We start from the raw sequence: 72,089 nt of genomic DNA on the forward strand, positions 1-72,089 counted from the left end.
AAGTGTGCCTTCCTCTTAGCACGTTTCTCCCTTAAGTCCTGCATTTGAGTGTCTTCAAAGCCCATTACACCTTTGGTAAAGGCTGTTCTCCAATTGGAGCACTTGCAGGCCAGTGTTTCCCAGTTGTCGGTGTTTATACTACTACTTTTTTTTTAAGATTTGCCTTGAGAGAGTCTTTAAACCTCTTTTGTTGACCACCAGCATTACGCTTTCCATTTTTAAGTTTGGAATCGAGTAGTTGCTGTGGAAGATGATCATCAGGCATCCGCACAACATGAAGAATCATTGCTTCAACACTGGCAATCTTTGCTTCTTCCAGTACACTGGCATTAGTTTGCCTGTCTTCCCAAGTGATGTGTAAAAAAAATTTAGAGAACCATTGATTGAATCTTGTGTGTGTGTGTGTGTACACACACACACACACACATACAATCAAAGGTAGACACTGGTTGAACACTTTCCACAGCCTCACTTGAATGTGATGAAAAGGAAAAAAGAGCACTTCAGCATCATTTTCATTACTTTTGTGGATCAAGTCAGTTTTGGGACAGACCATGTGCCATGCACAGGAGTAGGATTTAATTTCCTCATCAGTCAGTCATAAATTCTTTAAAGCCATTGTTGATGGAAACTCTTCAGTTGAAGAGTATTGGAGGACATAGGAATTGTTTTGAAATTCAAGGATTAATTGCTCTGGTGACCAGACAAATTTAATCAGTGATACTCAACTCTCCCTGAGGGCTTGGCATGACTGGATGAAGTATAGCATTTGTAGTTTCGAAATGTGAGCATACTACCACATAAGAACACTGGAGGCTATACAAAGCAGATGAAATCTGAGAATCTCTTTTTTATTAAATGTTCCTCAACAAAAAAGATCTCCCATATGGAAGAAAGAGATATTCGTAGCAGCGATCAAACCTGTTAGTACAAAATATGAAAAGTTGCAAGCAACATTTCTGGGCTTGCTTCTTGTTGCTGCTTACTGCTAAATCGTACAGCATGAACTTTTGTATTTATTTAGGTTGAGTGGGAGGAAATGAGGTGCATTGTAACTCTACTGGTTTAACATGTCTGAAGGGAATGCAAAGTGTTGCTGCTTTTAGGGCAGCACCTACCGTGAACTTTAAAAGCAATGGGCTGCATCCAACTGCTCAGAGTAGACTCATTAAAATGAATGGACATGACTAACTTAAATCTATTAATGCCAATGGGGTTACTCCTAGTAGAACTTAGTCGGATATGATACAATCACTACAGTTAATGAATATATGGAAGGGAACATACGCAACAATCTGTTTCAGACATAATGGGGAATTATTGTCTCCCTCTTACATCGGGGAGTGGGGGAATGTTGTTGGATTGCAGGTTCCATCAGCCTCAGACAGCTTGGGCAATGACCAGAGATGATGGGAGTCACAGTGAAGAAACATCCTGGCGGCCACAGTTTCCCTATCACTGTGCCACGTCAAACCAGTTGCAGCAAGCCTTGGGCTCTTGCATTGCCTCTCCATGCTTGAATTTTATGTGTCAGAGGAGGAGATTGGAAGCACCTACTGATTTTAAACAAACCATGGTTCCCTATGATGTCGTAACTCAGGGAAATATGGCTTGTTTAAACTATGATTTGTGAAAAATCCAGGATCCAAAATAATGATTTGGTTCATTTACTGAATAGCATAAAAGGTCTATAGCAATTGATTAGAGTAACTACTTTCTACTGCCTCCTGCCTCCCCCCCTTTTTCTTCTTTACTTCTGGATTATTGCCTTCCTATGTAGGTTTTGCCTAGCCGAAGATGATAAGACATAGCCTACTGCCTTAGATTGGGAACTGTGACTGTTATTGATCCAATGTGATAGGGAATTTAGCAACAGCGTCTCAACTAGATGAGCTGGTGGGAGTTAGGAGGAGATTATGCCATTTACTTTGATGGGTTGCCTTGCCAATTCTGTTTATTAGTTTATACCATTATTTATATCCAATTATATCCACTTGCTGTAAGTTGCTTTAAATTTCATCATATGTAAATTGCTTTATCTTGTTTTAGTTTTTATAAGTTCTGTAATTTTTCATAATACCGTTTCACATCATTTAATAATACCGTTCAGTTTGTACACCAGTAAACTGAGTGATTCGTTTCAGTTACAATCTTCTCTGTGGTTTTAACAGGTTGTGGTTTACTCCCTGTTTCACTGCGTTGCTGCTGAGCAAATTCAAACCAAGACTGAAGGATCCACTGAAAGTAAGTGGCCAGGATTTGTAATGCTGTGCACTGTCCTTCATTGGATATCCAGATTAGCAAAAGTAGTCTATAATTGCCTGTTGCCTCATTTCAATTTAACATGGTATTCAAGGTGATATTTTTTTTGAAAGATACATCTTCCATATGCATTCTTTTTTTAAAATAAAATAAAATAAAAAGCCTCCTTTTACAGTATTACAGCACCAGCAATTCCCCTTCATTAGATTTTTCTGATATGGCTTCCAATATATGATACACCATTGTAGTAACATCTTAGAGCAATTCTCTGTGGTATTCAGACACGTTTAGAAACCCTTGCCTTCCACATCAACAATGTTTCCTAAGGGTCCATCTCCAACCTCCAAGTTTAATGGCCAGCTGTTCCTTCAAATCTTATACTATCTGTTCAGTGAACAGCATATTCATTCCCCAACTGAAGTCACATCTGCATCAAAGAATTCCCCCAAAGAATTCTAGGAACTGTAGTTTCTTAAGGCTGCTGTGTATTATAGCTACTGTATGTTAAGGATAAACTACAGTACCCAGGATTCTTTGGGGAAAGCTGTGGGCTTTAAATGTATGCTGTAACCTGAATTTCCAGCAGAGGAAGGAGAGACGTTGCAGGAATAATTCACCATCATATCTCAAGCAGCATGGTGCCTCTCTCATCAGGAAAGCTTTCAGCTTCAAACCGCAGAACTAGTGACAAAGGAATGGAGGACATGCCAGCTGTTAAGCACTCATTTTGGATTGGCAGTAGCACATCAACTGGCACAAACCTACATGGCAAGCAACTTCAGATCTGAGGCCTGAAGCAGCTGGATTCAGGCTGATTCAGATCTAATCCAAAGTGTCATGCACAGAGCTACCCAAGTGATTAATTTCTGGAAAGCAGAATGGTAAACAAAGACAATTCAGTTGCAGCAGTTAGAAGCACACACAAAGCATTCCGAATTGCCTTACAATGTGGCCTTGTTCGTGTGCATCAAATGCATGCAAGCCATAAACAGGGATGTTGGTTCCCACTTTTATTGCCAGTGTCTAGGCTTGAAGTTCTGTGTCTTTAATAGTTCAGTGGCAGAGGAGGATTTGACAAGGAAGGTATTGCTGAAGGAATCTTGAGAAGGGAAGCTTCATTTTCTACATTTTACCCCAACAGATCTTTTAGAGGCAAAAGAGACCTTCACAGCACTCTGTGTGTGTGTTGTGTATTGTGGTCTGTCAGGTACCAATCCCACCTCACTTTTTTGCAGTCCAAGGCCAGCAGCAGAAACACAAAGTTAAGTGAATCTCCAGGGCGCAAACAACAGAATACACTGTAGTTCCTCCACCCTTCAACATGTGGGGAATGGCAGCCTGGGAGAGAGCTTTTTTCTGCAGCAGGCAGTCCCTAAATCACAGAACTCCCTTCCCACAGAGGTGTATCTAGCTAGCATCATTATTTTATAGCATTCACTGCATGCAGAAGACACACTTCTGTACTTTAGCCTTTGACTGTTAAGACATTTTGTTTTTCTGAATCCATGCCATTCTGCTCTGGGTTTTGATGTAGCTAATACATTCTTTCCCACCTCTTTTGATGAATCTTTACTATTCTGTTCTGGTAGGAATGATTTTACTGATTTCAATAATTATAACTGTACATCCATCCATCCATCTGTATATTATGTCGCAGTGGAAGGTGGTTAAGAACTCTTGGGTGGGATTCACCTAACAAGTTCTGTCCCTGGAAGTCTCGTGCAAAAACTTCAGCTAGCTCAATGAGACTTGCCCCCTCCGCCCCCTAAATTGGGGGTGGGTGGGTTTTGAGGGAATCCCCAGAGCAGCACACAGGGGAAAGAGGGTGGGGGAATCATTCTATCTGGATAGCTGAAATGACTGCACAGGCTGAATGTTCATCATAATGGAACGTTGAACCCCGCCACCTATAAACAAATATTAAAATACTAATCTAAAATTACATTTAGGCTACAGTCCTACAGCTGTTTAAAGGCCAGCTGATGGGTCTTGGGATGCATTATAAGTGGTGCTCCACCAATGCTGAGGGAGATCTGGTAGCAGGATACCTACATCACTGGAGGTACCCTGGAATGCTGTGTATAGATGTCTTGCTAGCCATGGGTGGGGAAACCAGGGCATTTCAAATGGGTGCGTTTGGGGCATTTTGGTGGAGTCTACCAGGAGCCAGAGTCAGGTGTTGGTCACCAATAAAAAAACCAGTGACAGTGAAGCCAAGTCTTTATAAAAACTTCAGACAATGTAGGCCTAGTGATCCCAGCAACTCTTCTCAGTAGGTCTTGCCCCAATGAGGCAGTTGTGACATCTGAGATCTCTGCCTTCTCACAGCTTCCTATGTCCCCTCCTTTTCAGGGTGCGTCCCCCCCCAAGCAATCAGAGACTGTGCCTGCACACAACCAATCTCTCCTCTGCTCTTTTCATTTCTCTGCATGTTCTTGGAGACCAGGGTGGAGGGAAGCTGGTGGACTAGATTCTTCAGCAGTCTGTCTCATCCCCGTCTCCTGGCCCCCTTCTCTCCTGCCTCTGAATCAGGACTGCCGCCGCTTCTTCCTGCTCACTAAACCCTGTTGCCTCTTCAGCTTCCAACACCTCCTCCTCCTCCTCCCAGTCTGCTCCTCCTTCTCCCTTTGACCCCTCTTCATCATCCCACCACCAGCCCCCTGGCTCTGAACTTTCTTCCCTGGGGGGGGGGGGTTTCCCTTGGTGGTTCCCAGCTGGTGCCTCCCACCACTCTGCACCCAGCCAGACCATTACAGCATCCATGGATCTGCAGGCTCCAATCCCCGATGCCCACAAAATTAGCCTTGAACTGTGCCAATGTTTGGAGTCAGTGGCAACAACAATGAAGAATCCTTCCCCGTTGGCTCTGGTAGGATTATGGATGTGACGGTTGCTCCACCATGGAGCATCCATCCTCATCCTTAGGATAGGCTTGCTCTTTGCACTGCAATACTATGCACAATTTGACGTGGGAGTAAACCCCATTGCAGGCGGCTGAATTCCGATCAAACCTATATAGGTTTGCACAGCAGGAAATGAAACTAAGCACTTCAAACATAAGTGATGTTCACGATGAGTGTATGTACTAAGGCTTGCAAATCTATTAATAACTTGTGCTTCTAGATATAGGAAAAGCCATTTTGGCTGGACTGAAAAGCGACTTCTTTTGTTCACTTTCTGAAAGGAATGTTGCAGGAGGTGTGAGAATGCTGACTTCCAATGGCTGGCTAAACTAGTTATGTTATTTCTGTAGAGCAATCAGTTTCCATTCAGTCCTTAAGTAATGGGCCATTATGTTCCCAGCTTGCAGGCACTGCCCATTAACAGCTTATGATTTTTTGTTTTTTGTTTTTGTTTTTTGTTCACATGTCTGATTCATGGATACTAGTGATGGCACCTGTTCTCAGAACAGTGTGTGTCTCTGTGTGTGCAGTTTAGAAAGGCACACTAGTTAACTGTTAACACCAGTGATTCAGTTAATACCATCAAATGCCTTTGAAAGGCAGGAGGTTTTAAAATAGTGGAAGGGATTACTGAAGGAGCCAATAAAGTTTCTCATGGAAGGCAGTCCCACAGAGTGGGTGTCACCTCAGCAGAACAGAAAAACTTTCTCTATGCCTTCTCACTCAGTAATACAGTTTTGGTCCATGACTGATCAGCGGGGGAGCCTTTTTTTTGGAGATCATGCAGGACTGTTTTACAACCTTTGCTTGATCATCGTTGCTGCTAGGACCACTGAATATTCTGATTGCATCACTGGGACTGATTTGGCAACTTTTGCTAGATAATTATCACTATGAGGGCTGCACTGATTTGGGGGAACAAAAATAGCTATTTCGCAGGAAAATGTTCCCCACAAATACTTTGTTTGTGAGAATAATGTTGTTGTTGTTTAGTCGTTGAGTCGTGTCCGACTCTTCGTGACCCCATGGACCATAGCACGCCAGGCACTCCTGTCTTGCACTGCCTCCCGCAGTTTGGTCAAACTCATGTTCGTAGCTTCGAGAACACTGTCCAACCATCTCATCCTCTGTCGTCCCCTTCTCCTAGTGCTCTCAATCTTTCCCAACATCAGGGTCTTTTCCAAGGATTCTTCTCTTCTCATGAGGTGGCCAAAGTATTGGAGCCTCAGCTTCACGATCTGTACTTCCAGTGAGCACTTGGGGCTGATTTCCTTAAGAATGGATAGGTTTGATCTTCTTGCAGTCCATGGGACTCTCAAGAGTCTCCTCCAGCACCATAATTCAAAAGCATCAATTCTTCGGCGACCAGCCTTCTTTATGGTCCAGCTCTCACTTCCATACATCACTACTGGATAAGAATATGATAATAATACTTTACTTCAATGCCATTGTTTTCTTTCATCCCCCCCCCCTCCTATCAATACGTCTGTCACTTTCCTGGATTAGGTAGAGCGATTAGGTAGGACCAATTACTCACACTACTCCCTAGCCATTCAGGGATCATTCTGTAAATGGGATAGCATCTCTGCATTGTGTGACCAATCAGATAAAGCTCTGTGATGACATCACTGGGGACAAATGAAGTAAATTGAGAGGCAGAGGCATAGGGCCCAATACCAATGAATAGGCAAAGACATTTGCAGGTATTGCCAAAAGAAATTGTAGGAAAGGGAGGTGATTTTCAACAGCAGCTGAAAATGTTTCTTTACTGCTACCAATTGCTCTTTTAATTCTTGCACAAAGTGGACACACAAAGCAAATGTACTTGCTGGCTTTTAAGGTGGAGAGATAGATGGTACTTATTATGAGAAACAACAGCCGTGTGACAGAAACTTAAAAAGGAATGCACTTCCCATTTCTTTCAGACATGTTTCTTTGCTTTCTCTAAAATCTCCTAAAAGCTTACAGTTCAGCAAAAGTCTTCTCTTTAAAAAGAAAAGAAAAAAGTAATCCGGCTTTCCCTCATGCCCACCTTTTGGTTTAACTTTCTCTCATTTATGATGACCATGTGTAAGATTGGTAGAAACTTCAAAATTCAATCTCAATTTGAGTTGGGCAGTTGCTTTTGCTTTCAAGGGTGGCAATCAAAGGCAGCATTTCTTTGCCCCAGCCAATCCTTTCCTTTCTGAACAAAAGCAATCCTGTTTGCAGCCTCGTTTAGCCAAATGCCTGTACCTGTACAGCACATAGGCAACAACTATTCACACAATTAATATTCTTGTTCAAAAACGATTTTTCACCATTTATCAAGTTTGTGTGAATAAGACAACTACCGGTACTTACAAAGTCCCACAAAAACTTATAAGCTATCTAAAATAAAGTGAAGTTGCAATGCCAGATTTTACGAAGTTCTTACAACTTCTTGACTCAATTTTTGTTTTTTCTTGTTTTTTAGGTAAATTCAAGAAGAAGGTAGGTAAGTTCAATGATGTTCCCAGTAGCTGTGAAGTGCAGATGGAAGACAGGGTGCCAGAGTTCTATCCCCATTTTGCCCTAGCAGTCCATAAAGTTGAGGAGCTGCTATTTCGCCCCCGACAGGGCCAATTTATTGGGGTTGGCGGATAGCCCATTCCCTGAGCACAGTCCTCTGGACTTCCTCAGTAGTCTCGAGCCATTAATGTATCTATTAGTGCTAAATGTAGTTATAGAAGCATTTTCTTGGCTTAAGCATAAAGAACTGTGATATGTTGGCACTCCATGGTGCAAGTCCCATGCTTGTTGAAGGGCGAGCATGTGCCCTGCTCTGTGAATGCCCAGCAGAACCATGTCTAGAGATGCAGTCAATAGCCTTGAGTGAAAAATCCAATCTTTGCAGATATCCAAGGCAAAAGTCAAAGGAACCCAGACCACCTTCAGGACCATGGAGAGCTCCTAGAGTCCTGCAGCTTGTACTAGACCTGTAATAATAAATCCCCCCAGAGCTGCTGATTGGCTGCAAAAGAGCCCTCATTTTATTTTTCAGTCTTTGGCTTTCATGGCCCGGGGAGGCAGAGGTGCTGTGGGGAACTTTGCATCTGGACAAGAAAAGGGGCATCAAGATTGTGTGCTTTTATCAGGAGGGTCCTGAAGAAGGTCCTAGCAGTTAGTCCCCCAAAGATGGAAGTGGAGTTTCATCCTCTGTTGCACCTGGGCTGTGGGTTATGAGCTCATTGACCAATGGTGGTACAGACCACTGACACCATCAGCTCATCATTACCGCATCTGTCCTGTGCAGTCTGCCCCAGCAGGAGATGGTCTGGTGGTGTAGCAGGATTCACCCAACCTCCTGTCAATTTTTTTGCTGATGCTTACCAGGAGGTAGAGCGTGATATGCAATGTGGTGTGGTTAGCATAGTGAAGACCCAAATTAGCCCTGCCAGTGTATATGTACCATACTGACCCTCCCTCCCAACAAATAGCAGCAAAATGGCTGGTAGGAAGTCAGGTGAGTACCGTTGTTCACCACTGCCTTGCTTCTGAATAGTAGAGACCCATTCTGCAGTGACTGAGCAAGACATTCATCTCCATCCCATCGCACATGCACTGCCACTGGAAAAAAACAACAACCGACAGTATATTGGAGAATCATCATGCCGTATGCCCCTTTCATGCAGTTTCTGTATTTGAAATACTGCTCTCAGGTGTTTGACCACAGTGGAGCAACAATCATGCTCTTCAAATAAGTGTAAGAAGTTCATTGTGGGAAATTCATTCAGCTGGTCATTTAATGCTCTTTTGGTGTAGCGGGCAAAACCTAGCCATTTTAATTTGCTACTAACAGCATACTTCTCGAAATCTAGGCAATTTTCTGTGGTGGTGTGTGCCTCTTTTCTAATACTGCCTGATTAAAAGCCCTCTCCTGCCTTACCTATTTAATCAGTTGTATATTTGTACACCAAGGCAAAGCTCTTGGGTTCTGGGGCAGACAATCCTGTGGGGAGCTTTCCACATTCATAAGGCGATGAAACAAAATTTAAAAATTACTTCCAGTAGCACCTTAGAGACCAACTAAGTTTGTCATTGGTGTGAGCTTTTGTGTGCATGCTCCCCCTCTGGGAGAGTTGTTGCTGGGCATGGCCCAAGCCCTAACAATTTAGGCCCTGGGATCGCGCCAGGCTGTTTGGGCCAATCGGGGTGGTTGGCACGATTCCTGGGGGCTATAAAAGTGGTAGCACGATGTAACTGGGGGCACTTGCTTCATGCTGCCGGACACCTGCCCTTCCTGCCTAATTTTAGGCGGCACTGCTTTGGCCTTGCTCTGGATTGGGTCACCTGTTTTGGAAGAGGGGCTGGGTAGGATTTTTTTCCCATTTGGCAAATTGGCTGTAGTCACTTGAATTTTGCCTACCCCCTTAGCAATCATCACAATTTTGTAAGATTTGGTGGTTAGGCATTGGCTTAATGAAGCGTGGGGGAGGGGAGGTGCAGCCATCACCTGCTCCTCCATGAATAAGGGTATTCCAGTAAAGGAATCTGGGAGCCCTGGATCTCATCCGATGTCTGTTTGAGGGACTAGGGTCATGCCAGGACCACAGGAACCCCAGGGTGAGCTTTGGTTGGTCTTCATCAATGTCGCTCCCTCCCAATGGTGTTTACCCTTTCAGACTTCCAGCCAGAGAGGCAGGAGTCAGTTATAGTCTGTTGCCAATGCCTAAGCCAATACCGCTCACTTTGCTGTAATCAATAACATTTTGGTCTAAATTTTGCCCGATTACTTAAACTAAAATTACGGGTCAGTATGAAGTTATTTTCAGGGGAAGGGCGTGAGGGCCTTGAAGCACAATGCTCAAGGTCATTTCTTCCAATGTTATATAACACATACAAAAATCAGTGGTTTATGCTCTTGGTTATCAATAAGAAGCATGGGGGACCTGTGGCCTTCCAGATGTTGCTGAACCCTGACCCCATCTCACCATCAGGACCACAGTCTCACCATCCTTTCCCACTGATACACACACACACACACACACACACACACACACTCATGGTGACCCACATCACCACTTTTCCTTCTCCTTCTCCCAATCAAGAAATTAAAAGCATTTATTTCATTCCCAAGAGTTAAAGTGAGAAATTCATAGACAAAAAATAATTATGGAAAGGGAGGGAATGAGTGGGGGGATCTACATGTTGCAAAATATGAGACACTTGAAAGTAGACTCAAGTGACATGTGCTAGACATGCCAACATCCCTATTCTCTGTCCCCACTCCCCACCCCAATTGTGTGCTCTTTATAGTTGGATTACAAAAGAATTCTCTGTACTGTAGAACCCTGGTTTTATTACTTACTGGTCACATTTGCTTCTTTCTTTTCCTTTGTTCTTGTCAATAAAATTGTAACTTCATAGTTAATAATGAGTGGTTGTTTGGCAAATAAAAGATCCTGTGTTATGCGAGTTCCGAGCAACAAAGCTTTTTGTGGGAGTGAGCTCTCAAAGAGCCAGAATGAATCCTTCAGCACACTGTTTGCCTAATGGGAATCTAAGTACTGCAGCTCCATTTTGGGGACTGTACATGACCATAAATAAGAATCAAATAGACACCATTTTATTAGAACAAAGGCATTCTAGAATACCTGATCAGATGAATGACTTGTGGATTCTTTGAGTAGTGTAGGTGGTTTTTGTTTTTTGTTTTTGTTTTAAACCAAGGTATATTTCATAACCACAAAAAAAAAATTACAGTATTTCAGAGTTCACAAATATCTGGCTTTCGTCCCTCTGAAGTTTTAAATATTTCTTGTTGTAAATCATGTGCTTAGTAAAGCACAAGTGGAATACTAAGCAAAAAATATCAGCCCTAAAAGCAGGGACGGGTGGAGCTATTCATTTCAATGATGTAATGTTTGAATGGGACTTCAAACAATACAACTGCAGCCCACCGTAACTACTACAGGTTACTAAGAATCTGGAATGGCCGTCTCAGTCTGTACTCCAAAATGGATCAACATTTAGCTTCTGAAAATGTGATATTAGGCCTACTGTGACCTGGGTTCATCCCCACAATTTGCTGATTGTGACAGTTAGAGGACTTGCCTTGGCCAGAATCTACTGGAATTGACCAGATCCAAGTCTAGTTCTGAAAGCGCTCTGCTCTTCCACTCTGGGATTTTGACCTACATTCCAATAGGGCCAATATTGGCGCCATCTTGACTTGAAGTGGTAGTGTTAAATGGTTAAAACAGATCATACGATAAATTATTGTTGACCTGCAGAACTCTTCTCATCCAAACTTTTCCTATGATAGATTCAAGGCAAGTTGATCCACTCTGGGAAGAGTACCACTTGAGGCTCGTAATGAGGTTCCCAGTTGGGAAACTTCCCACAAATGGATAATTAGCAGCTCCGGGGCAAGAGTTTATCCTAGCTCTCTCCTTTCTGTGCTGTATTTGTATGTGCAGAGGGTTTTTGGGAGGTGGGGGCAGGGGGAGGTTTCAAGCATTGATTTCCCCACCTGTTGCCTGAAGTGGTCTAGTAATAAACAGGGACTTTCCCTACTGAGATTAGGAATTCACGAGTGTGGTTCCGTTATGTTTCTCTCTGCTGTAACATTAATTCATCATTTCATCATTTTCTGTTACACATGTTGCAGTAGGGGAAATATTCTGACCTGAAATCACACTTGGTACGAGCATCTGTTCTATGGATTATGTCTGTGAGACACAATCAATAGGAGGCCCTGCTGTGCATGTTTTATAGTAACCTTTTCCAAGCGAACCACCCATGGTGTGGAGCTTTCTGACTTGGTGGAAATTGATGGATAAGCTCCCATTGACCTTAATGGAATCGGAAGCACCCCATTTTGAAGCCTCCCCTCTGATCTCTTTTTAGAAAGAGCTTTTGTTTGTGGTGCTCCGGCTTCCTCCTTGGGATGTGGGAACATGAGTTAAAGTGAATAAAAGTGAAATATGCAGGATATAATCCCCAGAGTGTGTGATTTAGAGTTCAAAGCTATATATCCAAGTGCAGTGGTACCTTTGTTTACAAACGCAATTGGTTCCGGAAGTCAGTACTTAACTTGAAGCGTACTTAACCTGAAGCAAACTTTCCCACTGAAAGTAATGGAAAGTGTATTAATCCGTTCCAGACAGTCCATGGAGTACTTAAACTGAAGCGTACTTAACCTGAAGCAAACTTTCCCATTCAAAGTAATGGAAAGTGGATAAATCTGTTCCAGACGGGTCCGCGGAGTACTTAAACTGAAAATACTCAAACCGAGGCGTACTTAAACCGAGGTATGACTGTACAGGGTGGTTGCTGTTAGCTATCACAAGGAACAAACCAGTTGGGAAATAAAGCAAATGTCTCAATAGCTTACTGTCCCCCACCACCACTGCCATATTTTCTAATAAAAAATGGTGAAATGCCTTTCATTAAGATAGATTGTGGTGCTTGTCAATTGCCAAGGTCTCTTGGGTATTGAGAGAAATACTCCATGACCCTCCATCTTCCCAGGAGCTGTATCAGTGACATTTGGGCCACCTAGTATGAGGGTGTGAAGCAGCTGTTACCAAATGGTGCAGTCTGAACTGTGTCTGGGGTTGCCCTTCATTCAAGTAATGTGCGGCAGGGCTCAGGTTTGCCACTGAAATGCAGTGCAGCCATATTCTTACTACAAAAGTCCAACTCAAGTTAGTTGCAAGTGTGTCCCATTAAAATGGGTGCTATGAGTTGGACATTAATTGTCCATTCTTTCAATGCGTCTTAGCCACAATGGCAAGCTGTAACTGGGCTGTGACCAGTATGCAAAGGTGTTGTTGTTGTTGTTTAGTCATTTAGTCATGTCCGACTCTTCGTGACCCCATGGACCAGAGCACGCCAGACACTCCTGTCTTCCACTGCCTCCCGCAGTTTGGTCAAACTCATGTTCGTAGCTTCGAGAACACTGTCCAGTCATCTCGTCCTCTGTCGTTCCCTTCTCCTTGTGCCCTCAATCTTTCCCAAAATCAGGGTCTTTTCCAGGGAGTCTTCTCTTCTCATGAGGTGGCCAAAGTATTGGAGCCTCAGTTTCAGGATCTGTGCAAAGGTAGGGCTGGGATATAGTAGCAGACAGGTAATGCCAACTTGAATGATATCAACATTGGGTGGTGTTCAGCTAGGTCTTACTCAGAGTAGACCAGGGTGTCCCAAACTTGGATCTCCAGCTGCTTTTGGAGTACAATTCTCATCATCCCTGACCACTGGTCCTGCTAGCTAGGGGTGATGAGAATTGTAGTCCAAAAACAGCTGGAGACCCAAGTTTGGGAAACACTGGAGTAGACTGACTGAAATGAAGGACCATTGCTAAGGTTCTCCAAGGCCTGTAATTTCCTCCCGTGCCCAAGAAAAGGGCAAAAAGGGTTAGGAAGAGTTAACTCTTTGGAAGTCTTTGGAAGGAAAAAATGCCTTCCCACCCTGTGCCCAGCCTAATCCTTGTCCCCCTGCCCTGGTGACCCAACGGACAGGCATGTGGTCTCAGCTGACTGCCAATTTAATTGTTTCACCCAGATTGGCTCTCTGTAGCCCCAGAGGAAGAAGTCAAGGTTGAACTGCCCCTTTACAGACGTGGATGTGACAAGTGAAAAGGGAAAGTTAAGAACATTGCTGCTAGCAATATATTACAGCTTCTATAGCCTACATATAGTAGGGGTACTTAAAATGAGAGTTGCCATAGCGATCCGTGGTTTTTGCTCTTCAAAATATGACAACCCTAACTTGGACAGAATGGTGGATAGTTTAGTCACACTCGTGAGTAGTCTTTGTTTATGGGTACTGAACTTGGAAATCAGTATTCAAATTTCAACTTAATAATAAAAAATAATATTTATTTATATCCCACCCTTTTTTCCTGACAGGTACTCATGGTGGCTTGCTGCTAAAATAGAAACAGCTTAAAACATAGCAGGAAATGCTTTATTTGTTGCTTTAGGTCTGTTTTCGGTTGTTGTTTTTTAAAAGTGCTCTTCTTTTTAATTGCATTACTGTTAATTGTATTTGTAGGATTGTATTTTATTTTCTATAGCTGCTCTGAGTACAATTATAGAAGAGCAAGATATAAATAAATCATTACTGATAGTCAGAAGTGCTCTTACTTGGATCAATAGAAGGGTGCAGAGATTTAAAAAAAAATGAATGTGAAGGCTTATGAATGATTGTCAGAAGCTCTGAAGTTCATTGACCTGTTTCCCCTTAATGCCCTAGCTGTATTTCTCTGAATGACCTTCTGGTAGCCACATAGTGATGACGTGGCAATTCAGTTTTCACTTGCTGAGTGCATTATGCTTTTCCTGCTCTGACCTTTTTGAAGCTCCCTGAATGTGACATATATGTATTGGGCTGTCATTTAAAATGCCAGGAGAGGAGCAAATCAAGCATCGGTGGACGAGGAGGGCAATACTGTAAGAGAAATGGAAACACCAAGTGGGAAACAAATAATGAAAACCTGAAAACAGGGCTGCTTTCTCAGAAAGAAGGCAAACAGAAGCCAGGGAAGAGAGACAAACTGAGGAGAGTTGCTGTGGAAGGAAGCCAATCTACTTCCATGAACGATTGAAAATGATGGGAGTGTCTTGTTGACCATCAAAGATGGTAGTCAAAAATGGGGCTGGGGCTGGAGGATGGGATGGTGATATCATAGTGCATCTGCGCAGCTGTTGTAGCATACATAAGTAGTCTCTTCTGATCCTTAGGTATTTCTGGACCTAAAATTCCTAGTAAGAAAGTTTCAGGGTTGTTGTTGTTTTTAAGAACAGTTATTTTAAACATTTTTTTCAACTCATTATAAACAATTTCCCAGCATGCTTTTGTTTTTGCACATCTACTGGATGTGCTAAAATGTGCCTTCCTCCTCTTTACCCTTCCAACACATATCTGTAGCAGTTCTATACATTTTTGCTAGTTTAGTAGGAGTTTGTTGTTGTTTAGTCATTTAGTCGTGTCCGACTCTTCGTGACCCCATGGACCATAGCACGCCAGGCACTCCTGTCTTGCACTGCCTCCCGCAGTTTGGTCAGACTCATGTTGGTAGCTTCAAGAACACTGTCCAACCATCTCGTCCTCTGCCGTCCCCTTCTCCTAGTGCCCTCAATCTTTCCCACCATCAGGGTCTTTTCCAAGGATTCTTCTCTTCTCATGAGGTGGCCAAAGTATTGGAGCCTCAGCTTCACGATCTGTCCTTCCAGTGAGCACCCAGGGCTGATTTCCTTAAGAGAAGGAACCTGGAGAAGGAACTGGCAAGCCACTCCAGTATCCCTGCCAAGAAAACTCCATGGACAAAGACAACAGGCATATAAAAGTTATGACGCTGGAAGATGAGCCCCTTAGAAGGAGTTAGGTACCAGCGATACATCATTTTCATATAATTGTCTTTCAACATAAAACATGCTGCAAATTTTAAATCTTCCCTCCATAATTTCCCCCATGATGCCAATTGTATATCCCTTGCCCATTCTATCATTACTGATTTCACTTCTTCATCTTTAGTATACCATTCTAGCATACTTTTCTCAATAGCAGTAGCTGGGAAGCAAACAGAAGAAAAAAATACTGCCTTTATATGGGTTTCTAGATAAGCCACTGTGGGGAAATGTGATTCGATGAAAGAAGGCTTTGAAAAACTCCCCTCCGATGTTTGTGTGTGTCTGAAAACAGTGCCCAGATATTTCCCTGCCCAGAGCCTAAACTGGGCAAGACTTACATCAGTAACAATAGAAATAGATTTGAAGGGGTGCCAAACTGTAAGGAGGATGCTGTATTCTAGCACACGGAAATACAAAAAGAGTTAGGTGAGCAATATCTCAGCCATAGTCCCAATCCTAACATTTGATGAGGTGATGATGATATGTGAAATGTGTAATTAAATGGTTACACAAGCTAAATGACAGAGGCACAGTTTTATCCTTAAAAGGAAATGGGATTAATAGACCCATAATCTAGAGAAAATTAGTCATATTTAAATCCCCCCCAGATCAATGGCATTTAAGTACTTAATGCTGTGTGCTTAAGTCTCATTGATTTCAGTCATTGATTACATTATAAGAAGATATAGGCTGCAATAAACGTTAGAATAGATCCATTGATAAGGTAAACAGCAGTCAAAGCAAGACTACCATCTAGCCAGAATATTACCGGCCTCAATCATAATGTTATTCTTCTGCCTACGTGCCCAACAGAAAAATATAAATCCAGGAAAAATATATTATTATGTTTTGCATTTTTGTAAAGTACTTTTATAAAAAAAAAGCAAACAAATGATGCAAGCCATCAGAGATGGGAACAGGCTCAGAGGGACCTGGGAAATGCCGTCATCAGTAGGTTAATGATACTCAGCACTGCCTCTCCAAACCATCTGAATCAGCTCTTGCAGGTGCAAGACTCGTGCCTGGATGCAATAACTGCCTAGATGAGAGGCAATAAATGGAAGCTGGATCTCAACAAGAAGACAGAGGTGCTGCCAGTGGCTGACTCTGATGTTCAGGACTTGAGGAGATGGTCTGTTCTGGGCAGAGTCACTTTCTCCCTGAAGGAGCAGATTTGTATCTCGGTGGTACTCCCTGACCCTGCTGTGTCACTTGAGGCTCAGGTGTAGTTTCATCCCAGCTATGGCCTTTCCTGCATTGGAATAGCCTGATCACAGTGATCCCCACTTTTATTCTATTGCACTCTGCAAGGGCATCCCCCTTGGACTACTGCAGTGCACTCTACGTGGGGCTACATTTGAAGGTGACTCGGAAACTGCAATTAATCCAGAATGTGGCAGCTAGACCGGTGACCGGGAGTGGCCGCCGAGACCACATAACACCGGTCCTGAAAGACCTACATTGGCTCCCAAGTATGTTTCAAAGTGTTGGTGCTGACCTTTAAAGACCTAAACGTCCTCGGCCCAGTATACCTGAAGGAGTGTCTCCACCCCCATCATTCAGCCCAGACACTGAGGTTCAGCACTGAGGGCTTCTGGCAGTTCCCTCACTGCAAGAAGTGAAGCTACAGGAAACCAGGCAACAGGGCCTTGTCGGTAGTGGTGTCCTCCCTGTGGAACGCCCTCCCATCTCATGTCAAGGAAATGAACAACTATCTGACTTTTAGAAGGATTTGAAGGCAGCCCTGTTTAGGAAAGTTTTTAATGTCTGATGTTTTATTGCTTTATCATCATCATCATCATCATCATCATCATCATCATCTATGTTGGGAGTCGCCCAGAGTACCTGGGGGAAACCCAGCCAGATGGGCAGGGAATGAATGAATGAATGAATAAATAAATAAATAAATAACTCTCTAGAAGCCATTTAATGACAAAGCAAGATCACAAAACAGATAGTATCTTCAGTGTGTGAACACTACACTAGGGCTCCAATACTTGAAGAACCACCATTGCCTGTAACAGCCATATTGGGCCTCTGTGAGAGACCCCACTCATGGTCCCAGTAATGTCTTATTATGTGGTGACATGAGACTGGGTCTTCTCTGTGGTGGTGCCCCAATTGTGGAACTCCTTTCCTTTAGACACGTGGCACCACCACCACCACTTTTAGAAGGCAGCTTAAAAAATATTTTCCTTTATGTTGGTGTTTGGCTGCAGTGGATTGCAAAGAGATCTATGGAGTGGAATGCTAAACAGAGGGAGAGCACAGAACAAAAATTGGAGAGACCTGTGTTGAGAGAAGACAGAACGTATTATGGGGTGGGGAGAGAAAAAGAGGGATAGCAGGCACATGTTACAATGAGCAAACAGGAACAAGGCAGCACTCTTGAGAGGCCCTTGGCATGATTTGAAATGAGTATCCCTGGTCTAGGATATTTGGATCAAGCTCTGCCGTGGATGGGCTTTGTAAAGCTTACCAGAGGCTGGGTTTGTCTCTCTCTCTCTCTCTCTCTCTCTCTCTCTCTCTCTCTCTCTCTCTCTCTCTCTCTCTCTGTGTGTGTGTGTGTGTGTGTGTGTGCTTTACAAACTGTGTGTATCTTAAAACTGAAATATATATTTATTTTTAAAGGAAATGATTAGCCTAGGTGGGACATGGCATGGAGTAAAGATTGAGGATCCTCTGCAGTCCCTTGGCAGCTTGCGCAATCTGACAACTCATGCTGTGTGAGCATCTCATTTCAATTGCTACACAAAAGAAGTGAAAAGGGGGGGGGGAGAATCCAAGGAAGGCAGAGGCAGCATTCTGAATAATTTAAGGCCTCTCCCTCCCATCCGCCGTCAGCTTCTTTGTTCCTTTATGTATCTTTGAGCCCACACTGGGCCTTTTAGTTTGTCAGCGGTCATGCTACAACCACCATCACGTCCGCAGCAGCAGGAGAGCAAGGCACCAGAAAAATACATATTTATTGTCATGCTTAAGTTGCACAGGAAGAGAGAGAAGGAGGGAAGAAGAATGGGAAAAAAGTCCCTCTGGGCTTGATTTAATATAAGAAACACCTACGTAAACTGATTGCTCCAGCTGGTCATTACCAGGTCTGGAAGATGGCATCAACATCTGTGTTTTTCTTCCCCTAAGCCCTGTGTATTTATAAACAAAGGCTTTTATTTCCTCTGCTGTGAGCTGAAGGCAGACATCGTAAACCTTGCATTTGAATCAGCTATTATTGTTTGAATTGGTTGTGTGTCTTGGTGTGTATGCCAAAACTGGAATCTTACATAAGAACATTAAAACGCAAGAAGAGCCTGCAGGATCAGGCCAATGGCTTATCTAGCCTAGCGTCCTGTTCTCACAGCAGCCAACCAGATGTCTGTGGGATACCAGCAAGCAGGACTCGAAAACAAGAGCACTCTCCCTTCCTGTGGCTTGCAGCCACGGACGGTGTTGGCTGGCCAATAGATGCCGCTTCCACTGTGCCAGCCTTCCTGCTGCCTTACCATCCTTTCCCCCTCCAGGATGTAATGCCTGGTGTTGGGGAAGGCAGGTGAGCACTGCCCCATCTGCCACTACTGTACTAGGGAAGTGGTGTAACTTGGGAGAGTCATGTGGGGTTCCCCAGTCCTGCCATAGATGCTTAAACTGTGGTTGTCAGGGTTGTTACGACTACTCCAGAGTAACAACTTTCCACATGCGTGTCTTTCAAAAGTCTTTATTAGTGCACCTTATTTACAGTATAACAAGCTGCTGGTTTCATGTCTTCTCATTCCGATTCAGAATCCGGCACTGCCCCTTTTCACGACTTAGACCAACATAAAAGCCTCGGGACAGTGAATCTCCTCCCCTTTCTCCTCCTCCTCAATACCGGTGTCAGGGGGAAGGGTCTACGGTCAGCCTTCTGCCTGTCCACCTTTCCCGCCTCTCTCTCTTCCTGCCTGTGGAGCAGTGGCTCTCCAATGCTGCCAGAGCCCTGGTACTCCTTCTCCGTCTCCTGACTCACCCCTTCAGACCCCATGCTTTCATGACTGCTTGGTGACGGGCTGCTTCTGATGAGAGGGGGGGTTTCTCTGACACACTGATTCCTGCTTTCAGCTGCCCCCTCCTCAGTTTGTTTCCTGAAGCAGGTTGCTTTACCCTGCAACCTGGCAGGGCAAACCCTGCCCCAAAAAGATAAGCACACCATATTATAAATGCCTCAGAAGGCTTGTGCATGTATTCTAGCGAAAAACAGGCACAAGCTGCCTCTTCACGCATACAAGTGTCCGTGTGAAAGAATGCGCACTTGCTGATATGTGCAGTGCAACTATTTATGTACAAGGATGTCACACTCATTAAATGCAACATGTGAACACACCTAAAGGGAGCTTCCAAAATCCTATTCATTTCATCACTGGAGCTCACACCAGAGAAATAGAAAACATGGCGGGTGTGTTTTTGGGGTGGGCGGGCGGGCGGAGTGGACTGCAGGCCACCGTGCTGTTGCATATCTAATGTGCAATTGCTTCTCAAGACTAATGGAGACAGGCAGCATGTAACTTTTCAGGAAGCTTATTAGCCAGCTGAAGAGATGCAGTACTGGGTGATGGTAGTTTTCATCAGCCTCCTGAGTAGCAATGATTTGACACAGCTTGGCATATGTACTTGATCCTGATTAAAACAAGGCAGATTAACTCATTTTACTTATCCTGAAAAAGAGCAGATAGCTCCATATATATATATATATATATATATATATATATATATATATAGTTGTTGTTGTTTAGTCGTGTCCGACTCTTTGTGACCCCATGGACCAGAGCACGCCAGGCACTCCTGTCTTCCACTGCCTCCCGCAGTTTGGTCAAACTCATGTTCGTAGCTTCGAGAACACTGTCCAACCATCTCGTCCTCTGTTGTCCCCTTCTCCTTGTGCCCTCAATCTTTCCCAGCATCAGGGTCTTTTCCAGGGAGTCTTCTCTTCTCATGAGGTGGCCAAAGTATTGGAGCCTCAGCTTCACGATCTGTCCTTCCAGTGAGCACTCAGGGCTGATTTCCTTAAGGATGGATAGGTTTGATCTTCTTGCAGTCCATGGGACTCTCAAGAGTCTCCTCCAGCACCATAATTCAAAAGCATCAATTCTTCGGCGATCAGCCTTCATGGATCAATGCCTTGTCGTGGCGAAGGGGCTTGAATAACTCAGAGAAGCTATGTCATCAAGGATCTAAAGCTTATCTTGGTCAAACTTCCTTCTCAGATGTCCTGGATGATAGGCTTCTGCTTGCTAGTAACAACAAGCCCCATAACTAGGCCACATCTGAACCATACATTTAAAGTACTGTTGCATGCTGCTCAAATTTCTGAGGGGTGCAAGATTCCGGGGGTTCTAGGTGCTTACCCAGGGTTCGTGTTTCCTTTGGAAGGGACAGCGGAGACTGAACCGAGCTCACAAACTCAGTCACAGGGGAGTGGTGTAAAACAGATGCCTCTCACACCACACCCACCAAGCCCCACCCCTCCACACAGAAACCAAGATAATGCTTATATACATGCCACACCATTAAAAATATTGAGGATCCATTCCAGGTCTTTCATAAAACCTGGATTTTTCTTTTCGTGGTGGAAGAAGAGCCAGCTTTTGAGCACATTATTCCAAGATGCTAGCTGATTAATGGTATGGAAAGACCCTTAGATGAATTTTACTGGATCAGTTGAAATGACCGTCTAAGCCAGCATTTTGTGTACAAGAGGATGCAGCCAAGGAGAGTCTCATCTTGCAACACCCTGAAATGACACTGCACATGTTTGCTACAGCATGAAGCTGTTGATTATCCCCTGAAACCCTGAAATGGTGCTTAGAAATGTTGTTTTGTGGCCATCTCCCCACCTTATACTTTGGTTATTCCCTGCTGGCTTTTGTCCTCGTTGAACTCCATTTAGTGCTGCTTCCAGTTTCCCAAGATCATTTTGGACATTGCCATATCAAAGTTAGAGGAATAGACTTGCAAAACAAGCAACAATAAAGTTTTGACCTTTTGAAATTAGAAATGTGAACAGAAGCAGCAATTTCATACGTATATTATGTTTGCACATATGGCATAATACTATTTTTTCCCCACAAAAAATGCAGATGGATCTTTTTATAAAACATTTCTTTGTAAACAATTTCAAGACAAGATCTTTCCCCCCGTGCTATTAAATAACATCTTCTTTACAACTACCAAACAAATTTTCATCTAGCTTGTCTTTCTTTATTAAACCTTGCTTTCCATGATAGGTCTCCTTCACCTCCCCAGGGTCTTTTACTGCTGTCTGAAATTAGTTGGCATGTTATCTAAAGTGTAATAATGTGAGATTCATTTTGAAGCATGCTGCTCCGAAAAAGAAATTGCTAAAACGAAAAAAAGAAAAGAAAAGCTTGGAGATGACGTAAGCAAACTAAATATCAGATCAAGAACAGCAAGAGGGGGAGGGAGGGAAGAAACTCACTTGAATTTTGTTGAATTATATAGGTCTCTGCCTTTAGTTTCAGAGTGTGTAGCGCTGGGATAATTGCATTATTAGACAGACTGGATTGCCTACATGGGAGATTTCATCCTTCAAGAAAGACAATAAAGATGAGGAGGAAAGCTGTGATGAAAAGAAGCAGATACCAGCGAAAGGTTTCATTTTGGTATTGGGGTGCCAACGAGGGATGATGCTCCAGATAAAGTCCTTCATGTATCAGCAAAGGAACAGGTGTGATCATGATAGCACCTTCCCAGTTCTGGAGCACCCTAGCTCTGGAAGACCACTAAAAGTCTCAGCCCAGGCATGGTGAGATTTTAAAAATTAAAACACATGTTCAGTGATTAATTGGAGATATGCTTCTGCTGTGTTGTTTCCCCCCCCCTGCATTTTTAGTGCTTAATATATTAGTGTTTTCAAAATGTTTGCAATTAAAAATGATGGCTCATTCATTGGACCTCAGGGTGGTCCCACTGCCATTGTGTAATGACACTAGACCCGATGGAAGCCCAAACACTACGGATGTCCAAGGCTGGTATATCAATCATCCTGCCACTCACCTTCTGCCACAATGCACAGTGGATGCTGAGGATGCAGCAATGGTCCTGCCACTCTATAAATCCCCGCTGACCAGTGGCTTGGATTTGAGTTGCCCCCTGAGATATGGTTTGCAGCCATTGATGATTGCCTCTGAGTTTTGCAATCCCATTTGCCAAGTTTATCTCACTGTTGTAGTTCCGACGAAATGACACCCAGGCAGGTCTGAGAAATCTAAAGCAGTAATTCCTCCCTGGTTTAATCCCAGGTGTTCAAGAATACTGTCATGTTAATGTTCTTAAGCTGACAAGATAAAGAGAACTGTTCTCCTCAGGGGTGGCATTTGATGTGTTATTAATAATATTAAAAATGTCAGTTTGCAGCTGACATTTCTCTGTCACCAAGTATCTCTGGAATAGAAGGAATTCAACTCCTCTCCAAATCCACCACTCTCCCATAATCTCTAGGTAATTTGGCCATCATCTCATTAAAGAAATCCTAATTTATGTTTTATGAGTTTCAAATGATTGATTGATTTCTCCTACTGTTCATAGTTTTGTGGCTTAGCTTTTTTATATTTAAAATAAACTTTATTAGAATTCAAATTAAAATACATTCACAAACACACTAAAGAAATAATAATATAAAAATAATAACATACAAAATCATATATAAATAATCATAAAGAAAACATAAACACAAAAAACAAAAATCATACATTCAGATATTCATTCATACCCAAAATCAAAATAATCAAAATACATTTCAGCTATATTCCTAATTTCCTATTTACCTTACACCTTTATTTAATCCCCTATATCTTCTCCTCCCATGTTAGACTCTCAGGTTCTTTGATTACTATACTCTGGTACTGCTTCCCCTCAATCCTATATTACATATATATCCTATAGTTCTCAAATAATATCATAACTCACAAAAAAGAGAAAAAAATTCACCATCATCAAGCTTTGTCAACTTAAATCAAATCAATTCAATACGAGGCATTATAAATAAACCCAAGATTTTACCGTGGGGCACTGTCCCTTCATGTATTCTCCATTTTCCCCCCAATTCTGATGCTTCTCCTGCCATTCCAAGATATTGGGTATTTCTTTCTTCTTCCAGTAGGATGCTTTATATACACATTTTTGCAAACCGTTTTCCACTAACATAATGCATTTTAATGTACACTTTATGCCTTTATGGGTACTGTATTTTTGTAGATGTTAAAAAAACAACAACACCATGTTGCAAAAACTAGGAGCAAATAGGACTAAATCTTTTTTTCAGTTCATTTATTGTTATGGAAAGTGTGAATTAGTTATGCTTGCCTTTAAATGCGAATGGAATCAAATGCCCCCTCCATCCTGGGACCCACAACAAAATAGTATGGGTATACTTGTTTGGGGCTCAGAGGGCAGGAGGCAGAGCAAAAGCATGAGATTGGAAGGAAAATGTAGACACACGCCCTTTTCCACCCTTCTGAAACCTCCAAAACTGAAACAATTTATTATTCTATGGAGACTTGGAAGGGAGAATTCTGGAGAGCAGGATCTATCATCTATCTATCTATCTATCTATCTATCTATCTATCTATCTATCTATCATCTATCTATCTATCTATCTATCTATCTATCTATCATCTCTATCATCTAGCTCTCTATCATCTATTATTTTTATGATATTTCTATACCACCCTTAACCTGCAGGCCACATGGTGGTTTACAATATAAAAACATAGTAACAAACATAAACAATGCCCCCCCAGCCCCACCCATTTTTAAAAGCCATAGATTGTTTAATTAGCCAAAAGTCTGGAATGTTTTTGCCTGACGCCTAAAGATATGTAACGAAGGTGACACTTCCAGATGGCCTGTTTATTGAGCATTCAGTTTGAGGATATCCATCTTGGATGTGAGTCCTGAAAAGCCGGTTTGCTGGCCTTTCCCACCTAACCTGGGAGGGTGGAGCCCTGATTGACTCCAACCGCAAAAGCTGAGACTACTGAACAGACTCTTGGGCGGGGCTATAGTCTGAGGGTTTTCTTGGGGGGACTTTGTTGTGGTTATTGATATTAATTTTTTTGTATCTTTTTTCAAGATCTCATTATTTGTGTGGAAATTGTACAATTTGGTTGTGTGGTTTTTGATGTTTTATTTCTTGTTTAAGACTATTTTATTATGTTTGCAGTTAGGTATTTATTTCATGTTTTAAGCCGACTTGAGAAGGGTTTTTAACCATGGAAAGGCAGCATACAGATACTATTATTTAAACAGATTATATGATGTTACATCAAGCAATTATTCTCCCACAATTTCAAGTACATTTGCCCCCATTGTTTTCCTGTTCCACGTCTTGGAATCCCTCAAGCATCCTTGAGGTTCCTTGTCTAATTAACTTATAGACACTTCTGCATGCAAAACCCACATTTTCTGTTTTGTTGCCAAATGGCATCACCAAGTTTGATACCGTTAGAAAGAATGGCAGAAGCAGTTGAGTGGGGCCATTTGCTGACCTCCCATCACTGGCGTTGCTGCAGATTACGGGGTGGGGGAAGGGCAAGGCGTGGCACAAATACACCAGTGTGAGTCCTGGATTGGCTGTGCCAACGTGTTTTGCTTCATGCCAACTTCACCATCACCTCACCCACCACCCTCTTTCTCCAACAATACCATTGATGGGGGATAGGTAAGGACCACTGCTCACTACTGAGGAATGCTGGTGACCTGCAGGTTTAAAACCAAGAAACTTCCCCATCAATTCCAGAACAATGTAATAATCCACCAGCATCTTATCCAGCAGTCGTCAAATCCAGTTCATGATATATGTGTCATAACCAAGATGTCTTAAAACTGTTTAATTTTCTCTCGAGGGAAATGGATTGAAGAGCTTTCGGGCATTCATCTCCCCTAATTTCAGGGCAGTCAGATATTATTATGTTCCTTTGGGTCATATGAGCTATTGCTGTGTCAAAGGTTTTAAGACAATGCTGTGTAAATTAATGCAGGTTTAACCAGCAGGGCTGCTGGCATACAAATTAAACCTGGTATTGAGTAGAATGTGCCTAGGCTGAACAACACATTAAATTAATCTTTTGTGGGGCCATTATGATTTAAAGATGTGAGACAATCTGGGAAGTAACTTTCATGCATTATTAGTAGATTTTGAATGAGCTTGAAGTTTTCATCCCAAACAAAGAAGCCGAGTCCTGAAATGATGTAAATTATATTGCACCACAATATGATTTGTGGGTTTTAAGAAATGATTAGTAAAGTAACATAGGACTGTTGTGCGCACCCCTTTCCTCCAATTTTCCAGAGTGATTTGGGATGTGGGGCGGGTGAGGTGAAGGGAAGGAAATCCTGTTAGACAGGCAAAAGCCCCTGTGCTAATTGGACTGATTCATTAGATACAACCCTGTGTACAAAGAAAGTTATATATGCTGGAGGGAAGGAGAGAGTCAGGGTCAATGGAAAAATGGTGACTTTCTAATGCACTGATTCCACTTCAGAAAATGAGACTTGGCAATTCATCTTAAAAAGCAGAGACATCACCTTGCCGACAAAGGTGCGTATAGTTAAAGCTATGGTTTTCCCAGTAGTGATGTATGGAAGTGAGAGCTGGACCATAAAGAAGGCTGATCGCCGAAGAATTAATGCTTTTGAATTGTGGTGCTGGAGGAGACTCTTGAGAGTCCCATGGACTGCAAGAAGATCAAACCTATCCATCCTGAACGAAATCAGCCCTGAGTGCTCACTGGAAGGACAGATCCTGAAACTGAGGCTCTAATACTTTGGCCACCTCATGAGAAGAGAAGACTCCCTGGAAAAGACCATGATGTTGGGAAAGATTGAGGGCACAAGGAGAAGGGGACGACAGAGGATGAGATGGTTGGACAGTGTTCTTGAAGCCTGCAAAATGAGTCTGACCAAACTGCGGGAGGCAGGGGAAGACAGGAGTGCCTGGAGTGCTCTGGTCCATGGGGTCACGAAGAGTCGGACACGACTAAATGACTAAACAACAAACAACAACAATTCATAACTCTCAAATCTAGGATGAATTAAAATTCTGGAAGTATCTCTAATATGATCAAGTAGAGTAACTTTAGAACTAACCAGCTCTGAGTTTGGTTGTCTCGTCCTAGGACAACCAGTGACTGCCGATTCAAACATTACACAGCAGAAAATGAGTACCTGCCATCATTAGTATTTGCTATGCTCTCTTGTTGTTTGAGTAGTTGAGCAGCATATCAGATATGTTCAAATACCTACTCATAACAAAGGACTCCTTCCTTTGGCTTAGGCATACAAAGTCACAATTTGTCCGCAACAAATTCATATATTGTGCACATATCAATGTCAAGATACTGGGTTTGGCCCGTGGGGTGGGTATGTCCATGAGGCACACATTTCTTGCAGGCAAACATTACTTGTATGCCTACACATTAAAAAAACACAAAAAACCCCAGCCCTAAATTTTGAGTGGAGGTTTAGATATATCCATTGTGCTATGCATTGATAAGCTACTCATTGTAATAAAAACATAATTGTGGCATCAGCAGGGAAATGCTAAGGAGCCAGCAGAAAGGTGGAGTGTACATAATCTTGGATAATCAAGTCTCATTCGGCTGCTATTGCCACGGTGTGCAATGGTGGGGTGGGCTATGTTTTCCTGGAGGTCCCCTGGCCCCTCCCTCCCCATCTACCCCATGCCCTTTTGTACTGTAAGTTTGAGGGCGATGTGCTTGCTCTGTTTGAATTCCAATCAATTTCAATTCCATTGTACCAGACAATATGGGTTACTAATGATTAGTCAATTAACCTCAAAGCGCCAAAGTAAAAGGTGAATGCCTGAGTAATGTAATAGCATAATTGCATTCTGATCCTGCAGAGTAAAAGGTTGCATGCAGATGTATTGCATCGAAGTAAAAAGAAGCTTCAGCAAAGAACATATTTTTAAAGTGTTTCTTCCCATCCCGCCCCTCCCCCCCAGCAGTGGTTTGCACTCTGAAAAATGAGGGTGATGGATAGAGGTGGGGCAAGTGGAAATGAATTGTACTTCCTCCTTCTCTAATTGTAGATAGGAGCCCTACAAAGCTAAGATGATGGGTCTCTTCCTTTCGGGAGACAAGCTTGCTGTCGATCTACACCCTTGTGCAAATTAATTGAAACAAAGCATGTTTTCTATATCAGCGTTTCTCAACCGCTGTTCCACGGCACACTAGTGTGCCGCGAGACGCTGGCTGGTGTGCCGCGGTGAGAAGGGCGATTTGCTGCCTTGTCACGTGCCTAGTCACGTGCCGTGGCGAGAAGGCGGCCGCCATTAGGGGGCGCTGACCCGCCGTAAAGGAAGCCGGCCGGGGGACTTCCGGGTTGCCGCGGACCGCTCCAGACGCTCCCTGACGAAGCTCCAGGGAGCGCTACTCTTTGCGGGGTGAAAATGGGCGGTTTTGAGGCTTCAAACCCCCGTGTGAGGAACAGGGGGGACTCCCTGCCTAAAGAGGGGTTGCAGGGCATTGGAGGGGTTCCCGCAACGGACTGTGAGGTCCAGAAGGGGATCACAGACGCCGGCTGCAGCTCTCTCCCTCCCGCACTGAGAAAGCCTGGCTGCTGAAGCGCACAAGCGGCAAAACCTCCGAAATAAGAAAGAACCGCGACCTGCATAAAAGGTTGGTGCAACTTTACCCTACTGCAACTCTTCAGAATTAAAGAGACTATGTATCTGTAGAAGTGCAAAGATATATATAAAAAAGAGATACTTGAAAGGCATTCAGAAAGATACTTTTAAGAGGCGCTTAAAAGAAACATTCCAAACAGACTGAGAGAGGGCAGAAGGGAGCCTTGCTTGCCTTGGAAAGAGACTGCAAACAGCGGAGGAGTTTTAAGAAATAAAAATAAAGAGGGGGTCAATTCTGATGTATTTAGATAACTGCAATATAGGCACAGAGTTAAATTTTTTAAACTTTTTTAATGGTGGTGTGCCTCGTGATTTTTTTCATGGAACAAGTGTGCCTTTGCCCAAAAAAGGTTGAAAAACACTGTTCTATATTACTCGTAATCCTGTACTCAAAACAAACACGAAACGTCGGGTGATCATTATAGTGTAGGAAGTCTGCACCCAATAGAAGGAATGATGCGCTTGCCACAATATATTGAGGTTTTACGAAAAAGAGTTATTCCAGAGCTGGAAAAGAGGTATCCTGACGGTACTGGGATATTGCAGCAGGACCTAGCCCCCTGTCACACATCGAAAGTGGTGAAGACATTCATGACAGAGCAGCAAATACAGGTACTTGATTGGCTAGGGAATTCCCTGGACATAAATCTCATTGAGAATTGTGGGCTATATGCAAAAGTCGCTTCCGTGCTGTAGACTGTACGACAGTGGAGAAGCTCATTCAGGCGCTGATTCAAGTGTGGTACAGGGATCTGAAAATCAACAGTGACTGTTCGAAACTAGTAGAATCCATGCCAAACTGTGTTCACATGCTGCTTAAAAATAGCGGAGGTCATATCCGTTACTAATGTACGTATATGTGAGTTTTGTACATGTGAGCTTTGTACAATAAACTACTAAATTCATTGTTTGTTTCAATTAATTTGCACAAGGGTATAGGGACAGCACACAACGCTGTGCAAATTCAACATGGGTACGAAGAGTGCTTTTGAGGAGGAAACAGAACCAAAACATTTCTAAATACTAAATGTTTATTTACTAAATGTCAATTCCAATAGCAGGTTGTTGGAGATAGTTTGGAAATGGTTTTAGCACTTTGAGGCATGTGCTGTTCAAGATGGTTTGGTTTTTATTTCTATCAGAAACGATTTATGCCTTGCTCCAACACAGGATGTGAAAGCAAGCTTCAGTGTAAATTCATTGTTGTTGTGTATGTCTCTCTGAATGGTATTTGCTCCAATTAGCAGTGGCCCAACTGAATTGTATGACTGTATCTTCGATGCCGATGAGGAAGTACTCTCCCTTATCCAGAACTACCAGTTGTTGCATGCAACTAATTAGATGAGACTAGTGCTGATCACGTCTAACTAGCAAGGACTGAAAAATGACTTCTGTTGTACATAACTCCTTTCTCAGCATTTCCTTTCCTAATTACCTAATAAATATACTTTAGTTAGCACTGTCTGTGAGGTGCTCCATAAGAATACTTATTAATACTTATATTAATACTTATATTCTTATTAATTTTTTCACAAAAAGGAAAACTTTACAAATTTTAACATAAACCATGAGTTACTTTATCTATTGACTTCCTTTTACCTTTAAATAGTGCATATTTCACCTATATAACAATTTTAACCTATTTCTCTTCATAATTCATGTTGTTGTTCACATTTCAAGTCCTGCTCATGTAAGAATACAGACTATTTTATAGGACCTGTTTTATGGCTCAGACAGTAGAGCAGGAGACTCTTAATCTCAAGGGTGTGGGTTCGAATCTCACATTGGGCAAAGGATCTCTGCATTGCTGAGAGTTGGGCTAGATGACCCTCATAGTCCTTTCCAACTCTTGTTTTCTATGATCTATTATTTATTACAATTTCTTAGTATTTTATTGGATTGGATCTAGAATGTATTTGCCTCGGAGTAGAAACAGCTATTAAATATTTCCCAGGCATGTATGCACTGGAATTTCAAAACGTTGCTTCAGTTTCCTGCTCACTGTAGATCTGGAAGCTTTAGTATTTCCAGCATAGCATATTAACAAATAAGCAACAGAGGCATTCACTTGACCAAAGCCTGCATGCACTTATTGAGGAGTAAACATTGCGTCTGGAGGTCCCCAAAACCACCCCTCAAATAACTCACACCATAGAATTTTTGTTTAATGGTTTTTGGCATGAATTTGGCCACAACTTTTATTGAAATACAAATATCAAACTGAGTGGTTGCGTAGGCATTGGTTCTCCAACTGTCACCTAAGGACAGAAATAAACTCGCCTTGTCAACAAGGGGAAATCCTACAGGGAGAGACAGGGAGTCGGGTCCAATAGGCTCTCCCCTCTCCCCTCAGGCTCCCAGGGGCTCATGCGTGTTGATGGTCCCCTACCGGGGTTATGGACACTGCATAGAGCCCCTGTATTCCTGACCAGAATCTCCCCTAACTCAGGCATTAACACAAGGGGCCAACTCAGTCAACAGACCCCATATACAACCAATAACCAATGCCTAACCGCCAACCTTACAAGTTGTGACTATTTGCTATGCAGTAGGCAAAAAGCAGATGGCACCAGCCAATCAGCCAAATGGAAAAATTCCTACCAGGCCCCGGAATACAGACAACCCCATGAGAGGCACAGCAATGTCAACACAGAGGCCTAAAAACAGCGGAGGGAGGGTGGGGATCTGAAAACGCAGCCAAAGAGAAACCTCTCTCTTTGGCTTTTATACCAAGGGGGCTGACCCATCGAATTGCAACATCCAAATTTGCCCAGCAACAGCCAAGGATCTATCCCACAGTGGCAACTCATCCCCCCACCTTTGGAACTCAGGAGTGGTTTGTTCAGCCCCCACCGCAAATCGTGCTCACCATGATGGTGAACCCGCACCGTCAAACACAGTCAGACTTACTTCTAGGTAAATGTGTCCAGGACGAACGTTTATCAGAATGTTTGAACTTTTGTACTGTTAAACATCGCTTCATTTTGCTGTGGTAACTAAGAAAACAGCCGTGTTCAGTTACAGATCTAGGCCCACATTTTGCAAGGAATTTCAAACATACACAAAACGTTTTAAGAACGTTGCATGAAGCTGTGGGTTTGGCTCCTGTTCTTTTTAGCTCTCCTCCCTTTCGCTCACCTGTATGAACTGAACAACAAATTGTTTCATTTAGTGTTAACGGAGCCAAAGTTTTTCAAAAGAGAATTTTCAGGGAGCAAAAGGAATCCAGCGAATTTCCATTTTGCCCTCCTGGACAACTCCGCCCCTGCCTTGAGGTGTTTTTTAAAAAAAACAAAATTGCTACCCTCCCTTTCCCTCTCCTACAAAATCATGTGACTTTTGCCCAGCCATATAAAATAAATCATCACTGGACAGGCCATTAAAATATTTACAAGTATGTGTGTTGCATAATACCTATTCGCGCTTCACTCTCACAAACATCTTTCCATTCGGACACATGCACAAACTTCACACCCAGAATCTCACACACCAGCATTAGGTTGCTTTTGGCAACTCTCTCCTCTGTTATACCCTTTCTTACCAACAATATAAATATCCAACTGTGCCTAGGCCTTGTATTTTGATGAATCTAGCACTTGGAATGTTAATAAACATTCCTTAACATCTCAGCAGCTCAACAAATGAGTAGCAAATGTTTGCCGGCAAATGTTACAGAGATTCAAAAGCTGCATTGTGCTATACAGTTAGCTGATTGTGAGGATAAATCCATGAAACTACTATTTTCTGCAAATCTGTAGGTACTATATTTTAATTTATCTCGTTACTCTCTTTTTGACCACAGTAAATGCACAAAACAATATTACCTAAAACTGGCTTTGACTTTGTAAGTAGATACTGTATATATAGACTTACATTTCCGAAGTGTTAATAGCTCTGGTACTGTTGTTGCTAAAAACAATTGGACTGATAAACAGATAAAAACTGTAATAATTGGGGCTTCAGGCGCTTTGCATAACAAACAATGCAGTAAAATAAGCATTTATAATCCATTTTTAAAAAGAGAGAAAATAGGAGGGAGTGTTAAAAAAACAAACAACCCATGAGAATAAATACTCAGTTCTCTTAAAGCACTGACAGAACAAAAATGTATCCAGGCTCTTTTTAGAGGTGAGCTGGGAGGAACTGAGTGGAGATTTGTGGAACTTTGAAACTGATAGATGAAACATTTGAAACTGATAGTCCCATTCCAGTGAAAGTCTTCTTGCCTGCCATCTTAAGATATTTGGGGGCACCTTCCTTAGTTAATTATCACCGTAGGTCTGTTCACACATACAATGAACAGTTGCAAGCTGTTCCTACACATATACAAGTGTTCGTGTGAAAGAGTGTACACTTGTTGATTTGCACACCTCCATATACCTCCTGAACTGCCACAAATTTTGTAGGAATGATCCCGAAATTGGTTAAGTCATCACAACTTCTGACTTGAAATAAATAATAATAATAATAATAAACATTATTATTTTATTTACATGCCACCCACCTGACTGGGTTGCCCCAGCCTATCTGCATGGCTCCCAACAAAATATTACAAACACAATAAAACATCACCCATTAAAAACTTCCCTGGACTGGAAGGACCGCCTCTTTCCATATGAAGCTACCCAGACCCTGAGATCATCTTCTGAGGCCTTTCTTCATGTGCCGCCTCCTTGAAAGGTCCGGAGAATGGCAACACAAGAAGGGCCTTCTCTGCAGTGGCTCCCCATCTGTTGAATGCTCTCCCAGGGAAGTTTGCCTGGCGCCTTCATTATACACCTTTAGGCACCAGGCAAAAATTTTCCATTTTAACCAGGCCATTGGTTGATCTGTTTGACATCCTGACCTATACCCTTTTAAAATGTGGCTCTTTTGGGGGGGAGGGTGCTATTGGGTGGTTGTTTTTATTCTGATTACATATGTTGTGATCTTTTCTGTGAACCACCTTGAGACCTCTGGGTATAGGGTGGTATATAAGTTCAATAAACAACAACAACAACAACAACATGGCTGCCTTCAGATGTCTTTAAAAACTCAAATAGTTGTTTATCAGTTTGATATCGGATGTGAGGGAAAGGTATAGGCTGCAAGGTGCTTTATAGGAGTATAACACTTGTAATTTTAGTTGGATTCGATCCACTCTTTGGGTTCATTTCCAGTATCTGTAGATAGATATGCTTCTATGTGCATGCATTGAATGTACTACTGACTGGAAAACCATGATGATCTTGGATATAAGTTTGGTATCAGGACCATATCCTTGGAAATACCATGCCATGTATCCATTCTTTATTCCTCAGCAGGGTGGGGAAACAGTTAGGCTTGAAACTGTAGTTGGAGATCACATCCACACCATTCATTTAAACCACATTTAACACACATGCCTTCCCTCCCCCAAAGAACTCTGGGAACTGTAGTTTGCTAAAAGGGGCTGGGGGCTGTAGTTCAGTGAGGGTAAACTACAGCTCCCATGATTCTTTGGGGGAAGCCATGTACTTTAAATGTGAATGAAAAGTGCTTTAAATATATGGTGTGCTTCCACCCCATTATGCTATGTAACAGCTGAGAATTCATAGACTCTATGAAACTTGTTCCAGGGAAGCCTTTTAAGTGGAAGTGAAGTGGAAGTTCAAATCGTTCATAAACTTTTCATTTTATTTCTCCGCCCTGCTAAAAATATAGGAAAGGCCTTATTCTGAGTAACCGGAATAGGGAGGGGAAAAAAGTATTTCACTGAAGGTTTCCAAACAAATTAACCTTTGGTTGAGATCAAACATGGAAAGGTTTAGCCCCAGAGGACACATCTGCAGAGCTTAATGAGTGCATGGAAAGTGGAGGGTGTGTAAGTCTCAGGCTGAAAGCTTCAGCACTGGCTCTTAACTACGACGTAAAAGACGGTGCAATAATTGCTAGCTCCATTGTGGTTCTCACGTGTGATTTCAAAACAGCCGGCAAAGGTGAGGAATCAACATTGCCTTATTGATGGGGAATAAATGATCATCTGCAGGCAAATTCTATTCAATATCTTCAAGCCACCGTGGGTGCAGCCATCCCTAAACATTTGAAATAGCCACATGGTTTTTGCAGGGTTCCTGTGTGATGAGAATATGAATTAGGGACAGAGGTTATCAGGGAAGCTGGGGTGTTGCAATAACTCAAACCCCACCAGAACTTGTGGAATGGGGCAGGATTGGTCCCATAAGGCAGTGATAGGAGAACCCAAAAGGGTTTTCTTGCCTTAAGATAAAAAGGCATGCTAAAGTTATCCTAATTCCAGCAATAGCTGTCTGGTTGCGAACACACCACACATTTGAAGCACATTTGAAGCACACCCACCCAAGAAGCCTAGGAACGGTCGTTTATCCCGACACAGAGCTACAATTCCCTTAACAAACTACAGTTCCCAGAATTATTTGTGCGGTGGAAGGGTTCTTGCTACATTGACATTTGAGGAAAGCAATGATAAAAAAAAATTCTGGCAGTTGTAGCACCGCTTGAAGCTTACAACTGACAGTTGACATCAATTTTCCTCCATGCAGTCATGTATGACTATAATAATCTCAGAAAGGAATAAAGGGGTGCGTATTTTCTTCCCCCTTCCTTTCCCACTGAGGCTGTGTGCACACAGCACAGTTAAGGCATAGTTTACCAGCACCTAAGAATCCTGGGAACTGTGGTTTATCCCCCAAAGAGCTATAGTTCCCCAGCCACTCTGGGTGGCTTCCAACATAAATAAAAACATAATAAAACAATAAGCATTGGAAGAAACCCCTTCCCTATCCATATCTCCTTGGCTCAGGCATTGCATAACTCCATATCCTCCAAAATTTCTCTGATGAAAATAGGGCTGTTCTAAGGAAAAGTGGGGCATTCCTGGATGATGATGATAATAATAATAATAATAATAATAATAATAATAATAATAATAATAATGTTTTATTATTATTTATACCCCGCCCATCTGGCTGGGTTTCCCCAGCCACTCTGGGCGGCTTCCAACAGAAAAATGAAATAAAATAATCTATTAAACATTAAAAGCCTCCCTAAAGAGGGCTGCCTTCAGATGTCTTCTAAAAATCTGGTAGCTGTTTTTCTCTTTGACATCTGATGAGAGGGCGTTCCACAGGGCGGGCACCACCACCGAGAAGGCCCTCTGCCTGGTTCCCTGCAACTTGGCTTCTCGCAACGAGGGAACCGCCAGAAGGCCCTCGGTACTGGACCTCAGTGTCCGAGCAGAACGATGGGGGTGGAGACGCTCCTTCAGGTATACTGGGCCGAGTACATTTAATCAGAAACTGGGATGGCTTCTGTAAATTTGGGACTCTCCCTGGAAAATAGGGATACTTGGAAGGTCTGGTGGTGGACCTGCTGCCAGTAAGAGAATACTGGCAAAATCACATTGCAAAATCGCATTGCACAATAGTTTCAAGTTTCAAGCTTGCAACTATTGGTGAGCTGCTGCCTCATTTTCTACCAAGAGTTACATATGAAGAGAGCTGGAAATTGTTTAAAGAGGGATGATTTCCCCTGCTTCATCTCACCATGTGTCAAAGAAGATTCAGAGGAGCACATCAGATATGATAAGGAGCTTAGAAGAATGTGGGGTTTGTGTGAGAAGCACATATGACATTCAGCTTTAAAGAAATCTGAGTGGCTGGACATCACAAGGTTTAAAAAGCCGACAATGAAGATGCAGAATGACTGTGGCTCTGAGCTGCATGGTGGTGCTAAGGTTAGAGCTATGTGTAATATAGGGACGTGGGTGGTGCTGTGGTCTAAACCACAGAGCCTAGGGCTTGCCGATTGGAAGGTCAGTGGTTCAAATCCCCACGACGGGGTGAGCTCCTGTTGTTCGGTCCCAGCTCCTGCCCACCTAGCAGTTCGGAAGCACGTCAAAGTGCAAGTAGAAGGTAAACTGCTTTTCCATGCACTGCTCTGGTTCGCCAGAAGCGGCTTTGTCATGCTGGCCACATGACCCAGAAGCTGTCTACGGACAAACGCTGGCTCCCTCGGCCTATAGAGCAAGATGAGCATGCAACCCCAATGGCATTCTTAGAAGCTTTGAGCAGCTGGGGCTAACTTTGTCTTTTCTAAAGAAACCTTCTAATCAGAGGACTTCTTTCCATGCTATGGATACTGGTCTGCAGTCTTTCAGGTTCTATCCAACAAGGTTCTATCCTACTACCTAAAAGGAAAGAATAGAAAGAGAAGAATAAAAAGATTAAATAGTCAACAAATCTTGATACATCATAGTCATCTGAGTCCTTTTCAGCTGTTTCATCTTTTTAACACTATTCAGCAAATTGGAAATGCTTAGTGTGAGAGGGTTTATTACTACTTTGAAGAGTCCCATATAGTCACATACCTCTCCAAAATTACTGGAGACTCGCTGTCTTTCTTCATTGAAATATTCAATAAAATCACACCATGTTAAATAAAATGTATATTTTTGCATGTTGGGCCGTTTTATAAATGCATCCTTTGGGTTAACTTTTCAGAAAGAGTCAAAAACCAGACATTATCATGCCAACATTCTAAAGTGGCATTCTCATTCTCTCAGTATTTCCAGTATCTTGTCACAGCTGAACTGGGTGCTAATATAAGCCCATATTTGGCCCATCCCAAATATTTAATACTGTAGTAGCTTCGCCCCCCCCCCAGCCTGAACTCACCACAACTCAGTTCTGGCACATCTCAGGTGGGTACCATTGCCATTATAAGAGAACAACTGTTCATGACGAGTTCTGGCACCTCTTTTTCGAGAAAAATAGCACTGAATACTGCTAGAGATGGAAACAGAAGAACGTTTTGATGAGAAACCTTCTGCATTACCTCAAAATGTATTTCGGGTAATGCTGAGGCTGTAGCGAGAGATTTGCATTTTGGTTCCCTGGAAAAAAAAACAGTACCTGGAAAATCAAGTCCCACCTTCACTTATTGCCTGCATCTTTAGTATGCTTCACTTATTGCCTGCATCTTTAGTATGCTTGAGAAATAAATATACCATTTGGATTGTTGGAATTATATATATGGATATATATATATATGGAATTATATATATGGAATTATATATATGGAATTATATATATGGATAGGTTTCACTTTACTGCGGATCAGAACAAACAGGTCAGACACTTTGAAGTACGGATATACTTTGTGATTCTGAAGTTATGAACCGTACAGGGAGGGGAAAATGGTTGTAAAGGCAGGCTTAATTTAATGGCACAACTTGGATTGTTATGCCTCCATTAAGTAGGTTTCATTTCTGTCCCATGGGTTCACTTTCAAAAGGTGCTTATGAGGCCCAAAGCAGCCTTCGGTTTTCTTTTATTATGATAATTTACAGTTAGGTTAATGGGTATTTATTATGTCCACTGCAAAGCTGAGAGCACATTAGTGCCCTGTTCTGGCCAAGAAACTCACAGGCATAATTGCAGGCTGGCAACATGCAAGATAAATGCATTTTTACTAGGATCTTCTCACCTACGATATACATGTGCATATCCCACTGTTAACAGCCTTTATTAGTCAAGGATGTGGCGGGTGTTAGATAAGTAACACGACTCATCATTTATGTATTGTGATAGCACTCATTAAATGTGGTGGATAATGCAGGGATAGATGGTGTTCTCCAGAACCCGAGACTGCAAAAGGGAGAGGAGGAGGAGGAGGAGGAGGAAGATGAGGAGAATACAGAATGGTAATAATCTGTGAATCAGAAAAGGAAGATTCTGCAAACACTTAGCGACGCCCATTCCCGCAGCAAGCAGTGCTGCCCACTTTACAGTGCAAACAAGCAAAAACAGCGCTTTACTCAGGAGCTGACCAAGAAGCTGTGAAAGTTGGATCCAGATCTTTGGCACAACGGAAATCCCCCTTGTTTATGCAAAACAAAATGTGGACACTATCCCCCATCCCTGTTTTTAAAAAAGTTTGTGCTGCTGATGGAACCAAGTATAAAACTTTGAGGATGAAGAGTTTTTCTGAACCACAGTAAACGGACTGTGTGAATGCACTTGGTTTCCTGTTAATGTATTCCCATAAAACCCAGGTGGCGCTGTGGTTAAACCACTGAGCCTAGGGCTTGCTGATCAGAAGGTCGGTGGTTCGAATCCCTGTGACGGGGTGAGCTCCTGTTGCTTGGTCCCAGCTCCTGCCAACCTAGCAGTTCGAAAGCACATCGAAATGCAAGTAGATAAATAGGAACCGCTATAGCGGGAAGGTAAACGGCGTTTCCATGTGCTGCTCTGGTTTGCCAGAAGCGGCTTTGTCATGCTGGCCACATGACCTGGAAGCTATACGCCGGCTCCCTCGGCCAATAATGCGAGATGAGCACACAATCCCAGAGTCGGTCACGACTGGACCTAATGGTCAGGGGTCCCTTTACCTTTTACCTTTAAAACCCATTTAAGTGGCATGAATACAAAGAAAGAATTCCTTTATTCTCCTGGCTTTTTAAAAATTCCCTTGGATGATGGTGGGCCAAAAATATTACAGATTCGTACTTTTTATTTTAGTTCCCCTAATACCTATGCCAACTGAGAGAAGTGTACATGTTAGCTTGTTCTGAGAACCATTTCCAGATTTCACTATGAAAGAGTTAGTCCAAAGCGGTATGCATGGGGGCATGGAACTCATTAGAAGGCCTTGGCGCCAAACTGCATAAACTTTAATTACCAATGCTTTGAATTTTACCTAGAAAGGAATCTAGAGCCAATACAAAGTAACCTGGCTCATATAGCTGGTATCTAAAAGTAGCATTTGGCATCAGCTGTAACTGATTAACACTTTTCAAAGGCAGCCCATGCAGACCCTGTATGAAACAGTAACTCAGCCGGTATGGGACCAAGGAATGTGTGACAGTGGCCAGATCTGCTTCTTCAGGAAAACGTGTAGCTGGGAGACACACAGTTCCTCACTACAGCTGCTACCTGCCTATCCATGAACAAAGCTGGGTCCAGGAACACACACACAGACTTTGAAAGTGATCATTCAGGGAAGTGCAAATCCATCCAAATTATGCATTACAGCCGTACCTTGGTTGTTGAGCGGAATCCGTTCCGGAAGTCCGTTTGGCTTCCGAAAACATTCAGCAATCAAGGCGCAGTTTCCAATTGGCTGCAGGAGCTTCATGCAGCCAATCAGTAGCCTCAGAAGCCGTGCCAGATATTTGGCTTCCAGAGAACGTTTGCAAACTGGAACACTCACTTCTGGGTTTGCAGCATTCAGGAGCTGAAACATTTGAGTCTCAAGGCGTTCAGGATTCAAGGTACGTCTGTACACCTAATCCAGCATCAGCTCTCCTGATGACCGAAAGCATATCTGCCTAGTGCGGATTAAGGCTTCATCCACATTTTTGTTTGTCCTATGCCCAGAAAACACGGGTCTGAATGGTTTTTCACTTATCCAAGTGGTTTTGCATTTGCCCCATAGCTTTCCCCTGGAAAATATGCTCCTTGCTGCTAAATCAGAAGAAAAGGCAATCCAAAGAACCCCCCACTTGCCATTTGGTCTGATTTGGTGGTAAACTGCAGATTTTTCTGGAGGAAAGCGGCTGGGCAGTGTGGATGAGCCCTAACTTTGCATCCTGGTCATCATCGGTTTGATTTACTTCCATCTGGACGTCGCTACAGGACTCTATACACAAAAACGGCTAGGCACAGGAACAGTTCCCCCCCTCCCTTGTGCCATCAAACTGTTAAACTCATAGTAGGGTAGTGGAAGGGGAGGCCAGTTGTGGGGTGGGGTTCCTTTGCTGTGCTGTTGTATTGTATTGGGAGCGGAATAGGGTTTGTATGAGGTGCATTTTTACATTGCAATGTAAAAGGTAAAGGGACCCCTGACCATTAGGTCCAGTCGTGACCGACTCTGGGGTTGCGCGCTCATCTCGCATTATTGGCCGAGGGAGCCGACGTATAGCTTTCAGGTCATGTGGCCAGCATGACAAACCGCTTCTGGCAAACCAGAGCAGCACATGGAAATGCCGTTTACCTTCCCGCTGTAGCGGTTCCTATTTATCTACTTGCATTTTGATGTGCTTTCGAACTGCTAGGCTGGCAGGAGCTGGGACCAAGCAACGGGAGCTCACCCCGTCACAGGGATTCGAACCGCCGACCTTCTGATCAACAAGCCCTAGGCTCAGTGGTTTAACCCACAGCGCCACCTGGGTCCCCCTACATTGCAATGTAGTCGAAGCAAAATTCCAAGTATGCTTGGTACTTGGCCAATAAATTACTCCTATTGCTATTCCTATTCCTAACTCTAAACTCTAAACAAGAGACTTGAGGATTCAGCATTTGTGAGTCCTAGCTCAGATCAGACTAAATATGGAGAAAGCAAAATATACAAATGCATGATCAATATTGCGCCAACTTGTTGTTGTTTAGTCGTTTAGTCGTGTCCGACTCTTCGTGACCCCATGGACTAGAGCACGCCAAGCACTCTTGTCTTCCACTGCCTCCCGCAGTTTGGTCAGACTCATGTTGGTAGCTTCGAGAACAGTGTCCAGCCATCACGTCCTCTGTCGTCCCCTTCTCCTTGTGCCCTTCTCCTTGTACCCTCAATCTTTCCCAACATCAGGGTCTTTTCCAGGGAGTCTTCTCTTCTCATGAGGTGGCCAAAGTACTGGAGCCTCAGCTTCAGGATCTGTCCTTCCAGTGAGCACTCAGGGCTGATTTCCTTCAGGATGGATAGGTTTGATCTTCTTGCAGTCCATGGGACACTCAAGTCCATGGGAGACACCTGGCTTGAGAGCAGTACATGTGAAAAGGATCTAGGAGTCTTGGTAGACCACAAACTTGACATGAGTCAACAGTGTGATGCAGCAGCTAAAAAAGCCAATGCAATTATGGGCTGCATCAATAGGAGTATAGCATCTAGATCACAGGAAGTAATAGAACCACTGTATTCTGCTATGGTCAGACCTCACCTGGAGTACTGTGTCCGGTTCTGGGCACCACAGTTCAAGAAGGATACAGACAAGCTGGAATGTGTCCAGAGGAGGGCAACCAAAATGGTCAAAGGCCTGGAAACGATGCCTTATGAGGAACGGCTTTGGGAGCTGGGTATGTTTAGCCTGGAGAAGAGAAGGTTAAGGGGTGATATGATAGCCATGTTCAAATATATAAAAGGATGTCATATAGAGGAGGGAGAGAGATTGTTTTCTGCTGCTCCAGAGAAGCGGACATGGAGCAATGGATTCAAACTACAAGAAAGAAGATTCCACCTGAACATTAGGAAGAACTTCCTGACAGTAAGAGCTGTTCGGCAGTGGAATTTGCTTCCAAGGAGTGTGGTGGAGTCTCCTTCTTTGGAGGTCTTTAAGCAGAGGCTTGACAGGCATATGTCAAGAATGCTTTGATGGTGTTTCCTGCTTGGCAGGGGGTTGGACTGGATGGCCCTTGTGGTCTCTTCCAACTCTATGATTCTATGATTCTATGAGTTTCCTCCAGCACCATAATTCAAAAGCATCAATTCTTCAGCGATCAGCCTTCTTTATGGTCCAGCTCTCGCTTCCATACATCACTACTGGGAAAACCATACCTTTAACTATATGGACTTTGTCGGCAAGGTGATATCTCTGCTTTTTAAGATGCTGTCTAGGTTTGTCATTGCTTTTCTTCCAAGAAGCAGACGTCTTTTAATTTCATGACTGCTGTCAAGCTGATGTAGAGAAAGAACTGATTCATACATGTGAGTGCATCCCTGGATGACTGCAGCCAGCTTCTATATCTGGAGGAAAAGACATTAATTTTGATTATTTTGAATGCACACAGGAGACATAAAGGGGGTATTCGGAAGAATCTGTGCATGGAAGCTTTTCTTTTTTGCTGAGATGAAAAAGTTGCTGTCTTCGGTATCATAATTTACATCAAGAGCTTGTATCTGATATCATGAATAGTATTTTTCTTTGCAAATGAGCAAAAGCCCTATGGGTAGACTTTAAGTCCATGTTTATAAGGATAAAAATAGAAATGTATTGGCAGTTGCAACGCAGGGATATGCAAAATGAGGGCACGTTCTCAGCCAAATACATAAGGAAAATGGCTAAAATAAGTTGTTCTATGTTCATTCATCCATACAAATATTTAGTTGAGCACATTCCAGCCCTGATAATTCCGGCAGGATATGACATTGCTAATGGATATTTCTGTGAAGATATGAGAGAGAGTTGCTGCTCCCATCCCCACCCCATCAAATGTGGTGCTTTTATTAGGCAGTGTTTCTTCAACTGTTGATACTGGAGGTGGGAGGAGGAAAGCTTCTTTATGAATTAAAACTGGAGGCACACATGTCTCCTACACTCAAAGAGATAGAAGCAGGTCTGATTTGATGGCAGGGCATTCCACAGTGTGGGCACCACTACCAAGAAGGCTCTCTGCCTGGTTCCCTGTAACTTCACTTCTTGCAGTAAAGAAACCGCCAGAAGGCCCTCAGATCTGGACCTTAGTGTCCAGGCTGAATGACTGGACCTAACACCTATAGGGCTGGGAAGGTGGCTTAAATGATGGGTGCTGAAACTCATGGATATTGTGTGCATCTGCACATCCTCAGAGTCCTTGTCCAACTTCAGGAGCAGGCTACCCTCTCCCTGGACGCGGGTGGCGCTGTGGTCTGAACCACTGAGCCTCTTAGGCTTGCTGATCAGAAGTTCGGCGGTTCAAATCCCTATGACAGGGTGAGCTCCCATTGCCCTGCCCCAGCTCCTGCCAGCCTAGCAGTTCGAAAGCACACCAGTGCAAGTAGATAAATAGGTATGGCTGCGGCAGGAAGATAAACGGTATTTTCATGTGCTCTGGTCTCCGTCATGGTGTTCCATTGTGCCAAAAGCAGTTTAGTCATGCTGGCCACATGACCCAGAAAGCTGTCTGCGGACAAACTCTGTCTCCCTCAGCCTGAAAGCGAGATGAGCGCCACAACCCCATAGTCATCTTTGACTGGACTTAACCATCCAGGGGTCCTTTAACTTTAAACAAAAAACAAAAACAAAAAAACCCTCTGGATTGTTGGGGCTTTCTGCAGTGTTTAATTCTTGTTTATTTTTATTTATTCATATTGTTTTTGTATATTCTGTTTCGGAACTCCACTTTTCCATGTAATTAAATAAATTGCTTCGTTACTTCGTTTATATTTTATTGCTAGGCAGAGTTGGTTTTTATCGGAGACCTTTGTGCTTTGTGGAGGAAGTTCCTTAAAAAAAACCTCAAAACAACCAGGGTATAGATTTTTAAATAAATAAATAATCAGGGCAGCCAGACAAAAATACACAAGAGTCAAATGCAGTAACAGCACTGCAATAAAAATAGAGATGAAACAGAAAATAAAACTGGCTACAGTAAATTCCTTTCTGAAATGAAAAGCCTTGGGAAATAAAAAGGTTTTTGCCTGGTTGGGCAAGGGCTGTAGCTCAGCACCAGAACATCTGCTTTGAATGCAGGAAGTCCTAGGTTTGATCCCAGCTTCTCCACATAGGGGTGGGAAGACTTCTTCCTGAAACCCCAGAGAGCTACCACCAGTTTCTGTAAGGTAAAGGACCCCAGGATGGTTAAGTCCAGTCAAAGGCGACTATGGACTATGGGGTTGTGGCGCTCATCTCACTTTCAGGCTGAGGGAGTCGGCATTTGTCCGCAATGAGTCTTTGTAAATTGTGTTTCTAAAGGAACTTTTGTTATTGCCAAATGCCGATGTGTTTGCATTATTAAGTTTGTTATGAATAAAAAAACCATTTCAAGTTAGAGCTTAATAATTATTTCACTGTTAATATACTTCTTAATTGCATTTCACTGTTAATATACTTCTTCTTAATTGTATTTCAGTTCAACAACTACTTTGATAAAATACATATTTTGTTATGTGCAAATGGCTTTAGATACCTATTAGGTCCATAAATTACCATATAGCATATATTCAACACGAAAAAACAGCGACAATTTGTTGTTGACAAAGGACAGCTGGACATATAAAGGGCCCCATTACCTCCAGTAGCTTAGGGCAAGCATCCCCAAACTATGACCCTCCAGATGTTTTGGCCTACAACTCCAATGATCCCTAGCTAACAGGACCAGTGGTCAGGGATGTTGGGAATTGTAGTCCAAAACATCTGGAGGGCCGAAGTTTGGGGATGCCTGGCTTAGGGCCTCACCAAACCTAAATCCGGCCCTGCCTGCTCTTAAGGGCCCAACTACCCCAGAGAAGATCTCTCATTCAAGCTGTCTCGAAGGGAGGCCAAACCAACTTCCCATAAAACAGGTATGTCCAACAGGTAGATCATGATCTACTGGTAGATCACTGGACGTCTGTGATAGATCACCGGTAGATCAGTGGCTCCCCACCAAAGAAGCTAAAAAACTTTGTCTCCCCTAAAAAACCTCAACACCTTTGTCCTGTACCCCTAAAATGACCTGAGCCACCAAAAACAGGGCTAAAAAAAAGCTCAATGTCGCTTTCCTCCTTCCTAAAGAAGCTCAACAACTTTTATGTGAACCCCCCAAAACAGGGCTTTCCTTCCTAAAAAAACCCAGTTCACTGCCAGTTTTTAACTCTGTGAGTAGATCGCAGTCTCTTGGAAGCTGGCCACTCCTGCCATAAAAGGAACACGCACCCTCTGCTGTTCAGCAGGTAGACCTTCCAGGCAAGGGTGGCCCATTCTATTTCACCACCTGAGGCAAAATGGGAAGGTGTATCTCCCCACTAGTATTCCCCTGCCAGAGCATCACTTAGCAGAGTCATGCAGTGGTGGCTTCCAACGAGATATTGTGAGATCTCACAGAATTCTCACCCGATTTCATAAGACACTTGCAAGATCTGAATTGGAAAAATCAATAACCTAGCTACATCTTTACCTGGCAAGATGTATTGCAGCCTAAATTTCTTAAAACTTAGGGGTGATTATATTTATTGTTCTATTTTGGACATTCCTCCTACATGTAAATTAGTGTATGTTAATTGTTAATCGACCATTTTTTTTCATATTTGGAAGGGTTTTTTTTGGGGGGGGGAGATGCCACGAAGCAGTATAAAACCAATACAAATGTGTAGTGCAGACAAACTCCTTGGTGCAAGATGTACAAATAACTGGACTGATTATATAAACGAACACTTTTCTGTGCTGCTTAGAAGGGTCATGAAAGTTCCATTAGAGTGGCAAAATAAATGAACTCTTTTAATTTGATGGGGAGGGGGAAGCTTGTAAACAAAAGTATTATTTTCTGGAACATCTAATACTGACAGCCTCCTTGGGTAGAATTGGCAGGTCATTAGTGGATTTCAATACGAGGCAGTCGAGAAAACATTGACAAATGGGAGCAGTGCCTATGCTGAGTTCCAAAGGGAAGATAGGATTTTTGTCATTATAAATCTTAAGTTCTGTCCATTTTATGAAATGGATAGAACCTAAGATTTAGAGCCTCACGTTTCATAGATAAAAACTGAGAAATTTTCCTCCTAAAGCAAATGCCAGTTCAGGGTTTTCTACAGGAGGGGAGGAAAGAATTAATTTCCCCCTCCATCTCTGCCCTGATCTCATTAATTATCAGCTTCACAGCTGATGCAGATTTTCATTTCTGAAAGCATGCATGTTAAATTCAAAAAACAAAACAAAACCACGCACTGTTTGGCTCTCGGTTACATGTACATCTTTTTTGTTTATTTGGTGTAATTTCCCGCCACTCTGAACTTCACAAATTTAGTACATTCATTTCTGCCACTTCTGGTGAGTTGAGTAGTTCTAGTCCTTCAACTGATCTATGATACATATTTGTTCATTCGCATGATCAGACAGAAGGTGACCTGTTTTCAGAACATAAGATGAAAAAGAACATTGAACTGGAACTGCTGTGTTTGGAAGCAGCGAAAGATGAATAAGCCCCTCTGTCATTCTGGAATACAGTGCAGAGATCAGGTTGAAATGATGGGCCTCGGTAAATGCCAAGGTTTAGGTGAGGATGTGGCAGCCCTGTTAAAGCCCTGTTTGATAGCACTATAGAGGAATTAGTGTCAACAATGCCCTTTTTGTAGAACAAAGCCCTACATTGCAAAGTGTGGTGATGAAATGCTTCTGGGCTTTTACCTTCTAAGGTAAACTTCTTGTATTAACTTGGATTCTAAATCAACGCACAAATACAATGCAGATCATTAACATTATGAGTAAATATGTGAGTCCTGGAACTTTTTTGCATTGTAAGCACAGAACAGGCATTAAAGTGGCCTACTTGTTTTGACACTGACTGCTAACCTTTATACAATGCTTTAATTGGATATAGGTTCCAAGGAATTAAAAAGAGCTTCCTGCTTCCTCTCTGCTTACTGATTTGGTGCTGCACTGAAGTTGAACTTCCAGCAGCTATAAGTTGCTTCAGAATCAAGCACCCTTTGAACGACACCCTAGTTCAGGCATAGGCAAACTCGGCCCTCCAGATGTTTTGGGACTACAACTCCCACCATCCCTAGCTAACAGGACCAGTGGTCAGGGATGATGGGAATTGTAGTCTCAAAATATCTGGAGGGCCGAGTTTGCCTATGCCTGTCCTAGCTGAATGGCCAACTCCAGGCATCCCCAAACTGCGGCCCTCCAGATGTTTTGGGACTACAACTCCCAACATCCCTAGCTAACAGGACCAGTGGTCGGGGAAGATGGGAATTGTAGTCCAAAACATCTGGAGGGCCGCAGTTTGGGGATGCCTGGCCAACTCCAATAAGGATGGGATAAGGTTTCTTTTTTTTCAAATTATTATTTTTTATTAATTTTCCAAATTATTACAAATCAAACCAAATTTAATTAATTTAATACAATTTCTTAAAATCAGAATTTGGGCAGGATCTATCTAGGCATGGGCAGTGCTTCTGAAACTCAAGGTCAGCTTCTTACCCTTCATATGTAATTCTAGTGGGGCTTATTTCTAAATAAACATGAAGACTAAGCTTTCAAATCTCAGCGAAAAAAAAATTAACTTACTGTTATACCCCTATGAACTAAAAACCTTTAAAACCTCTAAAATAACAATTCATAAATATTTCTCATTTGGATGTGAACATAAGTACACACTATTATTCCATGCTACCTTGGTTAACAAAAAGGCCAGCATTTTCATGTAGTGCTAAGTCTGTTGGCTTTTCATTCAGGTATCAGAAAGAAAAAGTCAAGAAGATTAATGGAAACAATTAAAAGAGCCAAAGTGATTTAGCGGGAGGAAAAGGTGGGGTGTGTGTGTTTCTGCTAAATTTCACTTTTCTCGGTTATTTTCTACAATCCTGCTTCAGCATAACAAGGAAAAATATAGGCACTGAATCCTGCAGCAGCTTCCATTCCTTTCATGCTGTTGGGAATAGTTTTGCATCATTTCTTTGTCTTGCATATTCATAAACTGTAGTAGATCTGTACAGCTGTTAAAAGAAGGAATTATTTTCATTTCTGTTGAAAAGAGGTAAGGAACACACACACACACACACACACACACAGAGAGAGAGAGAGAGAGAGAGAGAGAGAGAGAGAGCATATCACAACACAACACAACATGGATTTGCATTTAATGTTTTTACAATCACTGGGTGGAATGACCACGGTGACTTAATCCATTCCTGAAGTCCATTCTTAAACCAAAACCATTCTTAAACTGAGGCACACTTTTCCTAATGAGGCCTCCTGCCGTCGGTGCCCTTACACCGTTCGGATTTTGTTCTTAGACCAAGGTAAAGTTTTCAAACCAAAGCACTATTTCTGGTTTTGTGGAGTTTGTAAACTAAATCGTTCTTAAACCAGACTGTTCTTAAACCGAGGTACCACTATGTTATCAAAATTGATATGGCAAAGGAAGTTATTGAATGGGGGAGGTAGTATGCTCAAGGAAGAAAAGTAACAAAGCAAAATGCATCTAACTAGACCCCCTTCCTCTACATCATGAAATGCACATTTTGGGGCACGACGTCAGATACTGAAGAACTTCTGTTTGCTGTCTCTTCTATTTGCAGCATGCTCAGACCAGAGCTTGCACACTACCCCTGCAAGTCCAGGCTTTCCCCCAAAGTAATGTTATTCTGATAACTCAGTTGGTTAGAGTGTGGTGCCGATAACGCCAATGTTGCAGGTTTGATCCCCATATCGGACAGCTGCATTTTCCTGCACTGCAGGGGGGTTGGGCTAAATGATCCTCAGGGTCCCTTCCAACACTACAATGCTACGATTGCAGGCTCTACGATTCTATGATGCGCACTTGAGTGGGGAAAGGTCAGAACGCCCTAACTTCTGAAACTCTCCCCCGCCTAATTAGCGGCGCATAACTCTGCCGCACGGCGGATCAATAATTGATGAGCTGGTGCTCTCAGTGCTAAATAATGTAGTGCCATTTGTACTGATTAAAAGCAGACTTCTGGAGGGGGACGACCAATCAAAGCCAGTTTCAGAGGGATTCATCACTGGCGGGAACGTAAAGCAGTCGATCACCCCGCAGGCTGCGTCAGAGCTCATTCATGAAGAGTTATGCCTTTTTTTACACGCACGCGGCAACGATATTATTTCAGCACAAAAATCAAAGCTGGGCTTGTTACACATGCAAATAGTCACAATTCTACAATATTCACTTCTGCCTTTTTTCATGCAGTAAGCTCAGGCTGCCTTCACCATCAGCAGAGACTCATAAATGGAAGCTTGTAGTGTGTTGTTTGTTTGTTTAGAATAAAAGGTGCCGGAACTCACCATGAAGTTGTTACAGTAAGTGCCACACTTTTATCATCGGTGTGTGTGTGTGTGTGTGGCAGTATTGCATACACTTAAGTATCCTGGGGGGGGGCACACTGGATGCTTACATGTGGAAAATTAAGTCTACACAAAACAGTCAGAGGGGGTTGGCAAATTTTGGTTTTCTTAAAAAAAAAAGCAACCACGAGAACTAAAACAATATTGAAAGCTACACAGTATTGTTACTCTGCCTAGCGGTGCCTGAGAATCCAAGGGGTCTTGGCATTCAGCCAGAGTCTGTGTTCCTTTGGGGGAAATGAGGCAAGGCAGAGTCTGCAATGTCTTCAAAATATGATTTATCCACTGGCAGAGGAACGGGGTGGGGTGGGAGGAGCGCACCGCCCCCAACACCATTGGTGAGGGGGGTACCATCGCGGCCGCCGCCGGACATGCACCGCGCAGCCCCCACCACGCAGCAGCTCATCCCAATTTCCCCAATCTTCCCGAATCTCTGAATTTCAAAAGGACACATTTTTTCCTATGTGACATCATGCCTCCTATAATTAAACCTTGCCGGCCTTTCCCCCAAGCAATCTCCTGCATTTTAATTCTGACATCTGGCATCTTCCCCTCAGTGCTTCAAATATTATCTAAATTCTGCCGTTTATTAATTTCTAAACTTTGCGTCACCTCCCCAGGCCTTCATGTGTCTATAGAAGAAATTCATACATGCACCCATACATCACCCTCATGCATGCTGCCTCCCCACCCCCACCCTCAGCTTCCCACTTGGAGTGGGGAGATCTGAAGACAAGTTGCAATCAGGAAGATTTGTTGTGGGGAAGATTGTAAGTGCATTCAAATGGAACATGCATAAAATTCCACCACCCAGTGAAGACGAACTCTGTAGGCAGGGCTACTCTGTGCAGTATCTGTAAAGATGACCTGAATAGGGCTCTCACAAATACCAATGTTTGTGTGCAAAGTGATAAGCATGCACATAAGATTCTAGCCCCCCCCATCACTCCCCCAATATGTATTTGTCTTCTCCAGCTTTTCTGTTGTCGTTTAGTCGTTTAGTCGTGTCCGACTGTTCGTGACCCCATGGACCAGAGCACGCCAGGCACTCCTGTCTTCCACTGCCTCCCACAGTTTGGTCAAACTCATGTTGGTAGCTTCGAGAACACTGTCCAACCATCTCGTCCTCTGTCGTCCCCTTCTCCTAGTGCCCTCAATCTTTCCCAACATCAGGGTCTTTTCCAAGGATGCTTCTCTTCTCATGAGGTGGCCAAAGTATTGGAGCCTCAGTTTCAAGAACTGTCCTTCCAGTGAGCAGTCAGGGCTGATTTCCTTCAGGATGGATAGGTTTGATCTTCTTGCAGTCCATGGGACTCTCAAGAGCAGGCATCCCCAAACTGTGGCCCTCTAGACTCCCATGATCCCTGGCTAACTGGACCAGTAGTCAGGGATGATGGGAATTGTAGTCCAAAACATCTGGAGGGCCGAAGTTTGGAGATGCCTGCTCAAGAATCTCCTCCAGCACCATAATTCAAAAGCATCAATTCTTTGGCGATCAGCCTTCTTTATGGTCCAGCTCTCACTTCCATACATCACTACTGGGAAAACCATAGCTTTAACTATGTTTTCCCAGCTTTTCTGTTAGACCTCCTCAAAATGTGTTTTACATTTCAGGGAGTTTTTGAAGTGGTTTATGACTGTGATGGGAGAAAGCTGTCAAGCAGAAAATTGTCAGGAAAAGTGAGGAGCACACCCCTGGATCATTGCCCAAGTGCCAAGACAGCAAAATAAGAAATGTCATTTACTTATACTACAGCATCTAGGAGAATTCTGATTTCATGTTTCCGCAATATGTACATGGAAATTACTCTCCTACTTTTGTCTATCAAACAATCTTTTTTTCATTGCTTTGAAAAAACTTGATGGCCTAGATATTTCATAGTTTAGACTGAGAGTGTGTGTGTGTGTGTGTGTGTATTATTGACAGCCCCATATGGAGCTGTATGAGGAAATCGCTAGTTACAAAGGGTCATGTGTTCCATTCATAGCTGCCAAGTCTCCCATTGAAAAATCCAGGATCAGCGGCGGCGCGGCACATGTCTGGACATGTGTAGAAGCAACTTCCGGTGCCAGCGCTGCCCGATTTCCGGTGCCCAGATATGGGCAGAGCAGCACTCGAAATCGGTCCAGACATGCACAGAAGGAGCCTCCCTAGCAGCTAGGAAATCGGGGGATTTACAGGATTTTTTTTCTATTCGGGATAACAGCGGGTTTCCCACGAAAAATGGGAGACTTGGCAGCTATGGTTCCATTAGGATTTACAACCCATGTAAAGAAGCATAAGAAATAAAAGCATGATGTGCCAGACCCAAATGACATGTTACGTGCAAATGGAACCTTATGGAACCTCATTTCATCACAAATACGAAAGATGTCTGTGCGCATGGGGGCCCAATCTAGGTATTGGCTAGTATGATGGCCTCTGAAGCCACAACTGAAATACTGCATGGACATGCAGATACATTTAATGCACTGGAATTGACCTCTCCCACACTGGAAGATTGTGAGGACTAGATGAATGAAACCCATTAACTTTGGAACAAGATACATTTTGTGGGCTCGTACAGCAGAAGTAGAGCACGGAAACATCATATTGGACATTTCTGGTAAATTTGTTAACTGCATTTAAACATTGAAACAATAATTTACATGTACCGTGACCGCAATAAATATGCACACTAACCTGAAAATAGCTTTGACAGGACTCAACAGGACTTTTGTTTGCATTAGATTGCTCTGTAATTTACTATTCATAGAAATGATATAAACACATTTTTGTACTCCTGGTTTCATTGCAGAAAACAGACATATACTGTGACGTACTAGACTCTAAACCACTAAACCTAGCAGTTCAAAAGCACGTCAAGTGCAAGTAGATCAATAGGTACCACTCCAGCGGGAAGGTAAACGCCGTTTCCGTGCGCTGCTCTGGTTCGCCAGAAGCGGCTTAGTCATGCTGGCCACATGACCCAGAAGCTGTCTGTGGACAAACACTGGCTCCCTCGGCCAGTAAAGCGAGATGAGCACCGCAACCCCAGAGTCGTCTGCAACTGAACCTAACAGTCAGGGGTCCCTTTACCTTTACATAACTACTGTAAAACTGTTAAAATTTCAGCTGACATTTGTTACTTTAGCACCTGTTGACGTTATGACCTGAAAACAGCACCAGATACTGGCAATCCTATGCATATCTACTCAGAAGTAAGCCCAATGTGGTCAATGACACTTACGCCTGCAGCCTTATTCATGAGCCACATTTCAACTTTGAAACAGAAAAATGGCATTATTATCAACTTCTCAAATTCAACACTCCCCAAAACACATCCCACCCATCCATAACTGGAAATGTTAAGATTGATATAAATCAGTGTGTGTGTGTGTGTGTGTGTGTGTGTGTGTGTGTGTGTATTCGATAAATCCAGTATCTCTGCAAGCAGAGAACTTGTTTCAGATTCTCCCCACTTCATTTTCTCAGGGTAAAATAAAATGAATGCCTAGAGGGTTAGAGATGCACTTTTTAGAAGACCTTACCTTGGGCAACCCATGCAGATTCTTCTTCAGAAGTGGAACTGATTTCCTACCCTGAATCCATTATTGTTCAAACAAAGGCTGTGTCAACAGCAAAACCAATTTTACCTCCTGGAAATGAATTTTCCCCTCCCTTCAGCACAAGGAACCAGAGATCACTCTCAAACAACCTACCCTATTGTCTGCAAATCAAGAGAATGAAAGGCTCTCTTAATGCCCTCACCATTTCCATTTATTTTTTCCTGCTGCTGAAACAATAGCACAAGTACTCATACTATATACCATGGATCTCCCCACAATTGTTCCTTTTGTTGTGCTTTCAGCGCAAACTGTGTTCATAATCATATCAAACAGAGAAGACACACTCCATTAGTGACCTCAGTTCTCGGCTAATATCACTTCCATGTCCTTTGTTAAGTAGTTTTCCAGAAAAGAAGCTGGATTCCTTTCACAGTAGCTGCAATTCAGAAGCAATGAACAACCTAAGAAATAATACCCCACCCCCCAGCTTTCTGTAAGCTGATGCATGAGGCTGTTGGGCTTAGTTTTATTTATGTATTTTCAGTTTTGCATGATTTATTGCTGCCCACGAGAAAAGCACGCTACATGGATGTGACACATTTGAAGACGTGTAGGAGAATCAAAAGATTCTCTTGTATGACATGTTTCTGATCCTTGAAACACTTTACCCTGGGTCCAAACAAGGAGGAATAATGAATTATGTATCCTCAATGGAGTTTTGGAAATGTGTTTTTCTCAAACAGCTGCTGCTATGCCCTAAATGATTTGGGACCAGGTTGAAGGTTAACATCTCCCCATGTGATTCTATCCACCCATTCAAGTCTTCAGCAGCAGTTCCATATTCCAGCAGATGTTCAGTTGGTTGGTACCCAGAACAGGGCCTTCTCTGTCGTAGCACCCAGGATTTGGAATTCTCTGCCCTGGAGGAGAGACATTGTCATTTATGGTGTTTAGATGCACCATTAGTACATTTTTATTTTGCTGTGTTTTTAGCCAAAAGGGTTGGATTTTATGTTCCTGTTCTTTCTAATATTATGATTTGTTACGCTCCTTGCACTCTCTATCATTCTGTGCTTTTTATTTTATAACTTTATGTTTTTAATTGAACTATTGTAATGGAGCTGGGTGAGTGAAGATCAGAGGCAGGGAGGTATCAGGATGTAAGAGCAGAAAGATACATGGGACAAGGTCATGGGGGGGGGGGCTTTGAAGGTAGAGAAGGACATTGTGTTGGATCCAAGAATGGACAGAATGTTGGTGTAGGGGTTTAAGGAAGGGTGTCAGTGCAACGAGAGGCGTGAATTATTTCAACAGCAAAGTGCTGGACAGATGTAAGGGGGGCCAAGATGAGAGAACGGAAGATCAGAGGGCAGAAGGCTCTAGTAGTCTAGGTGAGAGATGACCAGGGCATTGACAAGAGATTTTGCTCAGGTGACATAAAGGAAGCACCATGTTTTTGCAGTGTTGGAAAGAGAAAAGTGACATGACTTGGTTGCCGACTGAATATGGGAACAGAGTGAAAGATGAAGCCAATGGTTGGTGCTTATTCAACGGGATAGATGGTGACATTATCAGTAGATAAGGAAAATGTATGAGGCTAGAGCTGAATTCATACAGCAGTTTGTTTCTCTTTCTCAGACATTTCCCTAAGTGTTAGTTTCTGCATTATATTTGAGATTTCACATGACATAAAAGCCATTTCCAGGAATATAGCTGAAGTTTAGCACTCGTTTCTGTGTTACTTGTAAACTGATTCCCCCCCCCCCCCGGAAGCAAATAACATGGAATTGAGCACTAAACTTGTGTAAGATTCTGCTATATTTCTGGAAGCGGTTTTTATGCCATGCGGGTAGGGAAACATCAGGAAAATGGAATAAACTGCTATGTGAATTGCAGCCTAGGAAGGTCAGGGAAGAAAGATGAAAAGTTCAGCTATGGACCTGCTGCATTTGAGACAAGGAAGCATCTAAGCAGAAGAGGCGGCTTGAGATGTGGGAGTGGAGTGAAGGGGACAGATTGATGGGGACAACTGGGTATCATCTATATACAGGTGGGGTTAGTGGACACAGTTAGCTTCCCTCTAGCCCAGGCATCCCCAAACTACGGCCCTCCAGATGTTTTGGCCTACAACTCCTATGATCCCTAGCTAAGAGGACCAGTGGTCAGCGATGATGGGAATTGTAGACCAAAACATCTGGAGGGCCGAAGTTTGGGGATGCCTGCTCTAACCTCAAATCCCCAGCAAAATGCCTCCAGTCAGCCCCAGATCTGCTCTGACTACTCTGCCTCCCACTCAGCTCCAACCTGCTGCCGCCATTCTCCACCAACAAAATCCACTAATTAATCAAACTTTTTATTGCACTAGCCATAGGCCATGCCATCGTTCAGGAATGGCGGACCTGTTTTCCATCTCTCTGACCTTCGTAAGGAATTTGGCGGTTGCTAGGGGAGTAAATGGCAACCCCCTACCCTCTCCGGGGGTTACGGAGAGGGGCCGCTGGCCCGCGATGCCCCCAGACCCACTCCGACTGTTTTTGGAGTGGGGGGAGCTTGGGCTGAGCACTTACGAGGGCCAGGACTCCCGGACGCTAATCTGCATGGCGGGGATTTCCATGGTTAAAGAAGATAATTAGGCTTAAATCTATGGACATACTTCAGAAGGAGGGGAAGAAGCGCTGTTTACTGCTGAGAAATTTATGCTGCTGAAAGGAGAGGAGTCAAAGATTGTACTACATCTGGAAGAAGGATTGATGGGGACGGAGCGATAAGGGAAGCGAGTTTTTATTTTTATTTTTCCTTCATATTGTTGCCTCGTACCTTCCCGGACGCGATGTCCTGGCTTGTTTGGAGTGAAAGAGAAGCAAAAGACTGTGTGAGTTGAACTTTATAACTGTAGTTACTGAGCATATTTTTTTAAAGATGTGGAGTTGCCGATGAGAAAAGCCTCCCCCTAGTCGGGCGGAAGGAGTTCTGGACGCGCTCGGAGGATTTATGAGTTGTGACGCACTTTAAATTGGAGCAGCGACCTGAAGCTAAGTTCAGCTATAGGGCAAGGAGATCCATTAATTTACCAAGAGTTTATGGTTTGATGTTTGGGTCTCCTGCCTGAAAAAGCTGTAAATTCTATAATGATCGTGAATCTTCATGGCTATGAGAGAAAGCGAAAGTGATTTGAGCTTTTTGAGATGGCGCTGCTTCGGGCTGCTTCGACGCAACAAGGAGCTCCATTAAGAAGATTTATGGGGAGGCTGGACTGATTAACTCACACAGGAGAAAGAACATCTGTGAAACTATGTTTGATATTTATCTCAGCGGCTGGGAAACAATCGGATGAAAGTGGAAAACATCTATGTGACTGTAAGGGGAAGATCTGGATTATTATGAACTTGGAGGACGATTTGAACTTTAGAAAAAAGACGGCAGTGGACAGTTGCGAGGAATTCCCAATTTCTTGAAGCATGGGAACCCAAATAAAAAATTCTTTAGATGATTTGGCATAACATTCGGTTTGATTGATATATATATGTGTATAATTTGAAATATTGAATGTGATATAATTGGTTTTAATTGGAAAATTAATAAAAATATTAAAAAAAAAACAGAAGGAGAACAAAACAAACAAAAAAACCACACAACAACAATAACCATAAAAATCATCGGGCACCACACATACAATAAAACTAGGCATCCCCAAACTGCAGCCCTCCAGATGTTTTGGCCTACAACTCCCATGATTCCTAGCTAACAGGACCAGTGGTCGGGGAAGATGGGAATTGTAGTCCAAAATATCTGGAGGGCCGAAGTTTGGGGATGCCTGAATAAAACCATGGTCACGGCTACTAAAATTATTTGTTGCATTAAATAGAATAGAATAGCAGAAGATTCTCAGGTAAGATGTGCCAAATTAAATATCCGAATCCCCTTTGCAGTTGACCGCTATTTTATCCAGTTCTTTCCTCCTGATCTTCTTAGCTGCCAGCCAATAGAGTGCTACTTTATAAGTAACAAAGTCGTCAGTGTCGCTCAGCAGCCATTTCACCCTTTCCACCCTATTCAAATGTGTTCCATTCGTAAACAAGAGATTTTTTATATATATATATAAATCGGTCTCTTGGGTCTATATTTAACGGGCACTGCAATAAATAATGGCACAGGTCCTTGACACAGGGTTATCCACACAGACAGAGTCTCTCTTCGTAATGTGCTTTGCCGTACCGCCCACCCAACACCGCCGAGGGCATCAATTGGAATTGTAGTTCTGTCGAAGCGGTTTTTAGTACAGCAAGTGGGAGCGTTGTCAGGTATGTGGCATGGGCATGCTCCATTTTGATAAGTGGGAACCATGGTGAGCTCCTGGTAGAAGCCATCATGGTTAGATCCCTTTCTGCATCAGACCCAAAGAGACAGTCTCTTTAGTGCCTTTTATCCATCTTCATGGTCACCAGAAGATCTTGTAACTGGTATTGGGACAGTATTGGATACCGTCCTTCAAATATTTGGTCTGTTCCCATTCTGTGTGAGACATAGCGGGGAATCTCTCCTCCGAAAGAGATTGAAATCTTTCCACATAATTTAGGCACAGGTAATCAATTCTAGCCTGTATTATTGTCACGTCAGCTTCAACGCGGAGAAGAGCAACTGGGGTCCCGTTGGGGAGCGAGAGCACTTTCCTCAGGAATTTGTTCTGCACTATTTCTGAGGCTTTGTTAGACTTTGGGTCCACGCCCTACTCCATAGATCATCTGGGAAACCACTGTGCTGGCAAAGATTTTCAAACAAAATCTACTATGTTATCCAACTCTGTTATGTTCTCCAATATTCAGGAAATTTTAGTATCCATAGGAAAACTCTTGTTCTCTGGTCATCATGGCCAAACAAACATAAGGAATGTATAACTGCCAAAGAAAAGTCAACTTCTTATAACCGCCTCTTCATTTAACACAGGCATCCCCAAACTGCGGCCCTCCAGATGTTTTGGCCTACAACTCCCATGATCCCTAGCTAACAGGACCAGTGGTTGGGGAAGATGGGAATTGTAGGCCAAAACATCTGGAGGGGCGAAGTTTGGGGATGTCTGATTTAACATTTTCAATCCCAGAGTGGAATGAAAGGAAGGTAATAAAACATACAGGGAGAAAAGGCTATTTAATAAGACAGAATCCATTAAAAAAGCAAGTTCATTAAAAAAGCAAACAAATTAACAGCTCCCATCATAAAGCAAACAGAGCTAATTGCAGTGAGGATAAAAATTTCCTATTAATAAAATACCCAGGTAAAAGTACACAGGTTATCCAACTGATGGAAGCAACCAGATGTTCTCACCCCATCTCTTATCTGAAGCAGCTGACTCACTGCCCCCTGTGCTAACAGGTTATCACTCGGTACCTTTAAATAGTAATAATAATTTATTATTTATACCCTGCCCATCTGGCAGAGTTTCCTCAGCCACTCTGGGCGGCTCCCAACAGAATATTAAAGACATGATTAAAAATCAAACATTAAAAAACTTCCCTAAGCTGGGCTGCCTTCAGATGTCTTCTAAAAGTCAGATAGTTGTTTATTTCCTTGACATCTGATGGGAGGGCGTTCCACAGGGCGGGCGCCACTACTGAGAAGGCCCTCTGCCTGGTTCCCTGTAGCTTCACTTCTAGCAGTGTGATGGCCTGGGATTCGGACTCAGAGGCTGAACCTGAGGTGTCCCAGCCTGCACAAGGTTCCCTGCCTCCAGAACCAGCTGAGCCGGGTCTAGGGCCTGAGCCTGAAGGGTCCTCACCTGTGCAGGATCCTCAGGTGCAGTTATCAGCTGAGTCTGCTCTGGGCCCCGATGTGATGGAGGACCTATTGCCTGCAGCTGCTCCACTCCCAGCCCGGTCAGTGGAAGCCGAGGCTTCCCACCAGCCTCTCCTGAGCTGCAGAGGTTTAGGGCATAGAGGCGAAGGGAACTAAGTTCTTGCAGGAGGAGTGCTTGCCTCCAGGCCAGAAGGAGAGGCGAGTCACCAGAGGATCAGGGCCACCCCATGCCCCAGGACAGATAAAAGCCACCCCCAAGTTGCCTGAGCAAGTTGCCCCCCAGGTTGCCTGAGCCCGCCTGTGACCTTGTCCCTGTGCCTTGCCCTGCTTCCTGCCGGACTGACCCCTTGCTAGACTCCTGGACCTAGGACTGGACTTTGACGGACAAACCCAACTTCTGACTGCCTGGCTAGACCCATGGACTGTTTCCTGACTCTGTTTTTGCCCAGCCCCTGGACTTGGTTGCCTTGCTTGGCCCTCCAGCTACTGACCTGGACCATTGACCACACCTCTGCTCAGCCCCAGGTGAGTTTCTGGTCATCCCACCCAGCCCAGTCCACTGGGCTGGGCACCCCAGGGCCAGCACAAGTAGTGAGGGAACCACCAGAAGGCCCTTGGAGCTGTACCTCAATGTCTGGGCTGAACGATGCGGGTGGAGACACTCCTTCAGGTATGCTGGGCCGAGGCTGTTTAGGGCTTTAAAGATCAGCACCAACACTTCAAATTGTGCTTGGAAACATACTGGGAGCCAATGTAGGTTATATGGGCTTGGTGGCTGCTCCCAGTCACCAGTCTAGCTGCCGCATTCTGGATTAGTTGTCGTTTCTGGGTCACCTTCAAAGGTAGCCCCACATAGAGTGCATTGCAGTAGTCCAAGCAGGAGATAACTAGCGCATGCACCACTCTGGCGAGACAGACTGCGGGCAGATAGGGTCTCAGCCTGCGTACCAGATGGAGCTGGTAAACAGCTCCCCTGGACACAGAATTGACCTGTGCCTCCATGGACAGCTGTGAGTTCAAAAGGGCTCCCAGGCTGCACACCTGGTCCTTCAGGGGCACAGTTACCCCATTCAGGAGTCCCCCACTTTTGAACAACTTAACACCTTTCATCCCTACCACCCACAGCAACATTTTGTGGCTTTACCATGCAAAAAATATTAGATGAGTCTAATTCCTAAAGTACAAGTAGATAATGATCTTCTGGAATGGTATCTTTGCTACTTTCAGTACAGAAAGTAAGATTAAATTATATGATTTGCAGAAGTTAAGAGTGGGCTAAATTGCAAAATCAATGTTTTCAGGTGGAACATGCTGCCGACTGGGACTGCCTGGAGATTTTGCAAAGTTCATAAGCATGCTGCCATTGTGAGAGGTGAGAGCTGTTCAGCTGTGATGATGAGATTGCTTGAGCATCTGGTAATTAATCCCAACTTTAGGGAATTTCAAACCTTCACCAAAAATGCATGAAACTTAAAGCAGTTGATGTGGAAAGGCATTTTTATTCTCATGTGCAGGTCATTCTTGGGCGATACAAATATTCTGAAAATTACCATTGACCTTCATTTACTTCATCTAGTAAGAGAGCCCAGCAAAAATACTATGTGTAACTCCTTTAGCAACTTCAGTAACTCCTTCAGTAACTTCCTTAGTAGCTGATAAGGCTACACTCTGGTTGATTTGAAATAATGCGCGATTTCTGCCTTTCCATATTACGCACCTCTCCTTTTGTGCTTAGTCTTTCTCCTTGCTTTTGCCTCTTCCCAGCCCAGTCTTCTTCTCTGAGTTCCATTCCTGTAGACCAGGCATCCCCAAACTTCGGCCCTCCAGATGTTTTGGACTACAATTCCCATCTTCCCTGACCACTGGTCCTGTTAGCTAGGGAGCATGGCAGTTGTAGGCCAAAACATCTGGAGGGCCACAGTTTGGGGATGTCTGCTGAAGACTGTCTCCAGCCATAGTTTCTTCTCCCCCCCCCCTTGTCCTGCTACCATCTCAGGACTTATCCCTCCTACCTTTGGACCTTGCCACCGTTTTTCTTAGAATTCTTCTTCTTAGACCTCTTATGTGCATTAGGCCAGGAGAAGGGAGCCTTTGGTCCTCCAGGTGTGACTGAACTACAGCTCCCATCAACCACAGCAAGCATGACCAGTGGCTAGGGATGGTGGGAGTTGCAGTTCAGAAACATTTGGAGGGCCAAAGGTTCCTCGCACCTGTGTTAGGTCTGTATGCTTGCCATGTTCATTTCTAGAATAAGACCAGCTCAACCAACATCAACCAGATACTCACACACATTTGTATGACTCTTCCACTTTTAGAGGATTCATCACTACCATCCCCCAGTCTCTTAGCTGATTACAACATACTTTTTAATGTTTTAAAAAGGACTTGAGAATTCAAGTTGTGACAAAGCCACTTCCGCGCCTGCGACGGAAGTGGGGTTGTGGGCCGACCGACTGCACCACCGCGTAGGGGCTGCGAGTTCAGCCCCTATGCGATGGTGGCTTCCCGCCTGTGTCACCCCCGACCGGCCAATGAGAACAGTCGGGGCGGAGCCACCAAGTTTAAAGCTCCCCGCAGGCGGGAAGCAGACCTCTTTCCTTCCTTGTTCGTCGGAGCGAACAGTTCACCCGCCCGCCCACCCCTTAAAAAGAGGTAAGGGGACACTGCTATGGACGTGAGTCGGTTGCCTGGTTAGTCAGCGGGCCGGGTAGGACTTTTCCCATACTGGGCTAGCCATGATGGGTTTTTCGCCTACCCCGTAGCATGTCGTCACAACTTAGGTTAGGCGGTTAGGCGTTGGAAATTTGCATAACAATAGATGGAGGAGGGGCAGATTACGTCACCAGCTGCCCAAATTTGGAGAAGTAATTCCGTTAAAGGATTCCGGGGGCGACGCTTGGTCCTGAGCCTGGAGTTGCCTGGGCCGTAGGGCACGCCCCTTCGGTGGCCACAGGAGGAGCTCTAGTAGATCTACATCGCGGGGCTCCTTTCTGGTGGTTAACTTCTCAAGGACTCCAACACACGGGTTGGAGTCGGATATAGTCTGTTAGGTTCCAACGCCTAAGCCAATTCCGCTCAACATGCTTAATTAATAAAGTTGTGGCCTTAACCACCCAATCAATCACTGTGTCACGAGTCTTGATTACATGGGAAGGAGGGACATTGCCACACAATTATGCATTTCCTCACTGGTGATAGTTGCATCAGTATTTGGCACATATATGGATTTACCCAGTGGTTTTTTTTCTGGGGCAATGCAGGGGGGATGCATACCCCTAAACATTTTGTGAATCTAAGTTTGGCCTCATTGAGGGGCAGTGTTTCAATATGAGTAGGAAAATGAGAGTACTCCTAAACAGGTGTTATTTTGTTTTTTTTATGAAAGAAAAAAAAGCACTGGATTTACCAATTATAGTTCCACTGCATTTTTTTTTAAAAAAATAGGAAACTTTTCAGCGGGATAATTTTTGAAATAAAAATAGAGGAGCACTTCACACATGACACCAAGCAATTTTTAGAAGCTGAAGAAACGGATGCCAAGTATATAAGTAACATAACTGGCTGGTTCTCAGGTTGTATGCTCACAACATGTTTAACCCATATGAGTCATTTAAGCAAATCTGTAAGAGTTTTATGTGCACATGGTGGAAGTCTGAGAGCCAAGGGAGACAAGAGTGACTAGAATTTAAGATAATCTGGCACAGTAGCTATATTGGAGACCTGGTAGGTAGGCTGGTGGAATCCTCAGAACACCATGTAGAAAATCTACTGAAAAAGGAGAATGTTTCCTGTTCCATCTAGGCCTTGTGTAAGAGTTATTATGTGGCTTTGGTGCATTCCTGGCTGAGTTCCTGTCTCCTGGTTCACACACTGAGGGGGGTGATATTTGGCGCACTGCCCGCACACGACTCCTAAGCCTACCCTGAGCCATTGGGGGGAAGGCGGGGAGCTGCGCCATTTTGCCGGCAGACTTTCCCCCCCTTTCCCCTTTATTTTGACAGCTCGGGGGAGTCTGGAGAAAAGCAGGGCGCAGCTTTCTTTGACGGGGTGGAAGGAGGAAGGAGGAGAAGGCAGGATCTACATCGGATAGCTGCCTGAGCGGCTTTCTTTGACAGTGGGGTGGAGGGAGGGAGAGGGAATTTCAATGTGGGGGGGTAACAAAAAAAAATTCTGCACTGGGTACCACCTGACCTTGCTACGCCACTGGTGACAAATGCTTAGTCTTAGTCTTGGCATAAGGAATGCAGAGCCATCATGAGGGAATTCATCCTTAAGTTACAGAGAGAGGGCTGGTAGCAGCTAAGAACCAAAGAGTTCCTGGTTCAACATTTGGCCACAGCCATAAATTCATCCATAGTATTATGTGAGCCATATTAACCTGGTCAGCAATATGTGGATTACAACCCTGGAATGAGAATAAATGAAAAAAGACCTCGGGCAATAAAAGGGACAATGCCCAAACACCTTTGTTCTTTAGTCATTTAGTCGTGTCCGACTTTTTGTTACCCCATGGACCATAGCACGCCAGGCACTCTTGTCTTCCACTGACTCCTGCAGCTTGGTCAAACTCATGTTGGTAGCTTCGAAAACACTGTCCAACCATCTCATCCTCTGTCGTCCCCTTCTCCTTGTGCCCAAATACCTAGAGCACTATATAACTTGGCAATTTCCAAAATGTCAAGATTTGTTTCCTAGAAATAAGAGAGATAGCATGCGGTTGGAAGTTCATAGGCTTTCTAGTGTCTAAAGAATCACTTCCTTTAAATTCACTCACATATAGAACTCGGATGACTCAGTTGGTAGAACATTTAATCTCAGAGTCATGGGTTCAAGCCCCATGTTGGGTGAAAGATTCCTGCATTGCAGGGGGTTGGGTTACATGACCCTCATGGTCCCTTCCAACTCTACAATTCAATGTTTCTGTGTCATAACATCCAATGGAAACTGTTATGTATTAACTACAGTACTCCTTCTGGCCACCGTGGCTGCAGTTCTTACCCTACTCACTGTGGCTGCAGTTCTCACTCAGGTCCACAACATGCAAATGATGGATTGAGAGTGCTGTTCACGGATTGGGTAGCTAGGGGAAGTTTGTTACTGTTGCAAGTTACTGAGTATTATATAAGCCACTTGGCTAAGCTACTGTTCAGTCTGGACTCAGAGCTAGAATAAAGAGCTGGTTGTTTTGAGAGCTGTGTCTTCATCCTTCTTACCCACTATTTTACAGAAACCCTGGAGCTCAGTGTGTAGATCTGTATGCTGAACAATACATGTGGGCTGGTGGATTCTGCAACCTAACTTTATGGATCTCTGGTCATTTGTGTCTTGGACCTTTATTGGAGCAGGGGCACATGATGTAATGGCACAATGTAGTCCACTTTCATTTCCTTTAGTAAAGTGAGCTTTTTATGTAAAGGTCTGCAGAGTGCAGGAAGCATTACTCTGGCAATAGCCACTTCTCCCCCCCCCAAAAAAAAAAACAAGGAAGAAGGAAATAATTGCCTGCCCTTCACATAAAGGCTGTAGGTTGATGAAAATATTTCCCAGTACCGCAATGTAATCAGGGATTGAGCACCACCAAAGACAGCCCCGGATATATTCTTTTACGATAACGTTTGGCTCCTGGAGCTCAGAGGAGCTGCACGTTTTGAAGAAATGATAACACAGCAAGACACCTTTTGGACAGCTCCCTCTGGGAGCACTATTGGTTATCTACAGGCCGATAAGGAGAAAGAGGGCATTTTTTCTTATCATGCTTTCTAGATCTTACTAAAGTTTGACTGCAGGAGGTCAAAGTGTGCGGGAGAAGCCCAGAACAGAAGTCAAAGTGTAGGGGATAAAGTGAAGTAAAGTTATGGTGTTATCTTCAGAGCCAGAAGAGAGTAAAAAGGGAAACACGGTTGTGAATGCCTTGGGTGCATCTGAATTACAAAATAAGTTTATCGTGAATTAGGATGGAAGCGCATATCACAAGACAAATGTGTTTATTGGACGGGACTAATGGTGAGGGGCTGAAGGAGCATTTGCAGGGAAGAATGGAGAAGGGGGAGAGCTTAACTCTTTCCCCATTTTCCAGTTCTCCCCTGTGAATGTGTTTATTTTTTTAACAGATGATTAAAACTACCTTTGAAGCTCTCACAAAGATGAATAACAATCATATAAAACCATCAGACGAACATCACATTACATCCCTGTTTAAATGAGCAGTGACAATGAACAGGACACAGCAATTACTCAAATGGGGATCAAAATAAAAATGTCTTGAGAACTCTCTCTAGGTAAATATATAAAGATGATGTATTAATTACTACAAGAGCATCTGGATTAATTGATCTCTGTTTCTCTTTTCTGATGGTTTTGGTAGTTTGCTTATATATTGTTCTTTCCTTTATTACTGAAACGCTTTACATATACTCTTAGATATAAGAATGTGAATAATGCTATTTCCCCTATGTATTCTATTGTATTTACCTCCATTTCTTATAGTATGTACTATTTCAGGCATCCCCAAACTGCGGCTCTCCAGATGTTTTGGCCTACAACTCCCATGATCCCTAGCTAACAGGACCAGTGGTCAGGGAAGATGGGAATTGTAGTCCAAAACAACTGGAGGGCCGAAGTTTGGGGATGCCTGTACTATTTTTTTAAAAGAGAGAACTCAATATCAAAAGTCAACAATGGTAGATCATACATATTTCTGGGGGGGGGGGTAGGGATTCTAAAAATGCCCCTCCTAAAATAATTTTAAAATGGATGTTTTCCTTAGTCAAGTTCCAAAAACTGAAGGAAGCCTGGATGAGGTTAAATCAGCTCTGAGGGGAAAAACTGAAGAGTTGAATCAGTGAGCATGAGAAAGGTTAAGTAAATTCCCATCTGCTAATACTTCTTTGCAGATGCCTGTGTCTTCATTTATATTACCTCAAGTTTTTCTGTATTACTAAAAGTTAAATAAAATAAAAAATATTTAGGAGAGAAAACATGTTGCCTCAGGAAAGACAGTTTGGATAACATAGGGGGAAGCTTCAGGTGGCCACGTGTAGCTTGATAATTCTATATCCCTTTTATCTGGAAAGTGGCAGTCAGGTTGTTGGAGAATTCCCAGAACTGAATCATTTGTGGATTCCGGAAGTGATACAATGCAGATCTGATGGTGCGGTTGTGCCTCCAATTTTAACTGAGGAACAGGGGAAGCAACAGCTTGGAAGGCACTGAAGTAGGGTGTTCAGTTTGCTGTTGTCAGGCAGCAGAGGAAACAACCCCCACGACAGGTTACCAGGAACAGATAAGACAAGGAAAAGTCCTTACCATCTGCTTTTATCCAATATTTACAGAGAGCGGCTTGGGAATGCAGCCTCTCGGAATAATGGCATCCCTTCTATGGGTGACGCTGAGGGCCCTTTGCTTCTGAGCCTTTTGCTGTCCTACTTTTAAGGCTTGCCAGGTTCTGGGAGATGGGTCTGGAATGCTTTCTAGTGATAATGTGTCAGCCAGTTGCTCTGGCTCTGCCTCCTCTCCCATTATTTCCCAGCTTTCCCCCTCATCTTCCTCTGAGCTGTGATCTCCCTCAAGCCCCTGTTGTAATTCTGAACTGTCTTCTTCTTCTCTGGAAGGGTCAGGCTGGGGAGCCAGTCTCTACCGTTCCTCCTCTACCCACTTGCTGACAGCTGTGAACAGAATCACTAGTTGCTGCTTCCAAATGTAGTCATCAGAGGATGGAGTCAAGGCAAAACATTGTGGGTTGAGGGCACAGCTGGGGCAGAACTTTTAATGTGCTGGCTTTGCTGACTCTAATACTGGCCATCCCATTGAACCCTACTTTATAGGTGTGTGTGTGTGATTTCATTCAGAATGAACGGAAATATTGCACCAAATGAGGTCAGTTTCCATTTGCTCTGAAACAAGTGCAGAGAAGTCTGAATGGGAGTCTCACAATTTCCCCCATGGAATCCCATGGAATAACCTGGGCAGTTTGGGAGAGAATTGGCAGCTGTCAAGGATGTCAACCGCATTGTCCCAGGTGGTGGCACACACGCACACACAATACTATTTTGTAAAAAATAGGGAAAGGGGGAGGGACAACATGAGTAACGAAGCAAACAATGCTAATTTATGAATAACAAGATGGATGCAAACTGAACAAATTGATGGAACGAATGAGGGCCAATGATGAAAATGAATTGAATAATGAAATGAATTTTTCAAATAGGATATCTCTTATTGATCAGGCCAATGTTTTACTCACTGGTATAGAAGCCTAACTGTGAAGAAATAATGGTTTTCATTATAGCAAACTCCGGGAAGCAGGATAATACTCTTTTGTGCAAGGAAACAAATTCTATAAACTTAAAATCCAAATGGTGTACATTTGCAGTGACTAACAGAGTTCAGTAACTCTGAATGAAAATATTTACTTACTCACTCACTTATTCAATTTCTAGACCACCCTTCATCCAAGGATGACAGGGCAGTTTACATTATAAAAATGCAAAAATACATAACATAGTAACAAAAACAATACCCCCATGCTATTTAAAAAGCCATAGATTGTTTAATTAGTTAAAGGCCTAGGAGAAGAGGAATGTTTTTTTCTGGTTCCTATATATATACGGGGTGGCAGGTGAGCCTTTCTGGGGAGAGCTTTCCACAAATGGGGAGCCACCACAGAAAAGGCCCTGTCTCATGTTGCCCACCTCGGGACCTCTCATGGAGGAAGCACATGAAGAAGGGCTTCAGATGATGATCGCAGGGTTGGTTCATATTTGGAGAGCCATTTAAATCTTTATATAACAAAACCTATTGGACTGATTGTGATTTAGCACTGTTATTTACTAGCATAGTGCACATCCGCAAATAACACAAGACCATGGTCCATAACTGATTCTGTTCTAATTTCAGTTTGGTTCTGCAAATTAAACCAGCAGTTCCCATAATACATATCTGAAAAAGGTGCCTGCAGAGTCTAAGAAGCCACCCCACTGTTACTGTTTTAACTCCCTTAGCTTTACTTAGAATGTTTGTGTATCTGAAGTGGTAAAGTGCTGTGCAACTCAGCAACTGACTACCTAGGCTCTTTCTGGGATCTGTAATTGGGAAGGCAATGTAACACAGCAACATTTTTACCTTACTCAGAGACTTTCCAGTTTCCTTCCATGAGGGAACTACTCTGGTACTCTTGCATGCTACAGAGGGTCCTGGTGCATATTCTAGGATGTGTGCACAATTGTTGTTGTTTAGCCGTTTAGTCGTGTCCGACTCTTCGTGACCCCATGGACCAGAGCACGCCAGACACTCCTGTCTTCCACTGCCTCCCGCAGTTTGGTCAGACTCGTGTTGGTAGCTTCATCCTCTGTCATCCCCTTCTCCTTGTGCCCTCAATCTTTCCCAACATCAGGGTCTTTTCCAGGGAGTCTTCTCTTCTCATGAGGTGGGCAAAGTATTGGAGCCTCAGTTTCAGGATCTGTCCTTCCAGTGAGCACTCAGGGCAGATTTCCTTCAGAATGGATAGGTTTGATCTTCTTGCAGTCCATGGGACTCTCAAGAGTCTCCTCCAGCACCATAATTCAAAAGCATCAATTTTTTGGCGATCAGCCTTCTTTATGGTCCAGCTCTCACTGTGTGCACAATTAACATGCAGCAAAGACCCAGACTGCTTGATGGACATTCTAAAACACATGCAGTGGTGTGTGGTGAAATTTTTCATAGGGGGACAGTTAGGGCCAGGGCGCCAGCTTGTGACAGCATTTTTTTGGGGGGGGGGCGGGACACAGTCTCACCATCACACAAGTGAGCATTGCGCCTCCCTCCCTACACTGGGCTGAAGCTTCCCAGGCTTTAAGAAGGAGGCACCAGTCTTTAATACCAAAATTAGCCCTGTTTAGGGAAGTTTTTAATGTTTGACGTTTTATTCTGTTTTTAATATTCTGTTGAAAGCCACCCAGAGTGGCTGGGGAAACCCAGACAGATGGGCAGGGTAGAAATAATAAGTTGTTGTTGTTGTTGTTGTTATCCGGAGCATTTAGGGGACTGGCCTAGTCCCCCCTAGTCCACTGACCCAGCTGTGGAGCTTCATGCTCCACCATGGGGGCGGAGAACAGGCGCGCTTCCCCCTGGGACGTGGCACGCGTTTTGGGGGTGGGGGGCGGCACACGTTTTGGGGGTGGGGCGCGCCTTGCGCAGGGGCACGTTTTGGGGGTGGGCAGCCTCGGTGGGTACCCTGGCATCGTGCCGCTCGGGGCGCCCCGCCCCCACCACCCCTATCTTCCTACGCCCCTGCACTGACCACATGCCACTGTTAAGTAACTATTATGGAGAGCTGCTGCCAAACAATACTCGACCACATGGATCAATACCATGATTAAGGCTGCTTCCATGGGTAAATATAAAATAGATAAATTCCACAGATTATACGCTTGGAGATACATGAGGTTGAATGTGGGACCTACTGTGTCAGTCCCAGCTTCTGCCAACCTAGCAGTTTGAAAGCACGTCCCAAAAAAGTGCAAGTAGATAAATAGGTACCACTCTGGCGGGGAGGTAAACAGAGTTTCCATGTGCTGCTCTGGTTTTGATATTCTGTTTCGCCAGAAGCGGCTTAGTCATGCTGGCCACATGACCCGGAAAAACTGTATGCAGGCAAACACCGGCTCCCTCGGCTTGTAAAGCGAGATGAGCGCCGCAACCCCAGAGTCATCTGTGACTGGACTTAACTGTCAGGCGTTAACCTTTACCTTTACCTTTTATCTATGCTCTAAACCAATAGTGAATTATATGATGCTGTGCTTTACTGAATTAGACAATAGGCACACTTGCCACATTGCTGTTTATTCTGACTGATAGTGCCTCTCAAATCCTTAAAAATTGTTTTGGGGCTCTAACTTGGACCTTCAACATGCAATGCATGTTCTCTGCCACTGATCTTTGGCCTTTTCTCTTATTTCATATTTATCAACTGTGGTCCTCCCCACTTCTTTTTTATTCTATTTGCAAAAAAAAAAAAGCTTGTTAGAATAAAGAGCGAATGTTGCATATGGAACAGTGTCACCAGCTTTTAATCTCCTAATTATGAAACCATCATAGTTGTGTTCTCATCATACATTCTGCCCTTAAAAGGAACGTATGTGTATCTTGCATTAAACAGAAGTAGCACGAAAGAACTTCCCAGGGATAATAATTTATTTAAAAACGCATCTCTCTTTCTAGCTGTTGGCTGGATTTTTGTAACAGAAAAGATGAAGAGGAATTGTTGAGACATTTGAAAGCTAGAGGCAGGTCAGATTTAAAGAGTCTGACATTTTACAAAAGCCCCAGGTTTGGAAAAACAAATCAAATGGTGTAAATATTTTTATCTACATTATAAATGTTGTCATTCTAGTGGTTTTTAAAAACAGCAATTTTTGGCACGTTTTTCCTTCTTTCCATCTCTCCCTCTCTCCAACATTGAGGCTGCCAATTGAATTCTGAGTTGATTAATCATCTCCCTTGTAACTGATTAATCACTCAATTAAATGCAAGTTGTTGCATTGTTGTTATCAAGATTCATCTAACAGAATAACATGATAAAAAAGTTAAGTCCCCCATCCTGTCTTGAGGGAAATGAAGACAGAGCAAGGGAAGAGAAAGTCAAGAAAGATAATCATGGCGAGATGAATGCATTAAAATGTACTTCAGTGTATCATCCAACAACATTTGTTTACCCAGAAGAAGGTGTCGGAAAGTACCGTGATCTTATTCCCAAGGGAGTGAACACACAATAGCACAGGCCAGCCAAAGAGATTTTGGCACCTGAAGTGAACCCCAAAATGCTTTCTCCACCCCCAACCACAGCCAGGGAAGAAGAATTGAGTGAATATTTACATCAGGAAAAAGTGGGGAATAAAGATCAACATCAGGATCTGCTAGTCCTGGGGGATCCTGCCACCTGAGTCAGTCACCACATCTTGCCTCATGGGTGGGCCGGCCCTGTGATTGCAGGCTTATACGTCTGTTCAGAAGTAACCCCTGTTGAGTTCAGTCAGGTCTATTTCCAGCTAAGTGGGCCAAGGAATGCAGTCTTAGCTTCATTAGAAGATGAGATGTGCGGAGGTGAAGCCAAAGTCAGCAAGGGGAAAGTTGGGTTTCAGCAGGAATTGGAAGGAAGCAGGTGAGGAAGCTGGGCTTTCCTCTCCTCCTCCTCCTCCTCCCTGAGCACCACATACAACCTTCTCTGAAGGATTCCCCAATGCCATTTGCTCCTCCTCCTTTTAAGAAAAATATTTTTTATTAATTGCAAAGAAGTAAATGCATCAAATAAACATAAGTATAACTAAACGGAAAAATAGAGAATATAAAAAGAAAAAAGAAACAGAACAAATAATAAAAAATAGAAAGATAACAAATAATAAAAAAATAAATATAAATATGTTCATATCGACTTCTACCTAGGGAGTTCAAGCCTTTTTTAAACAGCTTTGGCTTGGCTCCTTATTTCTTATCTCTTGACTTCCTGCTATCGATGAACGTACACTTGTAAATCATTTTTTTTCAGATAACTGTATTCAAATGGTAAATCTTGGAGAGATTGAGCATGGATCATATAGATGCCACCTGCTTTACAGAAGCTAAGAATCCTTACAAAGCACTCTGTTTCCTCTTGGAATTCATCTGAATTTTGCTGCACAGCCCTATTTAATTGTCTGCAGAAGCAGGTGCCTTTTGCTAATGTTTCTGAAATCTGGTACATTTAATAACAGAAGGCCTGAAAAATTCATGCTATTTGGATGGGAAATGCAGAGGTTACAAGCAAGAGAAATTCAGCTGGGCCTTCTGTTGGAATCAATAGAAAATGAAACTTTTAAAATGAAAACAAATGGATAAGCAGAGCATTTTCCCTTGCACAATCCTAATTATGGGTTAAAAAGTATACTGATAGCATCCATTTATTTTTCAGACATTAAACCACATTGCTCTTAATTTAAATTCTAGACCATCTACTACAAAAGCTTGTGGTGATACCTGTCCTATATTCTAAGTAAACTAAACTAATATAAATTCTATTTTATTTGTATTGGTCAAATATCTCCCCCCCCCCTGCAATGCCATGTATATGATGAAATGGCAGTTACTGCATTTTTAGATTGTAAAAAGTCCCATTTTAAAACCTTCATCCATTCAGTTATCTACTTAATACAACTAACAATGCAATAATGCAACTTTAAATTAAATGTGGGAACCATTGTATTCCCCACCCCAGTGTACTACAGTTGCAGTAATTCTAGACCTTATTGCTCCATATAAATATATCTTCTCATTAGCTATTTACATTTCTTAAAATGACCATGGGAAGAAAGTGGAACAAATAGCTTACTTCAGAAAATAAATGTATTTTTGATCACTTAAATTCTACCTAAAAAGGACAATCACAGCTTATTCCATGGCTTAAATAACAAAGAAAATTCCTTATACAGTAATTCATAATTTTCCTCGTATGTTATAAAGGCCACTAGGTAAATTTATACTTGGACATCTTATTGGCTTATCATTCAAATAATTATTAAACTCTTCTTTTATTTAGTCCTTTAAAGGTTCACCTATGTTTATACTCAGAATTTCAGATTTATTTCTGTTAAGGTCAGAAATAGCTGGTGGCATGACATCTACAATAACAAAAAGCTCCCTGAAGTTGCATGCAAATCTTTCTGAAGTCCGTTTCTCCTTTATGTTGTCATTAGTTCAACTAATGGTTTTCAAATTTGTTCCAGGGAAAGCTTTAGGCTCTTCAGTCAATCGAA

The sequence above is a fragment of the Zootoca vivipara genome, chromosome 7, assembly GCF_965207765.1.
Source record: "Zootoca vivipara chromosome 7, rZooViv2.hap1.1, whole genome shotgun sequence".
Classification (NCBI taxonomy): Eukaryota; Metazoa; Chordata; class Lepidosauria; order Squamata; family Lacertidae; genus Zootoca; species Zootoca vivipara.